At 35.9% G+C, this 72089-nt stretch overlaps 3 protein-coding genes across 3 annotated transcripts; 1 reads left to right on the top strand and 2 right to left on the bottom strand.

The window, feature by feature from the left end:
- Nucleotides 1-33522: 33522 nt before the first annotated feature.
- On the bottom strand, nt 33523-35366 carry LOC130590197 (uncharacterized). Its single transcript, XM_057392229.1, has 3 exons — nt 34635-35366; nt 34132-34530; nt 33523-33822 (listed from the first exon to the last, which is right to left on the bottom strand). The coding sequence occupies exons 1-3, from the start codon at nt 35364-35366 to the stop codon at nt 33523-33525; spliced, it is 1431 nt and encodes a 476-aa protein (XP_057248212.1).
- Nucleotides 35367-37487: 2121 nt separating this feature from the next.
- Nucleotides 37488-40520, top strand: LOC104892102 (7-deoxyloganetin glucosyltransferase). Its single transcript, XM_048642100.2, has 2 exons — nt 37488-38174; nt 39242-40520. Exons 1-2 carry the CDS (start codon nt 37652-37654, stop codon nt 40204-40206), a joined length of 1488 nt encoding a protein of 495 aa, XP_048498057.1. The 5' UTR covers nt 37488-37651; the 3' UTR covers nt 40207-40520.
- Nucleotides 40521-53217: 12697 nt separating this feature from the next.
- LOC125492336 (uncharacterized) lies at nt 53218-54048 on the bottom strand. The gene has a single exon (XM_048634705.1). The coding sequence runs from the start codon at nt 54046-54048 to the stop codon at nt 53218-53220; it is 831 nt and encodes a 276-aa protein (XP_048490662.1).
- Between the last annotated feature and the right edge of the window lie 18041 nt (nt 54049-72089).

The raw sequence follows: 72089 nt of genomic DNA, 5'->3' as shown, positions 1-72089 counted from the left end.
AAACAAGTAGTAGAAAGTTTAAATGAGTATTCTAGGACTTGCATGAGCCATTAGAACTTAGAATAGGCATAGAGGTAGGATTATAGGAACATGAAACCCAAAAAAGGGCTCGAAATGGCTTACTTTCTATCATTTTCATTGGCTAAGTGTCTTAAACTTGCATAGAATCATACAAACAAGTAGTAGAAAGTTTAAATGAGTATTCTATGACTTGCATAAGCAATAAGAACTTGAAATAGGCATAGGGGTAGGATTATAGGAACATGAAACCCAAAAAAGGGCTCGAAATGGCTTAGTTTCTATCATTTTCATTGGCTAAGTGTATTAAACTTGCATAGAATCATACCACCAAGTAGTAGAAAGTTTAAATAAGTATTCTATGACTTGCATAAGCAATAAGAACTTGAAATAGGCATAGGGGTAGGATTATAGGAACATGAAACCCAAAAAAGGCTCGAAATGGCTTATTTCTCTCATTTTATTGGTAAGTGTCTTAAACTTGCTTAGAATCATACAACCAAGTAGTAGAAAGTTTAAATGAGTATTCTAGGACTTGCATGAGCCATTAGAACTTGAAATAGGCATAGAGGTAGGATTATAGGAACATGAAACCCAAAAAAGGCTCGAAATGGCTTATTTCTCTCATTTTCATTGGCTAAGTGTATTAAACTTGCTTAGAATCATACAACAAGTAGTAGAAAGTTTAAATGAGTATTCTAGGACTTGCATGAGCAATTAGAACTTGAAATAGGCATAGAGGTAGGATTATAGGAACATGAAACCCAAAAAAGGGCTCGAAATGGCTTAGTTTCTCTCATTTTCATTGGCTAAGTGTTTTAAACTTGCATAGAATCATACAACCAAGTAATAGAAAGTTTAAATGAGTATTCTAGGACTTGCATGAGCATTAGAACTTGAAATAGGCATAGAGGTAGGATTATAGGAACATGAAACCCAAAAAAGGGCTCGAAATGGCTTATTTCTTCATTTTCATTGGCTAAGTGTCTAAACTTGCTTAGAATCATACAACCAAGTAGTAGAAAGTTTAAATGAGTATTCTAGGACTTGCATGAGCATTAGAACTTGAAATAGGCATAGGGTAGGATTATAGGAACATGAAACCCAAAAAAGGGCTCGAAATGGCTTAGTTTCTCTCATTTTCATTGGCTAAGTGTTTAAACTTGCTTAGAATCATACAACCAAGTAGTAGAAAGTTTAAATGAGTATTCTAGGACTTGCATGAGCATTAGAACTTGAAATAGGCATAGAGGTAGGATTATAGGAACATGAAACCCAAAAAAGGCTCGAAATGGCTTATTTCTCTCATTTTCATTGGCTAAGTGTATTAAACTTGCTTAGAATCATACAACCAAGTAGTAGAAAGTTTAAATGAGTATTCTAGGACTTGCATGAGCATTAGAACTTGAAATAGGCATAGAGGTAGGATTATAGGAACATGAAACCCAAAAAAGGCTCGAAATGGCTTATTTCTTCATTTTCATTGGCTAAGTGTATTAAACTTGCTTAGAATCATACAACCAAGTAGTAGAAAGTTTAAATGAGTATTCTAGGACTTGCATGAGCAATTAAGAACTTGAATAGGCATAGGGTAGGATTATAGGAACATGAAACCCAAAAAAGGCTCGAAATGGCTTAGTTTCTCATTTTCATTGGCTAAGTGTATAAACTTGCTTAGAATCATACAACCAAGTAGTAGAAAGTTTAAATGAGTATTCTAGGACTTGCATGAGCATTAGAACTTGAAATAGGCATAGAGGTAGGATTATAGGAACATGAAACCCAAAAAAGGCTCGAAATGGCTTATCTTTTCTCATTTTCATTGGCTAAGTGTTTAAACTTGCTTAGAATCATACAACCAAGTAGTAGAAAGTTTAAATGAGTATTCTAGGACTTGCATGAGCCATTAGAACTTGAAATAGGCATAGAGGTAGGATTATAGGAACATGAAACCCAAAAAAGGCTCGAAATGGCTTATTTTCTTCATTTTCATTGGCTAAGTGTCTTAAACTTGCTTAGAATCATACAACCAAGTAGTAGAAAGTTTAAATGAGTATTCTAGGACTTGCATAGCAATAAGAACTTGAAATAGCATAGAGTAGGATTATAGGAACATGAAACCCAAAAAAGGCTCGAAATGGCTTAGTTTTCTCATTTTCATTGGTAAGTATTTAAACTTGCTTAATCCATTCTTGCAGGAAAGTTATGACAAAACTCTTGCTCAATGTGAAGAAAGAGGTGAAACCAAGGCCCCGAACCAGATTTTCTTTGAGACTGTTGGTGGCAGAAAGAAAGGGTGGGTTCCTGGTTTGGGGACGAGTGCAGACCTCTATTTTGAGAGGTCTTCGAGGGGAGGAGGTAGTTCGTCCTCCAGTTGCACTCCTTCCATGTATCTCAGTTGTCTCGAAGTTTGAGGAAGAGAGAGCCGAGATGCAAAGAGAACGTGAGCGGATGCAGAAGGTGATAGAAGAGGAACGCATCGCCAGGCAAAAGGAGAGAGAGGAGGATCGCAGGGTGTATGATGAGTACCTGACGCAGATGAGGGCCACTATGGAGACATACAGCCAGATGATGAGCCAGTGTGGTGGTTCATTCCCCCCTCCCGGGCCTCGAGACCCCCCCACGGCGGTGGTGATGCGTGTGCGACTTAGGATCCTACATTAGCTTGCACTATCTTGTTTATATTTCGGAACGTGAAAACATATAATTTAGTTAAAACCGTTAACTTATTTTTATGTATGAATTTATATTAGTGTATTTATGAAGTTTATATTTAATGCAAACAGGTCATTAGTGCAGAATTTGGCGCATTAGCGGACAGCTTGAGTATATATTTGATTGGAAAACGAAACAGGTTAAAAACTATTAAATTACAATTATTTAAAAAAAAAAAAAAGGAATTAGCGTCCGCCATTTGGAGATTAACGTCCGCTAAAAGTCATTGGACCTACAGAAAAGGGCGAGGAATTAGCGCCGTCTGGAAATCTAGCGTCCGACTGTCAGACGCCAACTAGCGTCCGTCTGTGGCTGCGGACGCAAATTACCGTCCGCTTTAGCCGACGCTGACTAGCGTCCGCCGCTTAAAACGGACGGTAATTTGCGTCCGCAGCCTCAGACGGACGCTAGTTGGCGTCTGACACCAAATCGGACGTTAAATGTTGCAAAGCGGTCGCTATATTTTTAGCGTCCGTCCACCGGACGCTAAATTAGCCATTAGCGACCAGGTGTTTTGCATCAGCTATTTAGCGTCCGTTGTCGGACGCTAATCTGTTTAGCGTCCGCCTCCGCATTTTTACCGTCCGATTTTGGCGGACGCTAAACCCTAACATTCTTGTTGTGATAAAATATAATTCTTTTGTAACGCTATTCCTTAAGCCAAACTTATGGAATGACATAAGTCTAACACTATGGAAAGACACTAGTCAGACCCTATGGAATGACACCAGTCAGACAATTAGAAACTCAATTGAACTTGTATATTTATAGCAGTCTTTTAGAATGAACGTGGGATGAATCATGTGTTAGTGGTTAAACCATTATCCCATGATGTTCCTTCCCTTAAGGAACACGTTCCTTAACACATCCCATGATCTCCATGATCACTGTTAAACGTCGGGAGAGAATTAAGTTACTGCTTCCTAAATTTTAGCAACCACTTTGAGCATTAATTTGAAAATCTGATTTAATTAAAAACATTTTAATTATTAAATCTGAAATTAAATTATTTTAATAAAATTATTATCTTTAAATTTCTTCCGTAAAAACCGAGTAATATTTTTATTATCTTTTGAAAAATAAAATCTTTTCCTTAAAAAGATTTTCCATAAAATCAGATTTTTCCTTAAATAAAACGGTTTCCTATAATCTAGGCATATTTTACTCAACTGACATAACTTACCGTTGTAATGCTCCATCCTTAGTCTAGTTCCTTTTAATAGTTAGTTCCTTTAACTTAGATTAGTAGACTACCACGTCTGTTCCTTAAGAGAGGAACAGACAGACAATTTCAATACTCATTATACGTATTATAAATCTAGGCTTTTTATTTTCCAAAAACTGAAAAGATAAAATTAAATTAATTAAAATCATATTTCCAAAGAAACCGATATTATTAAAAACTTATCTTTTATTTCAAAACTAAAACTTATCTTTTAAAACTAAAACTTATCTTTTATTTTAAAACTAAAACTTATCTTTTATTTTAAAACTAAAACTTATCTTAAAACAACTAATGCACATTATTTATAAATACTTAACCACGTAGAGATTTATTAAGAAATAAACTCTAAATAAATTCTTATAGATTAAGATAATAATATGCATCAGATTTATTGACTCTTAAATACTTTTGACTCTAAGTTCCACGAGTTCCTTTGACCTTACGAGTTCCTTTAGACTTTGTTCCTTTACCTTTCATGTTTCCATATACTTACATGAATCCTAGAAAATAAACTCATATTTTCTGCCTTCATGCTCCATGCTGCTCCAACTCAAGAACCGCATGTTGATAGCTCCACCTTTGGAACTTCAGTGTGCTAGTTCCTTTAAGAAACTTCGCACTCATAGTTCCTGCTCAGGAACTTCTTGTTTCAACTCTGAAACGTTATATTGCTGCTCCCACTCAGGAACTGCTCCAGAACTTCATATTCAATGTTCCTCATAGGATGTACCTAGGAACCGCTCTATTGTGTTCCTTATAGGAACTCTTTTAGGAACTTCACTTGTGGGAAGACCTTCATGATGATATATTCAACCTTTGATGACTTGTTTCATGTTAATGTAATATGCACATCTCAAACACACATGTTAGTTAGATAATATCATCATTTGTTTACAATCATCAAAATACTACATGACTCAACAATTTCCCCCTTTTTGATGATGACAAACAAATGATGCTTATCACAAATTAAGCAATAAACGATGTACTTTAATTCCCCATAATAGAACAAGTCATGCATGTATATGAAGGAAATATCAACATAAATAAACATATCATACAAAGACATATCATGAGGATAGAATATTAGAGTAACTTAGCTATATTTGACCATAAGCATCATACATATTCTTCCCCCTTTTGTCATTATCGAAAAGGATCATCTTACGCACATTTATTTTAGGTAAATCATATACACATTATTTTATATGCTACACTTACCACCATCACGGTTAAACACTTGTTAGTCCCAAAAGCTTCAAGAATCTCAGTTTTCAAACTTAGGATGCACGTGCTACACAAATTTCCAACTCACAATCCAAAGACCCAACTTCAAAGAACCATTGAAGGAACTTGACAGTAAGAAAATAAAAGTCAAGCAAAAATCAATTTTGAAAGGTCAAGAATGGATTAAAGATAGGACATTGTAATATCCGGCTCAAAGAAATATGAAAGAAGTTTGTGGAAATTTTAGTAGAAGGAACTTGAGATATATTGTGTGCTCTATGGATTTAGACTTATAATAAGAGGTTCTCAACAATCATTAGAGTTAATCACTTCACCTCACACTTTTGAAATCTCTGTCAAACCCACACACACCTTTGATATATATATCTATCAAGTTCACTTTACTAACTAATCAACCTGAGAACTCATTGAGTTAAAAAACTTGAACAAATTCATCTTTATAGTCAAGTTCTTTCATTTTTTTCGCTCATGTTCCTCTTCTCATCAAATTCATGAGTAAGCATCTTCACAACCATATATATGACATATTGACTCTAGAAAATAATAAAGATTGGATCACCCTTGTTTTTATTTTTTTTTTTTTTTTTTCAATTTTTTCTTTTTTTTTTTAACAAGGGTGTCATTACAAGATGTTGTACTTTTCCTAGAATGTCACATTTACCTACCACAAAGAAGTAAACATATATATCGATTCCTTCCTTATTCCCCCTGAGTTCTTTACCATTCCTTCATCATTAGGAACTTATATGAGTAGCTCCATCTAATGATATATCTTTCTGAGCATCAATTGTTAAAACATATAATACTTGCTTCTCACTTCTTCCTTAACTTCCCCTCAAAATGTATTTACCATTTATCACTCTTTATGTATCATTGAACCATAAAAAGTCATGAATTTTAATTTAGAGCACACGGGAATTAGGATATTTGAAGTGACAGATATGAATGGAATGATAAATTAATTAATCAAAGGGTGTTTGAAGAAATGTGGTGTGAACTGTTGATAGTTGGCTAGAATAGGTTTGTTCCCTCTAAAAGTTAAATGAAATGAAATATATTAAGGGAATTTACCATCTTGTTCCAACAAGGTTTCTTTCATTGTATCTTTGGCAACTTAGGACTTTCATGTTTGCCAGCATCCACAATTCTATTATGAGACCTCTAACACTCTTAGGCAAGAGAATATGCCTTTACGACACAAAAATTAAGTGTAACATATTTACTCTAGTGTGTATATAATCACTTCAATTTTAGTACATGTAAGAACCCAATTCGACAAAACTTTTGGAAAAGAACATGTTTATGCTCAAGTCATACTTCATTAAGTCTTGTTCCTCTAAACAGTCCATGAATAGGTGAAATTATAAAGAACATATATTCACATAATTTAAAGCAAGACTTTTAAAATTTATGCATTCAGATTAATAAATTTAACAATGTAATATATTAATGTGAATAGGAACATCATAACTTAAGTCATATTTCACCATGAATATAGAATTACCTCAAGTACTGGACTGATTTTGATGACTTACTTTTGAATTCCCGAACTGTTAGTTCCATCATTTTGATGTCTTCACATCTGATGGATACTTCCATTCCAACTTGACTCATACTCATCGTTCTTCAAAAGTTCCTTGACATGTTTTTGTCATAATATCATTATGCTCCAAGAGAGTAGTTGAGTTCCCTTATCATGCTCGTGTACTCATTTGCGTATAAGGTTAGAAAAACTCTTGCATAAAATAGTTAGTGTACCAAACATATTATCCATATTACGATGTACAACTACTAAGTCAATTCCTCTTGAAAACAAAAATTATTGTTAATTTTGAAATCATTTTTCAAGAAGAAACTTGATGTTGTTCCTCGTATATTTTCAGTAAAAAAGAATTATTTTGAACACATTGAAAATCTATTTAGAACAACCTAAAACCCATGTAAGCAACAAAAAGAATATTCAATTATTTCATGACCTAACTATATGAATAAAAGTTTCCTCAAAATCAATACCTTTGTTTAGTTGTTTCTCTCAACAACTAACCTGTATAGAGTTTATTTGCCTATGTCTCTGTGAATGAGCCATATGTATACTTCTTATGTTCCAGTTAGAATCAAGAAACTCGATTGTTGGAATTGTTTGTTCCTACTGATTAGGCAGGAACTTTGCTTACACATATTCATTGAGTTGAACTTTTATTTCGTGAACTTGAACTTGATCTTCATTTTTAAGCTCTTCTCCATACGTTCATATAGCTAGCTACTATTACTTTTTAGAGTGACATATTTCATATCAAGAACTCTAGCTCCACAGGAACTTGTGAGTTTAACATAAAATTCATCTTTAACCTCATCGCTTCTATTTTTAAAGTTCCTTAGATGATTCTTATTGCTATTAATTCCAAAACACTTAAATCAAATGCTTAAGAATATAATACCAATGTTTTCTCCTTTGAAGATGTCATAGGATGTCTTGTTGATCAATTTATAATCATCCTTTGTTGATGATTTAGCAAGTGACATCGATTGATATTTCTAACTTGTTCCTTCTTCCTGCATACATCATCAAACTTGTTTGGAACTTGGTTCCATGGTTAGATTTTGAATATAATAATTTATGAACACTTATACTTTTAATCTTCTTAGCAATGATTTCACATTATGTGGAATACTTACTCTGTGATCAAAGGAAAGAATCAAGTGTTCCTTAAATAACTATAAACAAGAAAAATCTCCTTCAAAATTCTAATCTAAACACTTAAAATGCCACGCAAATTCATGTGAAAAGGTTTGAAAAATTTGTGATGCACACTAAATTTTGAAAGAAGATAAGATCACATACTATCTTCATGGACACAATATACAAACGTATACCTCTAGATATAAGATATACCTATAATCAAGTTCCTTGGTATAAATTTGTCAACCATGATGAAGTTATAATGTTATTATTTTGATAGATATAAGTAGATCATCCTCAATAATGACTAGTCATGTCATGTTGTTAGGAACCAAATTGAGATCCACAAAGTATGTGTTCCCTACTTGATTCCCTTCAAGTGTGACATTTCTAGCTTTTATTGAAGACACAATTTAATTGCAAGACAACCAGAGTTAGTGAACTTTAAAAACTGTAAACATAAAGTGCTTCATTAACTCGACAATAAATATGTATACAATGAAACAAGAACTTAACTTACCAACATTTGATTATTAAACAGTCTTACCATTTTACGTTGGTTTCTGAAGCTACAGTTCCTTCATCATAAGCATATAGCGAGAGTAATGTTGATTTGTCTATCATCATATGCTTTGAACACTCATTGTCAAGCTATATCTTACGAGTTGTTCCCCTCACTAAATATTGTTTGTTCCTTCATTTTGGGTGTCAAAACTAAGAAATATAATCCGTAAAGCGAACCCAAAAGGAATACTTTGTGCATTTTAATATTAGTAGGTTAGTCAAACGAGATAATATAGTTAAAGCATATAATGAAATAAAGTTCCTTAAAAAAATAGTCTCATATGTAAAGGAACTTCTGCTTTGTTCCTTTGAACGAAATCGTTTCAAAAGAATTGAAACTGTTCCAAATTTTGAATTATTCTTACCATTTAATAGTTCCACTAAATTAGTTTACCATCGCTCCTTCAAATCAATAGTCAATGTTTCTTGATTTGAGAAGCTGATTTTATGCATTTAATTTGGTGGAAATAGAATAAGTAGGCAATAGGAACAATTTGCTATTATAAGAGAATAAAAGCACTAAGACTTTAATTACTTAACTCACTTAATCACTTAGTCAAGGTATACTTAGAACTTCATTAATTTAGATCCTATATAATAGTTATTTAGATTAATCATGAGATTAGGTCATAGGATCATGGATTTACACGTTGTTCCTTTCCTTGAGGAACAAGCACATCATGCACCACTTGTATACGTTCAATTGAACGTGTTATATCCAGTATCTCATCTTCCTAAATTCTAGGAAATTGTTAAGCATGATCTTATTATCTTTCTTATCTAAATAAGAGTTTAATTTCAATTCTTTTTAATAATATCAAGAAGGTTTTTCTTTAAATATAAAAGATTTAATTTTTTTTTATTAAAATCTTTCCATAACCAAAAAAAATCTTTAAAATGATTTAACTTAGTCAAAATCTTTTTTGTTAAAACCTTCCTAAATTTAGCCTTAAACTTCTATTAATTAGATGATATAATTAACTGTTGATTCATGCTTAATTACTATCTCTGATGATATATTAGAGTTCTTTGATCTTTTATTGTGCCAATAAGTCTGTTCCTTTCAGGGAACTGAGATCATTCTCTTATTACATCATAAGTTCCTTTACCAATATTAATTATATCCGTAGACAAACCTACAAGATATAATTTTACTTGCAAAAAACTTGAAGAAGTTAGATTGAAATAATTCATATATATGTAACAACCAATCTTTCTACCTTCTTCAATCATGTATTTATAAGAGATATCAAAAATCAAATTTGATAATAATAATGACCAAGATATATAGTATGTAAAGATTATTACCCAATTTCCTAAGAAATATATTTCACCTTTTACATACTTTTTCTAGCTTTTGTAGTCATAGGAACTCATGTCTAGAACTACTTTCTAGAAACAACTAACCTCTACATCAAGAGATGTCAGTTCCTTTCACATTACCTGCAAAATAAGCAAGTTCTTGGTTTTTGGTACCCAAATATATGTTGGGTCCTTTCTTGTTAGTAGGAGCAACATAAAATATCCATATTCATGATGTACGCACATATCTACCACTACTAACAAGGAACATCATATACTGAAATAAAAAATATTTTAAATATTCATGATGCATAATAAACTATCATTTGGCAAATGAATAATAATATGAGCGGATATAACATGCCAAAAATAATGGATTTTCCTTAAGATGAGAAACCAAGTTCCAGAGACACAAATATGCATTGTTCCATATAACTTGTTCCTTCAAACATTTCTAGTATATGATTCTTTGATATTTTAAAGAAATTGGAAATCTGAATTTTGTCTTTAGAAAACAATGTTAAAGTTATCCTAAATTTCTATAAAAACATCAAAGCCAAATAAAACAATCTTACTAGAAATACTATAAGGAACAAGTTCCAATGTAATATATGCGTATAAAGAATATCTCAAGGAAGAGATACTTACATCAAAGGGGTTGTTCATAATCCTTGAGTGACTTTTAATTGTGTATAAAAAGTCAGCCTTCACTTGTTCCTTTGAATGACATCGGGTGGAGTTCCTTTCTCGTACGTGTTCTTTCTTCTTGCAGGAACTTAACTCAGCAGGGTTTCCTGCTTATCAATGAGTTCCGGCTCTGATACCAATTGTTATTTCACTAGGAACACTACAAGAGGGGGGGTGAATTGTAGTGTGGAACTTATTGCCCAAATAATGCGGAATTTAAAACATAAGCAATAAGGAACTGAAAGTGCAAGAGAGATTTTTACGTGGAAACTTCTTGTCTCAATACAAGAAGAAAAACCACGACCTACTCAGGATTTAAACTCTTCACTATAATAGGAAATCTCCTATGATTCAACCTATTACATACTCAAGTTCCACTCGGAACTCCAACTCTCTCACAATCTCCACTCTATACTCTAGACTTAACTCTAAGTCTTTCAAGAGTTCCCACAACTCTTTACAAAAGGTTTACTCAAACCCTTCACCCCTAGATAGACTTCACCCTAAGTCTACGCATACACAATAAGAACTTACTCAAGTTCCTAACTCGAACTTACTCAAGTTCCTAACTCGAACTTGATACAAGAATTCACTCAAACCCTTTACCAAGTTCCCATTACAAGAGTTCACTCAAACCCTTTAACCCCAAACTCAAATACAGACGCTTGATAATTTGGTTTAACTCTAGTATATAGAAACTGAATAACTGTAAAGGAACATGGCACTCGTAGGAACTTGAAACTCAAAGGAACTGACTCAAACAAGGAATAAAAAAATAATTCTTTTGTAACGCTATTCCTTAAGCCAAACTTATGGAATGACATAAGTCTAACACTATGGAAAGACACAGTCAGACCTATGAATCACAGTCAGACAATTTGAAACTCAATTGAACTTGTATATTTATAGCAGTCTTTTAGAATGAACGTGGAGAATCATGTGTTAGTGGTTAAACCATTATCCCATGATGTTCCTTCCTAAGGAACACGTTCCTTAAACATCCCATGATCTCCATGATCACTGTTAAACGTGGGAGAGAATTAAGTTACTGCTCCTAATTTTAGCAACCACTTTAGCATTAATTTGAAAATCTGATTTAATTAAAAACATTTAATTATTAAATCTGAAATTAAATATTTTAATAAAATATTATCTTTAAATTTCTTCCGTAAAAACCGAATAATATTTTTATTATCTTTTGAAAAATAAAATCTTTTCCTTAAAAAGATTTTCCATAAAATCAGATTTTTCCTTAAATAAAACGGTTCCTATAATCTAGGCATATTTTACTCAACTGACATAACTTACCGTTGTAATGCTCCATCCTAAGTCTAGTTCCTTTTAATAGTTAGTTCCTTTAACTTAGATTAGTAGACTACCACGTCTGTTCCTTTAGAGAGGAACAGACAGACAATTTCAATACTCATTATACGTATTATAAATCTAGGCTTTTTATTTTCCAAAAACTGAAAAGATAAAATTAAATTAATTAAAATCATATTCCAAAGAAACCGATTTATTAAAACTTATCTTTTATTTAACTAAACTTATCTTTTAAATAAACTTATCTTTTATTTTAAAACTAAAACTTATCTTTTATTTTAAAACTAAAACTTATCTAAAACAACTAATGCACATTATTTATAAATATTAACCACGTAGAGATTTATTAAGAAATAAACTCTAAATAAATTCTTATAGATTAAGATAATAATATGCATCAGATTTATTGACTCTTAAATACTTTTGACTCTAAGTTCCACGAGTTCCTTTGACCTTACGAGTTCCTTTAGACCTTGTTCCTTACCTTTCATGTTTCCATATACTTACATGAATCCTAGAAAATAAACTCATATTTTCTGCCTTCATGCTCCATGCTGCTCCAACTCAAGAACCGCATGTTGATAGCTCCACCTTTGGAACTTCAGTGTGCTAGTTCCTTTAAGAAACTTCGCACTCATAGTTCCTGCTCAGGAACTTCTTGTTTCAACTCTGAAACGTTATATTGCTGCTCCCACTCAGGAACTGCTCCAGAACTTCATATTCAATGTTCCTCATAGGATGTACCTAGGAACCGCTCTATTGTGTTCCTTATAGGAACTCTTTTAGGAACTTCACTTGTGGAAACCTTCATGATGTGATATATTCAACCTTTGATGACTTGTTTCATGTTAATGTAATATGCACATCTCAAACACACATGTTAGTTAGATAATCATCATTTGTTTACAATCATCAAAATACTACATGACTCAACATAGAGAAATCACGCAGATGAGTATTGGTGAATTTGGTGTCAAGGTTAAGAGCCCAAGCTGATTTGTTGTCGTGAAACAAGCGGACCAAACGGTTCTACGCATCGGCAGCGGTGTCATCAGGGGCAATAATGGTGTTATGAAGGTCACTGGATATCGTTACCATAAATCCATTGACGGACAATGTCATCGAGGCGATCCCATAAAGCTTGTTGAAGCAACTTGCTCTGGATCAGTGGTAGGAGAGGAGTTTACGGCGGCGGTCGAGGGGATAATGTGATCAATAACCAAATTGGCGCGACAATGAAGCTTGAATAAAGTAGCCCAATTGTTATACTGACTGCCTTCATAATCTAGAGTGATGGGAATGTGTTGGAGATATACCTACAGCTAATACATAGGCTGCATCACACTGGATCAGCACTCTTGCATCACAGCAGATTATAGCTCCTGTAACTAACTATTAGTTAGTTTGTTATACACTGCCAACTAGATTGATGTCATCATTTCTAGAATACTCTCCCTAGATATGTTGTCTATAAATACCAAGCTATATAGCTGCTGTATTGATTCATTCAATTCAATAATAAAATTCTCTCTCTTCTTCTTTCTTTCTCTATATTCTATGGATTAAGTTCAGTAGTTTGTTTTACATAATCATGAGTGATCTGCACTTCTAACATGGTATTAGAGCTTTGCAGCTCATTTTTTGCTCACAAAACTTCCGCATTGTTCATCAAAATCATTGAGGTATCTTTACATTCTCTTCTTGCATTAATCTGAAGAAATCGTTGATCAGATTAAAGAAATTTGAAAGAAATTCTGTTCTTATTCTTTGATTTCATTCATCATTTCTGAAATTCTGTTCTGTGATATCAGAATTCTTGGTAGAAAATTTGTATGTAATTGATTAGATTCATATCCCTTGTCTGAGATTATAAAAGTTTCATTTCAAAATGCCTGAAAACACTACCACAAATACTCCAAACACTACAATTGATCCTTCTTTAGATCCTACATCACCTTTCTATATTCATCCTTCTGATAGTACTGGAATGCAGTTAGTTTCTGACAGATTTAATGGTTCTGGTTATAATGACTGGAAAAGGTCCATGTTAATCAGTCTATCTGCTAAAAACAAACTTCCTTTCATCACTGGTACATTGAATAAACTTGACATTGGATCATCTACATACAAAGCTTGGATTAGATGTAATAGTATGTTGATCTCATGGATCTTGAAAGTATTAGATGTCACTATAGCACGAAGTGTGTTATATTTTGATACAGCAAGAGAAATTTGGTTAAATCTTGAAGAGAGTTTTGGTCAAGCATCAGGAACTCAACTATTTTCTATTCAACAAGAGATAAGTAGCTTAGAACAAGGTGAGGATAGCATTGCTGAATTTTTTACAAAGATTAAAATGCTATGGGATGAATTGGATGCTTTGAATCCTCTACCTGTCTGTACATGTACTAATTGTACCTGTGATGTCACAAGAAGATTAGTTCAGGCTCAAGAAGAGGTCAGATTAGTTCAGTTCTTGATGAAACTTAACAATGACTATACTATAGTCAGAGGAAACATACTTATGCAACAGCCACTACCTAAAGTCTCCTATGCATATAGGTTACTCATGCAAGAAGAGAAACATAAGGCAGCATTGCAGCATTCTCAATCCTCAGATGAACCTACATTAGCTTTTGTGGCTAATAAAAGAAGGTTCCAGGATTATACAGATCACAAGTTCAATCCAGACAACAAATTCAAGCCTTACAGCTCTCAAACTCTTCCTAGACACACTCAATTTTCTAATAACAATGATAAAATGAGAAGATCATCATCTTATTTTTGTGATCATTGTAAGATACCAGGTCACACTGTTGAGAGATGCTGGAAAATTCATGGATATCCACCTGGATATAAAGATGGATCACAATTTAACAAAGGCAAAAGAGTGATGGCTGCTGCTGCTCAATCTGATGACAGTGCTGACCTTAATCAAGGTGAATATCAGCAAGATTTTCCTTCACATCACTTGACTACTGAACAATACAACCAACTTATGCTTCTCTTGCACAAGAATACCTCTGATAATGATCCTACACAATCATCTGCTCTTTTGGCAGGTAAATTCTGTCTATTTTCCAATCTTAAGTCGAAATGGATTCTTGACAGTGGTGCAACAGATCATATATGTTATGATATCAGTAAATTTGAATCTACAATCTTATTAACAAATACTACTAATCAAATCACAATTCCTGATGGCACTAATCTTACTGTCACTCACAAAGGAACAATTAGATTATCTCCTAGTCTTGTTTTACATGATGTTCTTTATGTTCCTAAATTTCATTTCAATCTCATTTCCATTACCAAATTATGTCATGATCTCAATTCCTATGTCATTTTTTCTAACAATACATGTTATCTTCAGGACCCTTCACTGAAAAAGCAACAGGTTCTTGGTAAACTCTTCAATGGCCTTTATTGCTTTGACCAAGACACTTCTCTTACAGTTCAACAAGCCACTTCTTCTCCATCTGCTGTGTCATGTGCTTCACATCACAATCACACTTCTACAGCAATTCATAATGCTAAACTTTGGCACTTAAGATTAGGCCATTTACCATTTAGCCAATTCAAACATCTTTTGCCTCATTTAGATGTTTCTTCTTGTGTTAAGAGTTGTATTTGTCAAGTATGTCCTCTTGCAAAACAACCTAGGCTTTCTTTTCATCATAGTGAAATAAAGAGTGTTAAACCTTTTCAGCTTTTACACTTAGATGTATGGGGTCCCTATCATACTGCTACACATGATGGATGCCATTTCTTTCTTACCATTGTTGATGATTACACTCGATGTACTTGGATTCATCTTATGAAATATAAATCTGAAGTTGTTTCTATTTTCACTGATTTCTTACAATATATTCACACTCAGCTTTTTCACCTGTTGTCAAGATGTCAACTGTGAGATGTTTAATTGCTCTTGCAGCTTCTAATGGTTGGTCTCTCTCTCAGCTAGATGTAAACAATGCATTTCTTCATGGAGACCTCCATGAAGAAGTATACATGGTTGTTCCCCCTGGCATTCCTAACCCCTCACACCTTGTTTGCAAGCTGAGAAAGTCACTATATGGGTTGAAACAAGCAAGTAGGCAGTGGTTTCAAAAACTTGTTAGTGCTCTCACTTCAAGGGGTTTTGTCCAATCTAAGAATGACTATTCCTTGTTCATTCACAAAGCTGGTTCTAAGATCACTATGGTAGCTGTATATGTTGATGATATCTTGCTCACTGGCAATGATCCTACAACTATCTCTTCTCTCAAAGCTCACCTTCACACTTCTTTTAGCATCAAAGATCTTGGTGCTTTACATTACTTTCTTGGTCTGGAAGTTGGTTCTCTCCCTACTGGCTTCACTCTCAGCCAACATAAATTCACTAAAGAATTACTATCTTCATCTGGCATTACATCCTTTAAACCTGTTGTCACACCACTTCCTCTCAACACATCTCTTCCTTTAAGGTGATCTCTTTTCTGATCCTTCTTGGTACAGATGTATGGTAGGTAAGTTAAATTTTCTTACCCATACTCGTCCAGATTTGTCTTACACTGTCCAATTACTTAGCCAGTTTATGCAAACCCCTAGACAACCACACTATCAAGCTCTCTTACACACCTTAAACTATGTATCTGCCACTTGTGGTCAAGGCATCTTGCTCAATGCTGCTGATCCTATTCAACTTCAAGCTTATTCTGATAGTGATTGGGGATCTTGTCCTGATTCAAGACGCTCAGTTACAGGCTACTTAATGATGCTAGGTCAATCTCCCATAAGCTGGAAATCTAAGAAGCAATAAACCGTGTCTAAATCCTCATCAGAAGCTGAATATCGAGCAATGGCTGCTGCCTCTTCAGAAGTTACATGGCTTGTTAGTCTTCTTACTGAGCTTGGTATCCCTCACACTCAACTTGTTCAGCTGCATTGTGACAACCAATCAGCCATTTACATTGCCAAAAACCCTGTTTTTCATGAGAGAACCAAACACATAGCTATTGACTGCCATTTCACCCGAGATAAAGTCTTAGAGGGCCTCATCCAGCTTACCTATCTACCTACTAAGTCCCAACTTGCAGATGTTTTTACCAAAATTTTACCTTCTGCTCAACATAGGCTTATCTTATCCAAGCTTGGCATGGTTTCATCCCCAAGCTTGAGGGGGGATGTTGGAGATATACCTACAGCTAATACATAGGCTGCATCACACTGGATCAGCACTCTTGCATCACAGCAGATTATAGCTCCTGTAACTAACTATTAGTTAGTTTGTTATACACTGCCAACTAGATTGATGTAATCATTTCTAGAATACTCTCCCTAGATATGTTGTCTATAAATACCAAGCTATATAGCTGCTGTATTGATTCATTCAATTCAATAATAAAATTCTCTCTCTTCTTCTTTCTCTCTCTATATTCTATGGATTAAGTTCAGTAGTTTGTTTTACATAATCATGAGTGATCTGCACTTCTAACAGAATGCATGTTTTGATGTTGGTAATAGTGGTGGCAGGATGAAGCTTTGGGATGTCAGCCATGAGAGATCACAAGGAAGAAGAAGATGATAGAGGAGGAAGAAAAGATAGGCGGCTAGATTCAAGAACCTTGACTCGTGATATCATGTAAGAATTTAATGCCCTGCCTTCCTTTCATTACTGATCAGAATATATACAAACTAAATAAGGCAATATACAAAATATTTACCAAAATATAAAGATTACAAATATTACACATATATTCTAACAGATCAAGTAGTTTATTCCAATAATACAGTGTTCTCTTTTCAAATTGGTCTAACCATATTTCTGGGTAAGGAAACAGCTAAAAAATAAAATGCTGATGAAGATACAAGCACAACTCAAACTCTAAAATAATCCAACCATGCTTAATCCAACCCTTAAGTTCAGTTTTTCCCTCCAAACAGAAAACCCATTTTCCCTCCTTTCTTTCTCCTTTCTTCTTATTAAAACCCTTTCTCTATTCTTCCTTTTTCAGTTTATAGATGTCCTTATTGTAGTTTCTAAGTGATTTAACGCCTAAGTTCAGCTTCTAATTTGGTCGGCAGTGGACAGTAGTGCAACATGTATTGGTGATTTCATCACATGTAGCACCAAATTCCCTTATAAATTAATAAAAATAGAGTTGCTGGTCTAATTTTTTAGACTTCAAAGCACTCAAATTATGGATTACTCACACCAGTAATACTGACAGCAGTATTGAAAAGAATACATAATGTAGAAAATCAATCTAATGCACCTGAAACATTGAGGCTACAAGCCTACAACATATATATTCCAAAAAAAAAAAAAAAAACCAAATTTCTAATCATCCAAAAGATAACTAGGATCCAAAAACAACAGTTCACAATAATGTCATCTTCATGCAACACACTAAGGAGAAAAACAACTACCATTATCAAGACCCCCAAACAGAAGATTAACCGAATAACAACAACCCAACAATGGTGGTAAAACAAGGTGAGGTTAGACGTTAGTTCACAGCTTCCCCCATAGAACACCTACATAACTATACTACAAAGGTTCACGCTATATATAAAAATATGATAATCAACTAGACTTTTTTATAAACTAAGATGATCATAACAAGAACCTTACGTTTCTTCTTTTTAGTTTGTCATAAACCCATAGAGAATAGGGCTCCATTAGCTAATGAGAACATGTGATGGTCCATATACATCTCTGAACATTAATCGAAAGTTAACATTCATGGGTAAATATATAACAACTAACTGTATGGGTACTACCAAAGTTTGCTGTCGGCCACAATTGTATGTCCGACAGCAAATATCCTAGGATGCGACCTCATAAGGGGGAAAAAGCGTTCCTCAATATGGGACCGGGACTGTCGTCACGGCCATCAATAAGGACAAAAAGCAGGAAATCTTTCCTATGACGAACTCATCAATAGTACATCCATAAATAGCCTAATGGTACTATTTCTGCAAGTACATTGTCTCTCACACTAAAAATAGCTTATCTCTCTCTAAGCTTTCTCTCTTTAATTCTTATCGGACATTAGCTAACTTGAGCATCGGAGGGGGTTTCCTCACAACCACCCCCGAGGGTAGCTCACGTTTGTTCTTGTGCAGATCACCACTCCCGGATAGCCCCCATTACTAATGGACAACTCTTAGGTCCGCCACCGTTTCGTAACCGGAACAACAACCAAACTAAAGATCACAATTAACAAAATATACATGTGGTCATGAAAATTAACAAGAATACAAACATGGAAACAAATGGTTTTCCACCCAAATTCCAAGTATAATTCTAACCCAACTTTATTATTAAAACTAATATAATCCCTATGCAAACTCTAACCGTTCTAGTATAATCCTCATATGGGCATAAAATAACTGATATTCCATTAAAGCATAGAGGACTTCCATTTTCTTCTTTTACATTTTATACAACATATTAAATAGATAGATCAAGCATTAAAGTCTTAAAAACAACCACTTAACCATGGATCAAACCAAGAAGCCCTAAAAACAATCAATTAAATGCATATTAGGCAAAGAAATCCCACAAATACCAATGACTAACTAAAATCACCAACTTTAAGCATGAAACAAGCAATAACAACCAAAAACAATTGAACAAAACCAGCACCATGATCGCAAGGGGGCTACAATGCCCATACTAATTCCTCAAACAATCATCTTCAGCTAAGGGGGAAAGGGGGTTCATCCTCGAACAATCATCTTCAGGCGAAAGGGTTCTAATTTGAATTTCTAAAACATAAGTCGAAAATAAAACATATCTTTTCTCATACCCTAGATATACATTACGAGTCAATATGTAAAAATTCTCTGCCCTTCACTTCATATGTAGGGTCCCTCCAAATATATCAATATATCAGATTAACGATGAGCAGATATTATTAAGTTAAGCATCATATAGAACCTAGCTTCATGGCTCCTGTATTTCCTTGTTCTTTCAGGATAACTAATCGAATTTGCTTATTTTAAGATTAAAACATGCATCCTGCTTATAGATGATGATAAAAAAAAATCTTTGAGATGCAGATAATCATAATATTATACTTTTAATAGGATAACAAGTGCCGTCAAATTTAAAGATGAAAGAACACGCTGTAGCATAGAGTTAAACCTTCCCCATAGGTATGCAAGCTCGAAACAGATAGAACGCAAAACACTTTATCTAATAAATTAATGCAACAAGAATTCATAATAGAAAATGAGTTAGTATAATGACCCAAGCAGCTAATAACTTTTTCCACCATGTTTTTCTCAACTTTTTTGACCCAATATAGTGGTAATAGCTAAGTAGCACTAATATGAGTACGGGGACGGATACGGTACGGGTACGGAAACGAAAAACGACAAAATCAAAATTTCCAAAAACGGGTACGGCTAAGTTTCGGCAAAAAAAAATGTAAATACATTTTAATGAAAAATATTAGGTTCAGTTTTTCCCACATAAATCTTCGTTTATTTTTATACAAAAATATTAAAAAACATACATATAAAACATATATAAACTTTCCTTTTTAGAAAATGTAAAAATATATTTCACCGAAAAAAGCATATAAGATTATGAATAATTTGATTTAGCAAAACAAAACAAAAAAATTAAAAGAAGCAGTAGAGAAAGGACAAACTGACAAAGTGCAAAGACTACAACTTTTTTTTTAGAACTTTGACAATTGTACTACACCTGTACACCAATAACACCACCCTCTCTTCTCACTTTCATGTGACATCTCACATCTTCATTAGTTTAACCTTTCCCCTTCCCCTTCACCAGTCACCACACTAAAAATAAAAAAGTTAACCAAAATGGAGAGGAGAACAACTGAGGGAAGAGCGAAGAAGAGTCGCCGGAGCATAACGGAGGGAGAGCGAGAGTTTTGGAAGGAGTGCTGAGTCTTCTGAGTTCTCAATTTGGAAGGCCAAAAACGTACCCAGCCTCGTACCCAAATGAAGACCATCGTACCCATTAACTTTCCCCGTACCCACGTGCTCGGAATCGTTTTGGGTACGAATCCCAGGCGAATCCGTCCCGTACCCGTACCCGGTACGGGAAATGACGCCTGAAAGGCATACCCGTGCTTCATAGGGTATTAGTGATGATGGATCTTGCAGCTGCTCCGAATAATTTTCTCCCACCAATCACTCAAAACGTTCCCATCATCACCAACCAAACTAAGCTTAGCATCCATTAACCCATCATTAATAAACCAATTCATGGGGATCACAGAGATAAAACCAACAACATATCATTAGAAGAACATGGCCCACCTTAAACCCAAAACCAACAACGTGAAGCAAACTCATCCACAGTAGTATCTCAAGAGTCAAATTTTAAGTGAAAGAGAAAGAAAAAACCCAACTCAAAACAATATATAATCTGAGGAATATGATGCTGCTGGCATTGCTACAATGGTAGAAGAATTCTGAATCCTTCGACATCCAAATATCATACTTAAAAAAAAGGCCCAAAAATCACAAGAACTTTAAAAAAACCACAAAAATCAATCCAAAGATGAATAAATGCCCTAAGCGGAATAAAATAGATCAAAACCCTAACCGAAGCAGCTATTAGAGCAACTAGTGCTCGTAACTGACTCACCTTCTTCTAGAAGCTCTCTATCAGTTTGTTATGAGTCAGTTATTTATGTTAGTAATTGTCAGGAAGTTGTTATTAATTATTAATCTTAATTATTAGTATTATAACTATAAATAGTTTGGAGGTCCGTAATTTTCATTTCTTCAATTCAACCAATAAGAAACTCTCCAGAATTCTCTCTACTATTTTTCTTCTTTCTCTGACATGTATTGAGCTTTAACAAGCTCTTCATGGTATCAAAGCAGGAAATGCAAAACCCTAGCTCATTTTTTTTTCTCTGAAAATCTTCTTCGCAATTATAGAAGAAGAACGGAAACTAATTTCATTCTTCTGATCAACACTGACGTTCTTAAAGCTTTGCTGCTGGAAATTCTATTCAAATTGAGTTGTTGAATCGAGGTTTTGTTTTCTCTCAATCAATTCATCTTGCTGAATCGAGGTTTTCTTCAAAACTTCATTTTATCTGAAAATTTGTTGCTACATTCATTCTTCTCTTCATTAGATTCTGAAAGTCAATTGATGCTCTTCATAATCTTAAATTGATCTTCATCTATTTCTTGATTCAATTGTGCGGTCTATCTTAACCATTTGATTTCTACTCATCTTCTCTGAAATCTTTAAATTAATTCTTCATTTCATTCTGAACATCATGTCTGAATCAATAACTTTGCCTCCTAATCAAGATCCTACTAGTGTCTTTTACATTCATCCTTCTGATACTAATGTGAATCAAATAGTCATTGTTAAGTTCAATGGAACTGCTTATAATGATTGGAAGAGGTCAATGCTGATCATGTTATCTACTAAAAATAAACTGAAATTTATTGATTCAACACTTGACATTCCTGCACCTGATTCTGATAAGTATATATTGGGAGTGATGCAACAATCTTGTTTTGTCTTGGATTCATGCTAATCTAGATCATACTATCAAGAAAAGCATCCTTTATTTTAGCAATGCTTTTGAAGTTTGGAAGGACTTAGAAGAGCGATTTGGTTAATCATCAATGACTCAAGTCTATTTTCTTGAGCAGAAGTTAGCAAATCTAGTTCAAGGATCTATGAGTGTATATGAAGTTTACACTAAGATCAAAACAATATGGGATGAGATGCATGATGCTAATCCAATTCCTTACTTGCAAAAAGTGTAGTTGTAACCTCACTCAAAAGATTCTTACTAGAGAGCAAAATCTTAGACTTAAAAAGTTTATGATGAAGCTAAATGACATTTTCTCTACAATTAGAGGCAATATGTTGATGACACAACCCTTACCTAAAGTTTCTCAAGCTTATAGAATTTTTGCTCAAGAAGAAAGACACAGAGAGCTAACTCAACAATCTGTTAATACAGAATCCTTAGCCTTTGCTGTTGACAGAAACAATAGATTCAAACAACCTTATCAACCATACTCTTCTGCTACTAAACCTCTTGTTGCTGGCAATAAAAAGCCTGGATCACACTATTATTGCACACATTGCAAGGGTCCTGGTCACAATCTTGAAGGGTGCTTTAAACTCAATGGCTATCCACCAAGCTACAAGCCTAAAGAGAAAAGATATGTCGTAGTTATTCAATTCAATTCTGAAGATTCAATAGCTGATAGCAAGCTGAACACCACCATTTCTGTGGACCAATATAATCATTTGTTAAGTCTTCTTAACAATCAACCTTCTGTTTCTCCTACTGCTGGCACTGTTGCTGGAGCTACCACTGGAGCCGATAATATTGCATCTAGCCATGCTTTAATAGCAGGTAATTAATGCTTTCTTTCTTGTCTTAATACATAATGGCTCCTAGATAATGGAGCATCTGATCACATCTGCAGCAATTTATCATGGTTTAATGCTTATGAAATCATGACTGGCACACATAATACAATCATTATCCTAGATGGTTCACATATACCTATTCAACATATTGGTTTTGTGATTTTGAGCCCACACATTACTCTACAGAATGTCTTACATGTACTAGATTTTCAGTTCAATCTCATCTCTCTACAGAAGCTGTGTAAAGACTTACATTACCGTAATAATTTACTTATGACAGTGTTTTGTTCAGGTGCTTTCTCAGAAAGGGTGCTCCATGCTTCTTGGTAAGCTACATGCAGGCCTCTACAATGTAGTTGCTAACCATGTGCGAGTGAATTCCTATGTTCCTTCTGTTCCAAAATCTTATTTTGGTGTTGTTTTTTAGGCTAAACTATGGCATTTACGTCTTGGTCATGCTCCTTTTGATCATCTTACACATGTATTCCCTTCTGTTATTAAGAATTGCTGTAAAGAAATAAATTATACAGTTTATCCTACTGCTAGACAAACAAGAAAACCCTTCCCTATCAGTTCTATCAAAACTAATAAACCCTTTTATATGATCCACATTGATGTATGGGGGCCTTATGGGGTCAAAACACATTCAAGTTGTAATCAATTCATCACCATTGTTGATGATTTCACATGTTTTACTTGGATTCATTTGCTGAAATATAGAACTAATGTTGTGGCAGTTATGACAAATTTCTTCTCTTGTATTCATACTCAGTTTAATGCAAAAGTTTCATGTGTATGATCAGATAATGCAAAGGAATTGATAGAGGGTGAGATGAAGCTCTTACTTCTCAAATTTGGTATTCATCATCAAACTAGTTGTGCTGACACACCACAACAAAATGGTGTGGTTGAGCGCGAGCACAGACACTTATTGGAGACAACTAGGGCCATTTTCCTTCATTCTAAGGTGCCTGATATATTTTGGGGTGATAACATCTTATGTTCTGCATATATATTTGATCAACAGGCTTCCTCTTTCTGCTCTTCATCACACTTCACCTTATGAAAAATTATATCAAGCTACACCTTCACTGGATCACCTAAGGACTTTTGGATGTCTTTGCTTAATCTCTACATCAAAAGTTCACAGATCCAAGTTTTCTCCCAGAGCACAGCCTGTCATGTTTCTTGTTTATTCAACCACTCAGAAGGGTTACAGAGTTTACAACATTGTTACTCATAGGGTTCTAGTGACAAGAGATGTCAATTTTCATGGAACGCATTTCCCCTTTCATATACTCCACTATTCTATTGCTGCTTCTAGTATCCTATCTTCACTACTGCTGGCACACTTGATTGTTTTAATGATGATTTTCCTATTCATCCCTCACTATCTACACCTTCTGCTGACTCATCTTCTTTTTCTCCCACTCATCATTTGTCCACAGATTCTTCACACTCTCCCTATCCTTCTGCACCTTCCACTACTTCTCACTCACATATTCTTACTAATGCTTAACCTGTTGTTGACATTAGTACACAATTTACATATGATCCTCCACAAGATATATCAGCTACCCCACCAGCCATAACACATTCCACCAGAACACATAAACCTCTACCTTACCTACAAGAATACTATTGTAATAATTTCACTTCCTCCCTCACATCTCACTCGTGTAACCTAGTTTCTTTCTCTACCTTCCCTCCTTCTCATAAAACTTTTCCACCTCCTTCTCTTAATACTCTTTAGGAACCCTCATCTTACACTAAAGCTTCTTCTCAACCTAAGTGGATTGAAGCAATGAACAAGGAAAATTAAGCACTTGTTTGTAGTAACACATGCGAATTAGTTGATCTACCCTTAGGCAAGAAGCCAATTGGCAATAAATGGGTATATAAAGTCAACTGAAGGCAGATGTGACTTTGGATAGGTGTAAAGCTCGTTTGGTGGCTAAAGGATTTAATCAAAAGTATGGCATTGACTATGAGGAGCAAGACCTTTTCTCTTATAGTCAAGATGCCTACTATAAGGTGTATTCTAGCCCTTGCCTCTTATAAATACTGGCCAGTTTACCAATTGAATGTAAACAACGCCTTTATACATGAAGATCTCAAGGAGTAGGTGTACATGAAGGTGCCTCTTGGTTTTCCTAACCCTCACAATAAAGTTTGTAAACTAAATAAAAAACTATATGGCCTGAAGCAAGCTTTCAGGCAGTGGTTTGCTAAGTTGGTTGAAAAACTTACAACACAAGGCTTCCTTCAATCTAAAGAATATAGTTTTTTTTATCAAAATAGATGATACTTACATCACCATTGTAGCTGTATGTGTAGATGATATAGTTCTCACTGGAACTAATATCACTACTATAAGTTCCTTGAAACAACATCTACACAAGACTTTAAAAATCAAGGATCTTAGCATACTACATTACTTCTTAGGCGTAGAAGTTGCCTATCTTCCAGAGGGTTCTTACTTAGCAGAAATTTTCTAAGGAGCTCCTTGCTGAATGTGACATAGACTTGACTAAAAGAGCTCTACACCACTTCCTGTCAATCTAAAATTGCAAGCTGATGAAGGTGACCTCCTACCTAATTCTAAGTACTATAGATCTCTTGTAGGGACGTTAAACATCCTGACTAATACAAGACCAGACTTGTCGTTTGCTGTGCAAAGTCTCAGCCAGTTCATGCACTCACCTAAGACCTCACATCTTACTACTTTACATCATACTCTGAGATTCTTACAGCATATTTTTGGTCAAGGAATCTTGTTACAAGGTAGTGATACACTTACATTATAGGCATTTTATGACTCAGATTGGGCTTCTTGCCTTGACTCAAGGAAATCAGTCATTGGTTATTTGTTAATGCTTGGGAAATCACCTATTTCTTGACGTTCCAAGAAGCAAAGTATAGTGAGTAAATCCTCCTCAGAAGTCGAGTATAGAGTAACTGCTTCAGTAGCATCTGAAGTAGCCTGGACTGTACGTTTATTGGAAGAACTTGGCATTACACATCTTCAGCTAGTAACCATGATTTGTGACAATCAAAATGCTTTACACATAGCACGTAACCTTGTCTTCCATGAACGTACTACACACATAGAAATCGACTGCCACTTTACTACGGAGAAGGTGCTTGAAGGCCTTTTACAATTTTCCTACCTCCCTGCTTAATCTCAATTGGCAGATGTCCTCACTAAATCCATGCCCCCTCCTCAGTTCAGCAGGCTTCTTTCCAAATTAGGGTTGTTTTCTCAACCACCTCCACTAGTAGAAAAACGACAATTTGCGTCCCCTGATGTGCGTCGCACTTAAACGGAAATGACGCAAAAACCCTATTTGCGTCGCACATGAAGAAGAGTGCGACGCACATCTAAGCTATCTGCGTCGCATCGTATTTGTGTGCGTTGCAAAAGACCAAATTGCGTCGGACCACATGGCCCATCCGACGCAGATTTTGGCCCATCCAAATATTTAACCTAAAAAGTAACCGCGCCTCTTCATTTTCCCCTCTCTCCCTCGCGCCTCTCTCCTCACAGTCTCTCAAACCCTAAAATTCCCCTCTCTCTCTCGCGCCTCTCTCCTCACAGTCTCTCAAACCCTAAAACTCTATCTCTCTCCTCAAACTCTCTCTCTCTCCTCAAACTCTCTCTCTCTCTCTCCGGCCACTTCTTTACAGTCGACGAACTCAATCAGATCTACGAATGCGTTCATCGTTCGTTTCAGATAACTCGTTTACATCTCGTTCACCATCTCTCTCTCCGACGGTTCGTTCACCATCTCATGCACCGACGGTTTGTTCTTTCTTTTTCGTTTCATTTCGTCACTAGTTTTCGAGAATCGGCGGCACACACCTCTCTCTCTCCGACGCAGGAACGCAACCTCTCCGGGAAGTTTTTGATGTGAAGTTCAACGAAAAACGCCCCGACATCTTTGTTCATCTCTAGATCTGCTCCATCTTCGTTCAAAAAACGCTGACATCCATGGCGAAGCGAAATACGAATGGTTAGGGTTCTGATTTCAATTCTTTCTCGATTTTTGTAAAAATAATAAGTCTCTACTAATTTCGTTTCGTCATAATCATAGTCGATGAATTACATCAGTTTAGTGCTCATCTTGAATTAGGATTTTGATTTTTTTTATCTTTTCTCATTTCAGAGATTTCGGTATTTTGCTCGAGTATGAGACACGAGCAGCAATTGATAGCCCAAACAGGAAGAAGATATCAGATTATTTGTTGATTTCACAAATAATCTGCTCGAGTATTGTTGTAATTGTGCTCGAGTATCTCTAGATCTGCTCCATCTTCTGTATTGTTGTAATTTTCTTTTTTAATTTTCAGTAATTTTCTCATCTTAAGTTTCTGTAAATCATGTATTGTTTTTAGTTTTTTTTTTCTGTAAAGGATGATTTGGATTTTAGTTTGGACACAACACAGATGAATTTTTGCAATACTATTAAGATTTTCATTCTGTTTTAGATCTGATGTTTGAAGGATGCAAAAATATTTTTTTTTTAATAAAAAAGACCTGATTTGCGTCGCACCTAATCACGGATGCGACGCAAATTCATTTTTTTTAAGCAAAAAATACCTGATTTGCGTCGCTCCAAGTGATTCATGCGACGCAAATCACTTAAAAATGGCTGCTGGGTTAGAAATGGGGGCTGGCAAGATCCACTTGCGTCGTACCGTATACAGGTGCGACGAAAATAGCCCACCCATTTGTGTCGTTTCTTGTCCGACGCAGATAGTTTCCTAGTCATTTGCGTCGAGGGCTTTGGCGTCGCACCTGCGTCCGACGCAAATGGGCGCCTCACATCCGACGCAAATCGCCTTTTCTGTACTAGTGCTCCTAACACGAGGGGGGGGGGGTATTGGAGCTACTAGTGCTGGTAGCTGACTCACCTTCTTCTAGAAGCTCTATCTCAGTTTGTTATGAGTAAGTTATTTCTGTTAGCAACTATCAAGGTATTACAACTTGAGTTGTAATTTTCATTTATTAAATTCAATCAATAAGAAACTCTCTAGAATTCTCTCTTATATTTTTCTTCTTTCTCTGAAATGTATTGAGCTTTAATAAGCTCTTCAGCATCATTTTCGTAAACAAACAAACAATCAAACGAAATCACATAAAATCCTTAACAAAAAAAGAAAGCAAAACTCCATTGGCAATTCGAAACAATAATAGGAGAGAGAAATTACAAAAGAACAGGCAATGCTCGAATCACGATGATCAAGGGGACGAGAAAGACGCCGAGCAAAGTGGCAGCGAGGTTGCTAATGCGATGAGCTCTAAGACACAGAAGAGAGGAGATGCGTCGACGGGAGGAAAGAGAGAGATGGAGAGATAAGGGGGAGAAAGAGAGGAGATGGAAGGAGAGAAAGAAAAGGCTCTCAAGTCTCAGGTACGCGGGTAATACGATAGGGGAAAGGAAGCGAGTTTAGGGCAAATAGATTTTTTAAAAGGTCCAAGGAGTGCGGTTAGTCCAAAAACGCAGTCCGAAAGGGGCTGTGTTTTTGGGCTAACCGCAACCCTTCACTTAACGGGCTGCGATTTTTGGGCTAACTGTAACCCCTGCCTTTTTTTTTCAACTGGTGTCTTCCACTATTAAGTGTGTCTAACACTGCATCCACAATTTCATCTTCAATTACACATCATGCATCTCTATAAAAGTAGGAACCAAAGTCATTAGGTCCACGGGTGTTGGATCCTGGTATAGAAAATAGAGCATTTTTTACTTCTTCAGCAGTGTATCTAACAGACAACAAATTTATGTGTTCATCAGTAACCAATGGGCCAGAATATACAATTTCAAGAATGATTATCTTCCTTGCTTGCACATTGTTCCCTAGGAGATGTTGATAATGATCTAAGAATGCTTTTGCAACTCCTTGAGGCTTATCCTGCCAGTCTTCTTTTGTTATCATGAATGTTATATATGTGATTATGCTTCATGCTTCCATTTATATACTTTCAATGTTGCGAGTTCTACTTCTGCCAATTCAGTATTCCTTGAATTTAAATGCATTTACCTTTGTGCTTCCAACTTATCATGTTGTGCTTTAATCTCAACTACGTGCAATTCAGAAGAGCCCTCTTTTTCAAAACTCTGAGCAACTTTTTCACTTCTTTTAGCTTAGTAACTACTTGAAACATATTTGAACCCACCACATATGTAGACCAGGCTTGTCTTATTTTCTCCAAGAACTTTGTATCATCTTTCCACATTGTAAAATACCTAAAAGATCTTTTACCGCGTTGTACAATAGGATGTATTGTGAGCACTGTTGGAGAATGGTCATATTCTCCTTCACATTGAAAATGCACTTTAACACTAGGAAATCTATCCTTCCAAACTTGATTTCCTAGCATTTTATCTAGCTTAGAGAATACTCTAGTTGATCCTTATTGCTTGTTATTCCATGTAAAGAAAATCGCACGTTTATGTCTATCACTTCACAATCAGCCATACATTGATCTCCCAGAGGAGCAATTTCAACTTCTCTAACCTAATCCTATCCTTTCATCAGTGTTTATTAGAGATACTCTTCTATTATCTCCAAATATATGAGTATCTCTAATAGTGTTCATTACACTATTGAAATCACCACATAATAACCATCAATTTTGAGTATATAACATTCTCATATCTTGCCATAATTCTTCTATATTATCTCTTTCATTAAACGCATATATAAAGGTACAAAAGAACCCATCTACACCATTACTAGGCTTAATCTTACAATGAAGTAAGTGAGATGTACCTTTGATGATGTTCACTGCGAAGCTGCCTGGTTTCCATGCTATAATGATCCTTCCACTTCCATGATATGATGCATTTGAAGAAAAGTATCACCTTGCAAATACTCTATGGTAAAGGTTTCTAAGAGGCCCACCATACAATTACAAAACGATGGATGAAAGATCTCACATTGTTCTGCTTATTGATAGTATTGGCCCCTCGGACGTTCCATCACAAGAGCCTATCCATTTTGGATAGGGAAAGCCTCCTCCCCATGCCTTGCTTCTACCATGACTCGTGGAACAAAGAACTCGTGGATAGGAATATCTAACTATCTCTTAACTTCAGCAAGGCGTTCTCTACTATATGGACACGAGAAGAACAAGTGCTCTTGTGACTTCACCCCTGATTGACAAATCAGACATTGATCATTACTACTGACTCCTATCCTTGTAAGCTTTATTGTAGTTTGCAACTTTCCTCTCACAGCTAACCAGACTATAAATCTGTGTTTAAGGATAATTAACATATTTCACACTGCCTTGTCCCAATGGACATCTTCTTTATCACCTATGAGCTTCTCATAGATGCTCTATATAGAGTATGAAGACAGGGAGTTAAATTCCAGTTTAGTGTAGTCACTTTTCAATTGCTCTTTAATCTGGCAGATCTTATTCCAATGCCAGCGTAACATTCTAGCACAAGATCTATGTTATGGGATATTGTGTCGATCAAATTCTACGTGAGAGTCGCAAACGGAATGCGAAAACCTTATTTATCATCGAATCGGCAGTGGACGATGAAATATTTCCTCGAATTTCATCTAGCAAGACAGCAAAAGATGCATGGGAGGTAATCATATAAGAGTACTTGGGTGATCATATAGTGATTAAGGTGAGGTTGCAAACTCTTTGTCATAATTTTGGAGAATTAGTTATGGGTGATTAAGAGTCTATGCAAAGTTACTTGTCTAAAGTAACTGAAATAGTAACTCAAATGAGGTCTTATGGTGAAAATATTGGTAGTGAGAATGTTGTTAGTAAAGTCCTGAGAAGTTTGAATAGTAATTGAAAACATGTAGTTCTTGCAATTGTTGAGTCAAAAGATTTGTCTAGTTTTACTTTTGACGAGTTAATGGACTCCTTGTTGGCTCATGAGTTTTGGGTAAGTAAAAGTGATGTTGTAGAGGAAGAGAATGAATTTGAAGTCCAATGTAAGTCTTCATGTATAAGAGATTTCAATGAGTATCAGTGAAATGGTCAAGGTAGAGGTGGTTATGGTGGTCGTGGTCATGGTTTAGCAAGAGCTCGTGGTGGTCGAGGTGAAGAGGGTCCGCTTGGAAGAAAAATCCAGTATTATTATTGTAAAAGGTATGGCAACAAAGAAGACCGATTTTGGGACAAGCAAAGGGATAAGCAAGGTAATCAAAGCAATTTTGCTCAAAAGGCTGAAGAAGAAGAAGAAAGCAAGCTCTTCTAAAAGTGTGAGTGGGTGGCAGTGTTTGGGAATCTTGATGATTTTGGTCAAGATTAGAAAGAAGATTTGTTAAGTGCAAGTCAAGTGTGAGTGTCTTGTGTTTGTGGTTCCAGTTAAGTTTACATCAAGTGTTGCAGAACAGTAGTATTATGTGGCCATGGTAATATGGCGTGTTTGAGATTAGTAATGCTTGAATTTAGTATAAAGTTCGGCAATTAAATGTATGAGAATTTTGAATAAGGGAGAGTGTTGAGCCTCATATTCAAAATTACTTATAATTTAGGGAAATGTGATGTATCCAGTTAGCAGCTTAGGATGATTTGTTCAATTGAACCGTAAGTGGCATATTATTAGGAGTTGATTTATTTAGTGGAGTCTTTAGGATATTAATATGTTAGTGGGTCATCATATGTAGATTATGGCTTAATGCTCCTATTTTCTAGTGTCAGGCCGTTAGTGTTTTGCTTATTTAAGGTAAACTTTTTACTTCTATTTTGTATGCAAGTCTTGAATAAAATAAGAGTTTCAGTAGTAGTATTGAACTTGTTGTTCTCTTTCTCTTTGGCAATTCTTTATTTTCCAACAGTTTGCACATCCATAAATTTAAGTTGCTAAAAAAATAGATAATATACTATTTTTTTTTTTTTTTTTTTTTTGGACATCGGTAAAATTTACAAGAAAAAACAACCTAACCAACTACAGAGTGGCCATGGGAATATGTCCTGAGCGAACATGATTGGCCAGGTCATGCGCCCTCTGGACTTGTTGACGATTAACTTTTAGAATTCGACACCATTGGAGTTGATGTCCAAGGAGCGAATGTCATTGAGAGTCCATGCAATCGAGATAGGTTGTGTGTCTTGATGAAGTAAACTCCGGACCGGTACATCAGAATCAGTGTAGATCAATATTTGACAATAACCCCTAGATTGTGCCCAAATCAAGGCCCCCAGACAAGCCCGTGCTTCAGCAACCAGTGGTGACTCCGCATAAATGCAGCCCCCTTGCACTTCTGTAGTTTGAGTAGTAACATGCTCAGCAACCCAGGCAATACCGGCCAAAGAGAAGATTTCTTCCAGGAACCATCCACTTGTATATGTAACTGTGGTACCCCGCAAAAGGCTGTCCCAAAATGTGCAAAAAGAAACCAGGAGGACCTGGTGCCACATGCAAAGATCTAGGCAGAGGAATAGGATTAGCCAGAAAGGTGTAGTGCTGCTGAATGCCTTTATCCTGGAGTGAACGGATTAGAGGCATATCAGGTACTATTCCATTGAAGACCTTGTTATTGCGACCCTGCCAAATAGCCCATAAAATAGCCACAAACACGGGAAGACGAATGCCGTTATATCCATCCTGCTGGTAGAAGTAGTGTATCCATGCAATGAGCCAATCTTTAAAGGCCACAAAGGGAGTAGCGTTGGAATTAATACATAGTTGGCTAGTTTGCCAAGCAGCAGTGGCTAGAGAGCAAAATCGGAAGAGGTGTTGGGATGTCTCAGGTTCGACGTTGCAGCTTGGACAACTATCTGATATGGCCAAACCATGGTAGGAAAGGTTAGCAGCTGTTGCTAACCCGTTGTGGAATAATTTCCAGAGGAAAATTTTCCATTTTGGCATGATGCGCAACCCCCATAAAATCCGAAAAAACTTCGAATTGAGAGGGGGAGTCATGCTGTAGATGTCGGTATGTCGAGAAAGGAAGTACTAGCCAGATTTGGTAGTGTAGTGGCCCGATGTCGTAAAAGGCCAAATAGAAAGATCAACTTGGTTTGTGAGGCGAGGAATTTCAAGAGTACGTATATCACGAACCGTACTGGAATGAAAAAGTGACTGAAGCTGGGAAATATTCCAGCCTTGTTGTTGAGGCAGCAGGAGAGAAGCAATGGAAACCGTAGCAGCAGTACGAAGAGAAACATTATCCCGAAAGAGGGGAATCTTCCCATGAACCCAACGCTCCTTTCCAGCAAGGAGGGGGGAATTGGAACCAATTTTCCAACCCGAATTTGTCAAGAGTATCTGCTCTACTTGAATTAAACCTCGCGCACCCCAAGAACATTGACCCCGCATTGAACGCAGTGTAGGTGTCGATGATCCAGTTTCCCGTTTGTGCTCGGAAAATACCTTACTGATGAGGTCACTGGAATTCCTATGAATACGCCAAACTTTCTTCATCAGAAGAGAACGATTGTGCATCGCCAATACTACGTAAGCCGAGACCACCAGCACCTTTTTGCAAATGCAAGAGCTCCTTGCTTTTCCAAGCAATTCCTTTACCAGAGCTATTAGACCAGAAGAATCGTGCAAGCATCGCATCCAACTTATTAGCTATTGTTGTGGGAATCAAGAATACAGAAAGGATGTGAGCTATGGAAGCAATGAGGACATGGTTGATGAGCATCAATTTCCCAGCTTGCGAAATAGGTGAATGATTCCAAGCAGTTATACGCTGAGAAATTTATCAAGTAAAAAGGTGAAGTGCTGAGTTTTCTTCCCTTGAATATCCACAGGAGTACCAAGATATGTGCCCAGTGATTCTTTAGCATCCAATTGCAGGATACGTTTGTATTCATGACCCATGTGCTCGGAAACATTTGGGCTGAATTTAACAAATGACTTTCGTAAACTGATCATTTGTCCCGAGATACGGCAGAATCGAGCAAGGAGATTGGACAGTTGCTTACAAGAAGCAGTCGACGCTTTAAAGAAAAGAAGGGCATCGTCAGCAAAAAACAGATGAGAAATAGAAGGGGGGTACCTGTGAGCTCGAACCCATCGAATAGTCGAATATCCGTAGCCATGATATCATGCGGGAAAAGATATCCATACAGAGCAAGAACAGATAAGGGGATAGTGGATCACCCTGGTGAAGCCCACAATGGGAAGGAAAGGACTCTGTAACCTGTCCATTAACGAGGATGCGATATGACACTGTAGAGATACATTGACTAATCAACTGAATCCATTGGCCAGGAAAGCCATAGGCTTGAAGAACCTTTAAGAGAAACCTCCAATTAACCCGGTCATATGCCTTATTCATGTCAATTTTGAGAGCCGCTAGATGAACATTACCACTTCGATGTTTATTAAGAACATGAGTTAACTCATGACTGATCAAAATGTTATCATCCATATGTCGTCCTGGAATGAAGGCACTCTGATATTCCGTAATAAGATCAGAAAGCAACGGCCGTACCCGGTTGACCAAGCACTTCGAAACACATTTATAAATCGTGTTACATAAACTAATTGGCCGATTACCTCCTCAGGATTCTGTCCTTTAGGCAACAAAACAAGCAGCGTCTGGTTCCACTCATGCAGTATGAAACCTGTTGTGAAAAAGTGATTGACAGCTTGGAACACCTCATTCCCGAGGGAATCCCAGTGAAGTTTGAAAAACTCAGCCGTGGACCCGTCCAATCCAGGCGATTTACCCTGACCAATACCAAGCATGGCCTCATGCACTTTAGCCTTAGAGAAAGGCCGAAGGAGCTGTTGTTGTTGTGACAGAGAAAGATGAGGTAGATTTAAGTCACGCAGTACTAAATCAATGGCTTCATCTTGGCCCTGGTCAGAGACAGTAGACCCCTGAGAGGGCCCATACGCAGTTTTAAAATGATGTAAAATAGTATTACTATGGTAGGACCATCCTAGTCCACTGGTTATCTGCAGTTCGAAAAGGTAGATATATGCTGATCGTTGTTTTTGTCGCATCTTATTGTAGAAGAACTTGGTTGGAAGGTCCCCCAGCTGAACATATTTGTCTTTAGACCTTTGCGACCAGTAAGAGTGTGCTAATGCAGACGTATCCAACTCCTGCTGACGTTGGAGCATGAAGTCATTGCCTTGAGGATGAGTAGAAATATGAGTCACAGTGGCAGCTAACTTAGTAGAAAGTTCTCGCCAATCAATCCCCCAAACAACCTTATGATCCAAACACCATCGCTTAATCTGGTTGCGAAAGATGGATAGATGTTTCGTGAACCGGTACATTGTTGACCCAGCTATTGGAATGCGCCATACAGACGAAATCATATTAGGTAATTCAGGGTGTATGAGGCACCAATTTTCAAATTGATATGGCCGACGATTAACTTTGTTTGGTGGCTCCGTCTGGTAAAAGATAGCTGCGTGATCCGAATGCAGAATAGGAAAATTCTTTATATAACCGAGTGGATATCTGTCATTCCAATTTGGGGAAACATACACTCGATCGAGACGTTCCATGATTAAATCCACACCATCCCTGTTATTTGTCCAAGTAAACCGAGGTCCCAACAAAGGGAACATCTTGTAATTGTAAAGTATGCTTCCAATTGGTGAATTCTTCCCATCCCCTAATAAGATACTATTTTATTGGTACCAAACGATTTAGTATTCCGTTCATGATTTTATGTACTCTTTATGCCGGATATTTAATAGTTCAATCATTATTCCCTTTATTAGAATTCTTATTATATGGATGGATCAATAAGTGTGAAATCATCACTAGTAGATTAAATGCTTATCGGTGCAATCATTTACTAGCCTATTGTGACGGTTTTGTCGCTCAACAATTAAGGACGCAACAATAGGTAATTAACCTATTGCTGCGGTTCCTAGCCAAAACCGCAACAATAAGTTTTTATTAAAAAAGTACAATGTATAGCTACAGTTTTGGCTAGTAACTGCATCAATAGCTTGGCTTGTTGCTGCAGTTGTTACCCAAAACCGCAACAATAGGTCCCGGTACAGGTATTCTTTTTTTTTTTTGCATTTGCAATTAAATTTGAAAGATTAAAACCACGCAACTAACCTATCCATTATTCATCAAATTTGCAGACGAACTGAAGATGAAATGACATATGAATCCCATTAATAAATAAAGATAAAAAAAGCTAGTTACATAAATATTACAAAAGATCAAAAGGTAAAATGAAAAAGCAAAAATAAAAAACAACAGTTACAACTAAATGACTAATTACAAAAAATATAATAAAAACAAAAAATATATTAAAAAAAATGAGAAACCGAAAAACAGATCTAAAAAACGAAAAAAAACGAAAAAGAAACATAGATTGTTGAAAACGAAAAAAAAAAATTCAGGTATTTTGTTTCGTCGGAGGCCGAAAATGGAGGCCGAATCGCTACGCTTTGCGCCATGGTGAGGACAAAAGAGAGGCAGAAGAAACGGTTTCGCCATGGTGGTTTCTCGTTGAACAAAGAGAGATCGAAGGGTGAAGCGCCATGGTGGTTTCGCCATGGTTGATTGAAACGTGTCGCTTCACCATCTTGAAACCAAGGGTGCGAATGGCGTTGGTGCGGACGAACATCAACGACAGCGAACGACGTTGGTGCGGACGAACGACGACGACGAATGACGTTGGTGGAGAGGTGCGAACGACCTGGTGTGCCATGGTGTCTCGGTGAGGACGAAAGGGAGAAAGGGTGAGAGGGAGAGTCTGAAAGAGGAGAGAGAGAGAGAAGATGAAGAGAGGAAAAGCGAGAAGATGCGTGAAACCCTAGCTGGATCTTTTTAATATTAATTTTAAAAGGGTATTGCTGCGGTTTGTTTAGGAACCACATTAATAGGTTCAAATCATATTTTTTATATTATTTTAATATATTGTTGCAGTTTTTGGCAGAATCCGCAGCAATATGTTTGGTCGAATAGTCAAAAAATTTCCGTTGAAATCATATTATTGCGGTTTTCGGCCAAAATCGCAACAATATGGTTATTTTATATATTTCTTTTTATTTTTTACGTGATATATTGTTGCATATGTGTAAAATTGCAGCAATATCACCGCAGCAATAAGCAATTATTCTACTAGTGCATGTATGAGGAGAATGGATGTCAGGATTTTTTCTGTTTCCATTGTCCGAAACTCCTAAGTCCAAAGCAATTATTGTATATACATATATTATAATATTAGTGGGTACAAAGGAAAAGATTTTAGTTACTTTTTTCGAAACAAAATCTTCAGATTTTCATGAACAAGGAATTCTAATTTCTAAAGTACAGCGTTAGATGTACACCCGTGCTCCATGTGGCTTCCACATTGTTTAGGGGTAGGACGAATGATATTATAAATATTTGCTGGTATGTTAGACGGTTAAAACAAGTGTAAAAAAAGAAACATTAGAGTTCTGGAAATAACATGATTGGTGCTGAAGTAGTCAAGCTTCTATATAAATAATGCACCGGCTTAATATCACATTATTGCATTATAACATCCCAAAAAGTGCTACACTACATTTTTCCCTAGTAAAATTGTTGAGAGTTGGAGTAAAAGAGAATGGGGGATTTAGCTAGAGTGCAAGAAGTCAAGCTTCATGCAGTTTGCGTCCCCTTTCCTGCACAAGGCCACATACGCCCAATGCTAAATTTAGCCAAGTTACTCCATTCTAAAGGCTTCCATATAACCTTCGTGAATACTGTGTTCAACCATCGCCGAATGCTGAGGTCGAGGGGTCCAAACTCCCTTGATGGTCTCTCAACTTTCCGATTCGAGGCGATACCGGATGGTCTACCTCCCTCGGATCCGGATGCCACCCAAGACGTCCCTTCCATGTTTCATGCTGTTTTAAATAATTGTCTTGACCCCTTCAAGAAGCTCCTTCATAGGCTTAATGATCCGTCCGCAGGCTCACCTCCTGTCACCTTTGTTCTCTCGGACTGTATCATGCCATTCACTCTTGATGCCGCACGAGAGCTTGGTGACTTGCCTGTGATTCTCCTATGGACTGCCAGTGCTTGTGGGTTCTTAGGTTATGCTCAATATCGATTACTTCTTGACAAGGGCATTGTGCCCTTTCAAGGTATATCCTCTCTGACCTCTTTCTATCTACTTAGCCAACTTACGCTATTTTCAGTAATCTATTTCAAATACCTTAAAATATGGCAAGTTGAAATATCTAGGCTGTGCTTGAATAATTTGAGTTGTTTTTTAAGGATATTAAGACCATATTTGGTACCATTATCTAAAACATAACTAAAGCTGACAATTAGTTAGCTAATATTTGATAGCTGAAAGCTAAAAATAATAGGTTGCTAAACGTGATAAGGTCACTAATTATATGAGCGATATGATACTAAAACTAACAATTTGAGTAGCTGAACTTTTTTTTATTAGCTTTTTTCGACTTAGAATATGAACGGATAAGTTCATGCCTTATTGAGTTTTATTGATGCCCTTAAAATAGCACAAAAGGTATTTCAACATACATTAAAATTCCGTTTAAACAAATAGATGATAGAATATCAACTAAAATGAAAAAAAGACTTGTCTAATTGATTTCTTTTTATGTAATTTTAGTGACAAATAATGTTCTAAAGTTTATCTATGATGTAATAACTTATTATAGGTACACCGACATATATACTACCTTCATCACATATTAATTACAACAGTTTAACTTTTACGTACACATCATAATCAATTAAAAGTTTGAAATTCTTTCTAATACCTTAACGACCCGTTTGGTAGTCGTTAATAAAATACGGTAATGGGAATGAATTTTAAGTGTAATTTTATTAGGGAAGCACCCTTAAAATCTCTATTGGGAGGCATTTTTCTCCATGGGCAAGCAATCTCACCCCTAAACTTGTGTTTTTGTCTTCAAGGGGAAGCAATTTTCATTACCACTCATTACAAGGTGGTATTAGATGGGAATAAAAATTCAAGAAGAAAAGTGGACACTTTAGAATAAATTAGCATTACCATGGGAATGAAGAATGATATTTTTCACAAATTTACACACGAATTCATTTCCATTACCACCATTTATGACCAACTACCAAACGGACCGTAAATACTTATATATTACTATTTTTCATAAGGGTGAACCATAAGTATGTAATGCAATTGATTTGTTTGTTTTTGCAGATCCCAATTACTTGACAAACGGCAGTTTGGATATGATTGTTGATTGGGTCCCTAGCATGAAAGGTATACGTTTAAAAGATATTCCTAGCTTCATAAGAACCACGGAAAAAGATGACATATTATTCGATTTCTTGATGATCTCTGTTGAGAAATCTTGTGAATCTTCAGCACCAATCATATTTAATACTTTTGACGCATTAGAGGACGAGGTCCTTAATGACATATCTAATATAGTTGGTCCAATTTACACCATTGGACCATTGCAGTACCATCTAAAAGAAATTTCCCAACAGGAAATTGATAATGAGGCCGACTCCTTGGGGTCCAATCTTTGGAAAGAGGACCCACATTGTCTTCAATGGCTTGATATAATGAAGCCAAATTCAGTATTGTATGTAAGTTTTGGGAGCATCACAACCATGACAAAAGAAAATCTAGTCGAATTTGCATGGGGACTTGCAAACAGCAATTGCCCATTCCTTTGGATCGTTAGACCAGATATTGTCACTGGAGATTTGGCAGTTTTACCGCCAGATTTTCTAGCTAAAACAAAAGATAGGGGCATGTTAGCTAGTTGGTGTGATCAAGAAAAGGTGCTGAAACATGAAGCAACGGCTGCTTTCTTAACCCATTGTGGGTGGAACTCTAGTCTGGATACCATATGTGGTGGAAAGCCTGTGCTTTGTTGGCCATTTTTTGCCGAACAACAGACTAATTGTTGGTATTTCTGCAATAAATGGGGTACAGGCATGGAGATAAACAAGGATGTCAAGAGGGATGAGGTTGAAAGGCAAGTGAGAGAGTTAACGGAGGGTGAAAAGGGTGCAGATATGCGAAGGAATGCAGTCAAGTTAAAAAGATTAGCTGAAGCGGCAACAAGACCTACTGGATCATCTTACAAGAATATGGAACACTTGACTAACCAAGCGTTCCTTCCGCTGAAAAACTACAACCATAATGTTTGATATATGAAACAAGATTAGATAATCAATATCATAGTAGTGATAAGTGACGGAGCCACGTTGTAACAAGGGGTAGCACGTGCCACCCCTTGTTTTAAAAAAAATATTTTTTTAATAAAAAACCCTGAAAACCTAAATCCTAACTCCATTTTGCGTCTTTCTCTCCTGTTTGTGTCTTCCTCTCTTGTGTGCCTCCCTCTTTGCATCTCCTTCTTTCTTCCCCAAGTCAAAACTTGAAATTCTCAAACTTTACTTCAGCATTCATTAATGGCGGACGAAAGATCATAAATTGATTGCATTAATGCTTGGATTTCTTACGATGCTGTTTTATCCCCCTTCTTTCCCTCTCATTGCCGAGTAATAACTTCGGCCTGCTCCATGGTTTAATATGTTCGTTCTCTTTTTCTTTTTCATTGCATTTTGAATCCGATTTTGAGTTTGATTTTGAAATTTTATTTTGATCATTGTGAATTGTGATGTAAATTTAATTTGAAGGAATGGAAACCCTACTTCATTTCAATAGATACTCCGATTTAACAAATTCAATGGAATTAAAACTCTGATTTAATCTAATGAGACTAAAATTCTTGAGACATAAGTGTACATTAGGTTTTTTAGTATGTTATGCTCTCTTTATTCGTCGATTTTCATAACAGATTTGTCATAATTAGCTTGACTTTAGTGTTGCTAAATTTGTGTGTTTAGTTCTCTGGCTACCATTATACAGAAAAGTACGGCCTCGTATTCTGATTCGTTATTGGTGGCTCGAAAGTCGCTATTGACAGCTTGGAGGATTTCATCTTTTTCCAGGGACATAAGCATGATTCCAAGACCAATACCCCTGACGCTGGAAGCACCGTCGGTGTAGAGCGTCCAGGTGCGAGTGGATCCGTCGTCTAGCACCGTGCTTACTTCTTCATCAGCGAAGGATTGTAGGCCAGGTGTGAAGTTAGATACGAAGTCAGCTAGGGCCTGCGACTTGATGGTTGTCCTGGGCTCGTAGTGGATGTCATAATCACTAAGTTGAATGGACCATTTGGCCATCCTGCCTGTTAGTTCTGGTTTTGGTAAGACATTCTAAATAGGATAATTAGTTCTTACTATAATAGGATGAGATTCAAAATAAGGACGTAATTTCATAAATGACATGACTAGTGGCAAAACTAACTTTTCGAGGTAAGCGTATCACATAGTAGACAAATAGTTATTTTCCATCGTCTTCCCTTACCAGCATTGCACTAACGGCGGTCTCCAACACCGATAAGTATAGTTGTAACTTCTCATTAGGTTTAGGCTTGGATAACAAAGGAGGATGGGTCAAGTAGGTTTTCAGCTCTTGTAATGCTTGCTCATGCTTAGCGGTCCACTCAGATTTGGTTTTTATCATTACAACAACATAAAATAAATGATATTTATCTGAGGATTTAGAAATGAACCTTTTTAAAGCGGCCACTTGTCCAATCAACTTCATATCTTCCGGATAACGTGGTGACTGGAGGTAGAGGACAGTCCATATTTGCTTAGGACTATTAGCTTCTATTCCTTTCTAGGAGACTATGTAACCTAGGAACTTTCCTGATGACATGCCAAAAGAGCATTTGGACGGGTTGAGCTTCATGTTGTACTGGCGGAAAACCTTGAAAAGTTTCTTCCAAGTGTTTGACATGGTCGGCTGCTAGTTGTTGACTTGACCAACATGTCATCTATATAAACCTCCATGGTACGTCCGATTTGGTTTTCGAATATTTTGTTGACCAATCTGTGGTAAGTTGCCCCTACATTTTTTAATCCAAAAGGCATGACCTTATAACCATATATGCCCATGTCCATCATGAACGTTGTCTTCTCATGATCTTCTGGTGCATTAGGATTTGATTATAACCACTAAAAACATCCAGCATGGTCAACATTTTATGACCCGCAGTAGCATCAATCATGGTATCTAGATAGGAGAAAGGAAAAGGGTCTTTGGGACATGCTTTATTTAGGTCAGTATAATCAATACAAACACGCCAATTACCGTTTTTCTTTTTGACAACTACCACATTAGCCAACCAGGTAGGGTACTGTACCTTTCTAATCTTACCTAGGGGTGTAAGCGGACTACGAAAAGTCCAGAGTCCAATCCATTCCAGTCCAAACTTGTCGGACTAGACTGGACTGAATATTTTTCGGACTGGACTCGGACTCAAATTTTCGAGTCCAAATATTTTTGGACTGGATTTGGACTCATCCCTTTGGAGTCCAATAAGTCCAGTCCAGTCCAAAAATATTTTTATATGTAATATATATTTAATACATATATAATGTATATATTAAAAAAAATTGATACTATTTTTAAAATTTTGGAGTTTTCAACCTTCCCTCTCTATATATTTCAACTGGCGCCAGACAATTTTACTTGGCGTCAGACTGTTACACTTAGCTGCATTTGTTAAATAAGTAAATTATACTTGTAGTAATGCAGTAGTAGGCTAGTAGCCGACTAATTCTATCTCACTTCACTCCTCAGTCCTTAATACTCACTTCCTCTTACTCTTCATTTTCTTTCTACCTCGTTGTCTCGACTCTCGCATTCTCTATTTCTCCCTCAGATTGATTCTCAGTCTCTCTGCTTCCTCTCAATTTAGATCAAGGTAAGCATCTAATTCAACTTTTTATTCATAGTATTATACTTTAATTTAAGCATTCAATCTAATTTGTGGATATTGATAATTGAATCAGATGTCAAATGCTCAAGCATCTCAAAAAACGTTGTGAATCATTGAATCTAAATCGAAAAAAAGATATAATAATCGGACTGGACTGGATTGGATTCGGACTCAAGAAAAAATTATCGGACTGGATTGGACTGGATTGGATTCGGACTCAAGAAAAAATTATCGGACTGGATTGGATTTGGATCGGACTTGGACTCAATTTCTCGAGTCCAAAAAACTTTGGACTGGATTTGGATTTGACAAAGTCCAATCCAGTCCAATCCACTTACACCCCTAATCTTACCAGTCTCGAGTAGTTTTTCAACTTATTCATTTATGGCTTGGTTGCGTTATGGCGCAAGCTTTCTTCGCTTTTGGCAGACTTGCGGGTGCTTGGGGTCAACTCGCAATTTATGTGTGATGACATCTAGGATGATGCCTGTCATATCATCGTTCTTCCAAATAAATTAAACACGATTAGCTCGTAATAAAGTAGTGATATCATACATTACCTCGTGAGGAAGATCGGAGCCAATTTGTACTACTTGATCAGGAAATTCTAGGTCAACGACCACTTCGTCTAAGGGTTCGGATTCTCGCTCCACATAGCTACTTGGAGTAAAATGCTCCTGTAATTGTTATTATGCCACCTCTTTCTATGAGTTGGATGGCTTGAGCGTGATTTTGTAACACTCCTTGGCAATCCTTTAGTCACCTTTTATCTCTTGTATGCCCCACGAGGTTAAAATCTTAATGGTTTGGTGGTAAGATGATGGGATAGCCTTCAACTCATGGCTCTAGGGCTTGTCAAGAATGATGTTATAAGCAGATACGCAGTCTATGACCAAAAATTTTACCTATAAGTTGATGCCTCCGGCATACACGGTAAATGAGATTTCTCCAATGGTGTTCTTAGCTTCGCCACTGAAGCCAGCTAGGACTGCAGACTTTTTGTCATGTCGCTTTCGCACAGTCCCGTCTGGACAAGTGGAATACTGAGGCATCTACTGCGCCTACATCATCGAAAGTGATTGATGGTCCAGGGTTGATGGCACGCCTCAGGGCGGGTTTGTTGGCATAGCATTCCTTGGCATGTCTTTTAGCTGCAGAGTAAGTTAAACCACAAATGTCAGATCCTCTTGTAATAACATTAATAACTTTAACATGAGAAGGAGGGTTAGGAGGTTTTTAGGGAGTAGATGTGGATTTCTCCTTTGAGACAGTTGTCTTGGCCTTCTCGGACATGATTTTTTTTAAGATGACCATTCTTCATGAAATAAGAGAGTTCTCGACGGAGGGTGATGCAATCATCAATTACATGACCGATGTCTCCATGATAGTCACACCTTTTGGATGGATCTTTGCGGTCTCCTGGACAGGATGATTTAGGTGGCCACTTGACTATGTATCCGAGTTTTGCCAGAGGTTGATGAGTCCTCCGGTGCTCACGTAAAAGAGTTATTCTTCTATCTTCGGGTGATGCTAGGACTCGTCCTTCCATTTTGATTTTTTCGTCTTTTATTGCTGCAACATACTAGTCGTTGGCTGGCCGGTCATATAGCTTTGGTCTGTTATCTCGCTACCGATTCCATGTGTACTTTTTGCTAGAACGGTGATGTTCGAAAGGCTCCATTCTGGTGTCCATGTCTTCTTCTACCCGGGTGGGTACTTGGTCAAATCTTTGTAGAGGTCATAATCTCCGTACAATCCTTGTCTGAATGCCTCGATAGCTATTGGGATATCGCAATTAGGAATGGACACCTTCTCTGTGTTGAATTTGTGGATGTAGTCTATGATACTTTCTCCATAGGATGGACAATGCGGTACAAGTTGCTGGTCTGCTTTTGGACTTTTCGACTATTGGCCAACTATTGATTGGTTTTGGAACTCTGCGAACGAGGTAATACAACCATTTGGCAAACTAGTCAACCAGTCTAAGGCAGGTTTACACAAACTAGCCTCCCTTATATCACAAGGAATAGGGATGGTCATCATCAGTTGCTTATACTACTTGATATGGTCGCTTGGGTCAGTGGTCCTGTCATACAGTTGAATATTTTGCGCACTGAACCTCGTAGGTATGTCAATATTATCAATATGATCTGCATAAGGCGAGTCAGCAGCGTAACTGTTTGGTTTTTCCTTGGCTATTGCAAATTTGCAGGGGTCATCCCGGGAATTTTATTTATCAGTTCTTGCAGGAGGGAAAAATTTTGTTCCATGGCTTCATTAATGCTACCAAGGAACAGTTGAAGAAAGTCCATTCCCGACGGCTGGTTAGGGTTGGATTGGACATGGGAGGCTAGGGCGCCGACTCTATGGGTGACGGGCTTACTAGCAGGCTGACTCATTGGAGGTATATTTTGGGTGAATGCGACAGAGGAAGTTCGAGGTGGCGGAGGTGGAAGAATTTCTGGGAAGATGATAAAGGTTCAATTTGGAGTGTTGGACACATAGACATTTCTGCAAGAGTGTGGACGAGGTAGTGCATTGGGAAAAGTACATGTCCCGAAGATCTGAAATGTTAAGAGTGTTTGAAAAGGGTTAGAGCAAGGTAGTGGGGTGATGGTATTCATATCTTGGCGAGTGGTTGTGCCTTCAATGTTATGGTGTGCTTGTTGGCGAGAGGATGAAGTCGCCAGAGAGACGACGGATTGGACTTGACCACGCAGGACGTCATTTTCTTTCTAAGAATATCGATCTTTTCATTGAGGCACTTTTAGATTTCTTCCACAGAGGAAGGGATTTTTCCAACCATGGTTTTGTGATGGATTTTTGTGAGAGACAAATTTTAAAAGAGCACTTTTTAAACTGAATGCCCTATGGTGGGCACTAAATTATTTTGGATAAATTTCACCAAAGAGGATCAATCTATCAATAATAGTTAGGCAATCAATCTAAGTGCTTAAAGAACGAAAGAAGACTCGAATTTATATTATTACGAATGTAATACTGAACAAAGAATAAAAGAATATCGAGTAAGAGTAGTGAATTGTAGCTAGTTAGAACTGATGCCGTATACTTGGCTACATAAGATCTATATGACAAATATTGCAGCTAACTATCCTCTTGACTTATGACGAGTTCCCCTTGATTATCTCAACTGCTCCAACAGGTTAAGACTTGGTTCAACGTTGGATTCTGCCACGTGCTTGCCGATCATGCAGACGCAATCAGATCATGTCCTCAACTCTGGTCATGTCCCTAAATCTGGTAAGGTACAAGTTGATCTTTAGCGCACAACAGATACCTAGGTTGGTGTTGGTACCAGCACAATTTAGAGAACTATGTGTGCATTCAAGAATAAACTTTAGCTTGAATTTATTAGAAATAGAAGAGTTACTGAACCTAAAGAGGCTTAACCATCACTTATAGTTACTACTAGCAAATAGTGATAAAGACAATGCTCAATGGGCTATATGGGTTAACATATCTTAAGCTTTCCTTGATACAACTTTATATGCAGGTTAATGATGCAAAACAAATTAACACAAGTAATGGTTGTTCCAAATAAAATAAAAAATGAGGAAAAAATAAAATATTAAAAATATTATGTGAAATTAACACTCTCTCCTCTCCTTAACTCAATCACACATTCTCTTTTCTCTTTAAAAATTTGTGCAAAAGTGCAAAGTAGCACTTAATTAAAAGTGAGGGTAAGTTGAGGATAAAAATTTAAGTGTTTTAAGAAAACTGCCACCTATTCTCAAACTTCCCCACAAGTATACTCCATGTCATATGTATCCTTCCATTTTTTCAATTATTTCTCATGTATAAAGTGGTGTTATTTTGTTCTTTGTCTTACTTTTTTTTATAGTGACATCATTTTTTTCTATCCTCAAATAGCCCTCACGTTTCAGTTGCTCTCCCTTATACATGAATTGAAAATTTTGACTACTATGATAATAATTAAGGGTTGTTTACTTCATTCTAACTTTTAATAATTAAATTTAAAGGTAACTGATAAATATAGCCATGAACTGATGGAATTGAATTAAATACTTGTAAGTTAAATTGAACTGAATGATAACCTTGAACCTAATTGAAGAAAATAAACTTTCACCTTTAAATTGAAATAAACTATTAAACTCTATATATACATTAAATTAACTGAATATTCTTGAATAGAATTTGAATAACCGAACAGAAACTAAGGTGTAGAGAGAATTCCTCATTCTCCTGGAATCTGCATGTGCAAATCAAATGGCAACAACGACAATAAATGAATAAACTGACACTAATTTCACCAATTTCAAAAGCCAAACTACTACAAGAACTTGTCGACAGAAACTATATATATTATTATATTAAATGTTAAACATCTAACACTGTAACTAGAATACGAGACACAAGTATCAATTTAAAATGAATAAGGCTCATCTTATTACATACTTATGATCATCGTATCATTATACCAATCAAAGCATTTAGTAGTTTTAGAAAAACCAACAAAACAAGGGCCAGTTTCAACGATGTTCCAGGAGCACAAGCCCTCGCTACAGAACTTATCCCTGGTAGCGTCGAAGATGTCAAACCAATGCAATTCGTTCTTCCACACAAAGCTACAGTAGAATAAAGTTGTACCCCAAAAATTGATTTTGAATGTAAAGCTATACGGTTCTGTGTAGGGGAGTACATGAACCCCTAGATCGTCATCTTTCGATTTGCAGTGAACTTTTAGATCCATTTTCCCATTTAACATATTAGTAATTGTTACATTAGTGGTTTTTTCTGCCTTGCACCTACTCATTCCAACCATGAAAGTGAGGACGACGAAGAAGAAGATGATCATCATACTAGAATTTGTGTACATTTTGTGTTTCAACATATCTTTGAGGCAGATGTTTTGGTGAAAGCTTATTAGAGATCTCTGATCTTGTTGGCTGGCTGTGAAAGTTTGGGTATAAATATTATTACTGCTTGTAAACAAAGTGGATGATTTATTTCCTTCTTTAACTGATTGCTTTTGATTTTGTTCATACACCTAGGCGTTAGGTTACGTTACTATCGAAATTTCATATGCTGTGCTATATTGATCAGTTTATCGTGACGTTCAATGTATCTTATTAATTAGGTTTAGATTGTTTTAAATTGGTTGTTGATTACCAAGGATGTCGATTACCAAGGATGTCTTGGTCTAGTGGTTAAGTTTGAGGTGTTGTTAACAATAAGTCACAGGTTTGATTCCCCCTCCCCTTCTTTGTACTTTGTACCGCCTTATGTCTAAATATAGCCAAGGGGGAGCTATGGTGTCCTCCTTTGAAAATAATACTTATCTATTAAGATTTTGAGATTTTCCTCCATCATAGCCCTTCCTAATGTAAAATATGTATATCAAAAGAAGTTCAACGTAGCTAAAATAAACTTTCATAAAAATATGTGTAGTGAAAGAAAAAAAATTAATGATTGAAGAGCAAATTAACATAACCAAAGCAGTTTCTAAATCAATTACAAATCCAAAGACATAAAATTTTAATTTTGCTTAAGCTTTGAAATGCAATAACTTCTTCATCAAGTAATTTTTATATTTTGTATTTACACCACATGGTGTTTAATTAGAACTGATGATGATTGTAAATTACATTCTTCAAAATTACATTTAGATGAAATTTAATAATAATCGGCAAAATAATCCACGCATGCATCGCGTGCAAAGAAGGCTAGTCTATATATGTCTAATTTTTCATTCATTATGGAATGTAAACAATAGAGGACATTAGATGAATGAAAAAGACAATAGATTTTAGGGGTGAGTGGATTGCGAAAAGTTCAGAGTCCAATCCAATCCAGTTCAAACATGTTGTATTGGACTGGACCAAAAAAATAATTGGAATTGAACTCGGACTCAAATTTTCGAGATTAATTATTTTTGGACTGGATCTGGACTCACCCCTTTGGAGTGCAATAAGTCCAATCCAAAAGCATATATTATGTTTTAATATTATTAATCTTAATTGTTGTTGTGCTTGATCCTCAATACAGATTTGATCATATTGAATGGATGTTGTCTGAGGTGTATGATCCTCATGTTTCTTGTATTTTTGTTATTATTTTAGGTTGGATCTTGAATTTTACTATTTGCATTTTATTATAGACCTTAAATATGTATGTAATAACTTAGTTTATGGAATGGAGTTTTAATTTTTCAAATTCCAATCATGAGAAAACATCGCGAACATAAATCGAAAAAAATAATTAATATATAATAATCGGACTCGACTGGATTAGATCTGAACTCAATGAAAAGTCTCGAACTAAACTAGACTCAAAAAAAAGTTTGAATCAGATTTGGACTCAATTTCTCGAGTCTGAAAAAACTTTGGACTGGATGCGGATTCTGCAAAGTCCAATCCAATCTAATCCACAAACTTCTTGATTTGAATTAGGATTCATGGGAGGCAACAACAAAGGGGTGGGGGTAGGAGTACTGGTGTTGAGCGAGGAAAAAAAGAAGAAAGAAGTTGATTGCTGGTGTTGAGCTCTAGACTGAAAATTGCTCACACTGCCCCTGTTCCTTCCAACAAGGACTCTCCATTCGTTCTTTATGATGCGGAGGAACATGACTAAAACTCTATTAAGGAACCAACTCCTCCATCAAAATCTTTGTTCCTCTCACTAAACTCTCTTCCATCTCTCCCTCATCCTTTTATGTTCCTTCTAGCTTTGAACAGATAAAGGATGAGTTGACTGGTCCAAATCCATTCTCCACCACCACCACCTTTTCTTCCTCCCATTTATACCACCACTTCTCCATCTGTTTCTACTCCAATAACTGATGGTCCTTCAAACGAAACTACAGTTCCTCCGCCAAAACCTCCTACTGCCTCTAGTTCTAAGAGTGAGGAACAAGTTCTTTCTGATAATTGTGCTGGGTAAATGAAGTTTGTCTTCCTACACAACACATGATAAAATTTTATAATCACCTTCTGTAACAGCCCGTTTTCCCGAGCTGCTAGCTAAACACACTTAAGATCCACTAATCACAATCAATGCTTAATAAGCCTCGAAATAAACATTTACTCGCAGCGGAAACATAACCTTACAAATCGATCCTAGACATGTGGGTTACTGGCCCACAAAACAAAATCCTTTATATAATACTTCAATTACACCGATATCTCGACTAATATTCCCAAATATTATATACAGCGAAATTTATTAGAGACTATTCCATAATTGACTATCTAAAATACAAACTTAATTCATAAGCTACGACGACATCTTTATCTTGCTTCACTTCATAATCCTGAGCTTACAACACCAAACCTGCAACAATGTTTGACTCTGCCACCCACCAAGTGACAGGCCACAGAAATGACAACACTATCAGCAAAGCTGAGTACACACTGTGTAATAGAAAATACAAGTTTAGGTATATTTTGAAAACTAACACATAGTTATAGTAACAGATAATCACACTCAACTCAGTTAATATAGTTTCACAAGATCAAATCATTTGGCATGAACGCGACTGGAGAGGGGTACCACGCAGTACCAGCTGTCTCCAAACTATTGAGGGTCGTCACCCAGCCTTTTATTGTTATGCTTCCAAGACTTACCCGGACATGTCCTATAACGCCAGGAATTCGCCCCTCCTGGAAGGCAACAGCTAGGGACTCTACCCGCCCTAACTCGGGGTGCCTATTCATGCCTCACTTTCATATTTATAAAAAATAAGATATTTAATGATTCATACTTGAATCCTCAATACTCATAACATAACACCATATTCGATCTTATCTGGTCTTAACTCATATTTGAATCATTTCCTCATTATCATACCAAAACATATTTTGAGAAATATAGTATTTTCGAACGATTTCGATAATTGAACAAAATGATACTTTTATAACAATCCAATAGCAATTCACAACTAACTCATAGAGATGTATCTATAATCATGGCCATTACCACAAACGATATATGATATCCAAAATTCAATATAACGCCCACAGGAGCATTTAAATATATTTTGCTGAACCTAAAGGTTACCTCAACTCTATAACAATTATACGAAACCTCCAAGCATCATAACTTGATTTCCCATATCATCTTGAATTATATACGTCCACATAGCCATTCTCCAACAACCACCTCACGATAACATCAATAATCAGTAACCAAACTTAAACTAATTCCCAATTCACAAATTATCAACCTTTAACATTCTAATTTCCTTAATCCTTAATTAATAACTATAACTTTGATGATATTAGCTACATCGGCTAGCATCCCAATTCATAATCATAATTCTAAATTATATAACTAAACAAACTAAACATCACTCACAACCATACCTAAATCAAGCACCTAATTGTGCTACCAACAATTATATTGAGAATATAAAGCTAGCTCGACTCGTAAATAAACCTTGGTGGTTCAAGGGGGTGGGGTGAGGAATAAGGGAAAAATAATAACGTTGATTTTTTCCAATTTTAAAAAAATATACCTATTTTACAGGTTGTTGCAAGTCCGATTGACCTATTCTAGAAATTTTGATGTAAAGTTTAAGATATTATATACTAATCGAAAGGTTATATTTTTACGACCGACACGGCCAAAGTTTGTAATATTGTAGTTAAATAATCCTATTATAAAAAAAAAAAAAAGGAACATCGTTGACAGTCTAAGTAAAATTGTTATATAGTTTTTTCAATGTAAGGTATCCTATAAATTTTTTTACAATTTATGATTTATAATAATAAGAATAATAATAATAATAATAATAATAATAATAATAATAATAATAATAATAATAACAATAATATTAATATTAATATTAATAATAACAATAATTATTAATATTAATAATAATTTGATGATGATGATAATAATAATAATAATAATATAATAATAATAATAATAATAATAATAATAATAATAATAATAATAATAATAACAATATTTTTAAGCATTCTCCAAGGCTATCTCCAATAATGGGGGTTGCAAACCAAAGTTATTCTAGAGAAAAAGTTTTTCTTTTTGGAACCAAACATTGTAGTAGTTCTCAAATTTGAGAACTTTAGTTTGAGTTTAATTTCTCTCTCAAATAGGATCACGTAATTTATTATGATCAATGGTTCAAAAATCAATCAATTGGAATTGAAGTGATTAACTCCATTTTAGTACTCCCACAATTAATTTCCACCATTGTGAAATTGAGTTTTAAAATAAATGTCAAAAATAAAAACTTACAAGAAGTTTCACCAATGGAGCCAAAGATAAAATTTTCAAAGGATTTTGAAACTCTTATATATTGAGTATCACCATTAAACATAGCCTGAGTAGGAGCAATCAACATTTTTTCATTGTCAACATTGTTCAATAAAATTACCCACTAATTTTCCGGAGGTATGATATTGCAAGAAATTTAAAAAAGAGAGATGAGAGAGAAAGTTAGAGAGATGGGGGTGAGAAAGTGAGAGGTAGAAATAGAGATTTGTAGATGACACTCATGGATGGGAGACAGTCAATCAATGGTGAAAAATCTCAAGAACTACAGCCATTAGAATAGCCTTCATCATCCATCTCCCCATCAACTTCACCTATAAGGATCTTGAGAGGTTAATCTGCCCGTTCGAAAAAGACATCAACATGTTCATCCCCCTTAAAACTAAACCTTCTTGGCATTTTAAGTTTCCTTTTGTATTATTCGTATGCACAAACACTCTACTCAATGCAATCCAGAATCTGAATGGAAGAAGAATTGGAGCTTTTAAACTTTTAATTCAACCAGCAAAGACTGATTGTCGATGCCCTTTAAACCTAAAACAACAAACACATACCCCATATCCACACCCCCTTCCTAACAAAACTACCCAAAGAATCCCGACAGCAATCCGTGATCATCGCTCATACAAAGAGGTTGTACAACCAAATATCCCAACAAATCCAACACCTTCCCATGCTTACACTAATGGAGAAAACCACCTCAAACCCAACCCCCCCCCCCCTTCACCCAGCCACCGCAAAAAAAAATCAAGGCCTCTCAAATCCTCCCATCCTAAACCTGATCCACATCCAATTTATGGCTATTTCAATCCATCAAGCCACATAAATCATGAGTTCAAGAATCCTTGGAGTTGATACAAAAGACACCATAGAAAGTTTAATAGCAACTGACCCTGAAGATGATGCGGTAAGAATTATAAAAGGCTCTCGAAATCTTGTCAATTTGGATTTATTCGAAAGAAGTGTAATTGCTACAGCCACATCCTCATCATCCTCAAATACCATTCTAGATTGTATTCTAGTAGATGGGTTAACTGTTTAACCATCCGTCCTTTGGAGGGAATGCTCCACTTAATAACATTTGTCACAATGAAAGATAAAGTAGCCATGACCGGGAGCAAATGGTTGGAAGATAAAGTAGCCTTGGCAGTACAAATGCTTGATCCCAATATGAATGTAGACTACTCAGAACTGAGTTAATTAGGAGGGTCCTAGCAGTGTAGGACATATTCCTACTACTCCATACTCTAATTCTTCCAGTCATCTTGTCAATCAATGCTTCACATTGAGCTGCAGAAATCTTCTTGGCACAAATGGGCACACCTAAGAACTTAAATGGCAAAGCTTGTTGTGACAATCCAGAAATTGCAGCTATCCTTGTAACATCTATATCTGGCATACCACATGTATACATAGCTGACTTGTTCACATTAACCTTTAAGCTTGAGGTCTCAGAAAATAGCTTAAAAGCTCTCAACATCAAAACAACAGAATCGTAGTCCCCTTTGCAACATAGTATCAAATCATGTTCAAAACACATATGTGTTAATCTTATTTCCTTGCATCTATGATGGAACTTGAACTGCTCTAGCTCAATCATTTTCATCAAAATCCTTGATAAGTATTTCATGCATATTACAAACAGTAATAGTGACATGGGATCACCCTGTCTTAATCCTCTGGAAGACATGAAAAACCCCTTCATTGAGCCATTAATCATGAGGGAGAATTTTGGTGTTGTAACACTTTGCATGACTAATTCAATAAATGACTGAGGGAAGTCTAGGTATTGCACCATTTCCTTCCAAAATTCCCAATTTACTGTGTCATATGGCCTTTGTAAGTCATTTTTCATAAGACAATTAGGCTTCACATGTTTCCTCCCATATTGCTTCACCATATCCTGTATAACCATGATGTTATGGCCAATGTACCTCCCATGTACAAATCATCCTTGGTTTTCCATAACTAAATCAAGGAGCACCTGTCTAAGCCTTGCACATAGCACTTTTGTTACACATTTATACAATGTATTGTAACATGAAATTAGCCTAAACTCAAGTTACATTAGTAGGACATTTTATTTTAAGAATTAAAGTAATGACACTATTATTTAACTCCTTTAAAATCTTCCTACTATTAAGCACATCTAGGACAACATCAATCACGTCATCTTTTATAATATTCCATGTATCTTTATAAAAGTGTGATCCAAATCCATTTGTGCTAGAGGCTTTGTTGCCAGGAATGGAAAACAAAGCATGTGTTACCTCATCAACAGTGTAGGGTGCGCAAAGTATGTCCCTATGTTCAACTGTAATCATCGGTCGCTCTTGTATTATTTGTTGTATAACTGATCTTCTATCTGCATTATCTCCCCCCAACAACTTCTCATAATAAGCTAAAAAAGCATTTGCAACAGCTTCCTATGCCATGTGCCATGTTCATCATGAATACTGTAAACTTTGTTCTGCGGCCTTCTTGCCTTTATACTCTGGTGGAAAAGATTGGTATTTTCGTCCCCATCTTTTATCCAGGCCATTTTGGCTTTTTATGCTAGAAATTCCATGTATGCTTTGTGTTTAGCATGATACTCCTTAACTTCCTCCAATATTCAGCTCCTGCAAGTTGTTCATTAGTTGGTTGATTATGCATCCTTTGTTGTGCTACAATCATACTATGATAAGCTTGCAATTCAGATGCCTGAATATCTAAAAAACCAAGCTTGTTTAGCTCTTTATTTAAAGCCAACTTGACAGCCTTAAGCTTTTGAACCACCTCATACATCTTGGTTCCTTGCACATTCTGATCCTAGGTTCTTCGTATTGTATCTTCAAAATGTGGGGAAGATATCCACATTGTGAAATACTTGAATGGCTTTCTCCCTGTATTATCTTCTTTATACACAACTAACACAGCAGGTGAGTGGTCAAACTTCCCTTCTTCTTGGAAAGATACTTCTGCATCTGAAAAAATATCTAACCACTTCTAATTAGCTAGAACTCTATCTAGCTTAAAAAAAAACTCTATGAGATCCCTACTGTTGCTTGTTATTCCAAGTGAAGAAGTGCCCTGTACTTTTCACATCTTGCATGCCACATACATTCATACATTCCCTAATGTCTCTGAATTCCATTTCCCTTACTGGTGCTCCTATTCTTTCATCTGTGTTCATCACACAGTTGAAATCCCCACACAATATCCATGGATCATCTATCTGAAATTGCATTAACTCTTTCCATAATTCTCTTCTCTGCCCTTTATCATAAAAAAAACCTTATATAAAGGTGCAAAAGAACCATGTTTCCCCCAGTAGGTTCTAAGTAGCAATGTTAAAGCTGGCTTGACCCTTTTACAATTGTTACATTGAAACTAGTGGATTTCCAAGCTAAAATGATTCTCCCATTGTCATGAAAACTGTTGTTAGATGTGAAACACCACCAATTGAAAATTTTCTGATAAACTAAACCAAGATTATGTGCTTTAACCTTAGTTTCTAAGAGAGCAACAATACCATCAGCAATCTTGTTCACATAATACTTCACATCAATATGCGTTTTATGAGTATTGATGTAACACCCGCACTTCCGAGCTGCTAGCTAAACATACTTAAGATACACTCATTACAATTAATGCTTAATAACCTCGAATTATAATTACTCGCAGCGGAAACATAACCCTTAAAACGATCCTGGACCTGTGGGTCAGGGCCCACAACAACAAATCTCCTTCAATACTAACTAACGGATTACATAATACCTTACTCAATGCCCAAAAACAATAATAGAATATTAAACACCAAATGAGAACTTAATATTTAATAACTTATATTCTATATCTAACTTCGAATCTCTAATATAATTTCCATCTCTTAACTGAAAACTCTTTCTCTTGATTCTTCCAGAAATCCAAACATACACCTTCAAATTACAGACGAAAATACAAACAAAAACAAAATTAAAATGAGCGAAAAACTCAGTAACTTTACTTCAGCCTGTTAAAACAGCTTTGGTTCGTAAACATTTTTCATATCAGAAGCAACTTGGTAATTTTTCGGAAATAATTCATCTTTTAATTATATCGCTGGCATAGCTTAATCACATTACATAAATCGCTGGCAAGTTCAGGCTTATAACATAACTTAACATAATATTCGACCTTATCTGGTCTTAACTCATATACGAATCATTTTACTCCACCTGTACCTTGCCCACTATTCATCTCAGTTCATAAACTAAGCCACCTAAAACCATTTCGAAAACATTTCCTCATTATCATACTCAAATCACATTTCTAGAATACTTTATAGTTTCCAAACAATTCCAATAATATAACAAAGTATTATTCTTTCATAACCATCAAATATCAATTCACAATTAACTTATAAATATGAATCTATAACCATGGCCATGACTACAAACAATATACGAAATTAAAAATACTATTCAACACATATACGGGCCTGTAAATACATTTTGCTGAACATAGAGGTTACCTCAATACGATAATCACTTTGAGATAAATTTTAGAACAATAAACGAAACCTCCATGCATCATAATTAAATCTCCAAATCCAGCTTGAACTCCACAATAATCACCTCCACAAAAATAGCATAATTAACTACGATTCTCAAATTAACCTCATTGAATTACCATCTTCCAAAGAGATAACAATTAACTTAACATGCCCACAATAACAATTATTAACTATCCTCAAACTACACTGAAACTAGGAAGCAACACTACAACCAATTCCACATTATACATTATTTAAAATCATAATTTCACTTTCTGAATCCTCAACTCTGCCAACTGATTATACATGGCTCCACAAACATAACTCTACACCTAATCGACTCACACAACAATAATCTCTAAAAATATTATCAAAACAACATAGTTTATAAAATCAGATTTTTTTTTTTTTTTGTAAACTTACTCAAGAAGGACCAATTTATATTATAACTCTCAATTGATTAAATAAAAGCCAAAAGATTCAATCTTTAATATCAACAAACCAAATTGATATCTCATAATCTGATTTTTTTTCCAATTCAATAACAAATTCAGTTATACTTATGAAAATCAAAATTATTATAAATATATAAATCAGATTACTATTGATGAATAAGAGTTAAAACTAAATTCCAAAATTTATACCTTGCGGAAGGAATACAAAACCGACTAAAAGCCTATCTTCAACAACAATACTGACGCCCAGCAGCAGGATGACGCCGGAGTGCCGACCGAACCCCGTCGGTGTCGGAGCACCAACCGAAATCAATAACAGCAACATAGAAGCAGAGGAGAGAGAAAATTGAACTTAAAGAACCCACACAGCAACACCGAACATACAACAGCAACAAAATACAGAGGAAAGAGAAAGACACCGGAACTTGTGACATCATCATAGACGGAGCAGAGGAAGGACCGAGTTTGAGAGAGAATGGAGGAACAACGAAGAATGGGTTTTGAATGAAGGAGTTGGGGTTTCTTTTTATTTTGTGAAAGAAGACATAAAAACTTGACAAGTAAACACATAAAGTGTCCATTCCTTGCTAAGCCACGAAAGATATAAAGGAAATGGGTTTTCTTTTCCTTGTTTTTTTTTTCCAAAATATAACTTAAACCCATATTCTATTTAGACATTAAAATTTACTTTTTTTTTCAAAGATGTTTTACAATAGTTTAACATACAATTAAGGTAATAAAATATAATTATCTTTTAATGAAACCTGCTTAAAAAATACGGGCTATTACACTCTATCACCCTTAAAATAAATTTCGTCCTCAAAATTAGAAAACGTAAAACTCAAATCATTTCATACGAGTACAACATAGAAACATCTTTCACAAAAATTGAAACCAAAAGAATCCATAGCCAAACTCTAATATCTCAAAAGAAAATTTCCTAAGTTCCTGCAATCTTAATCAATATAACTCGATCTTTCGGTTATAGCCATTCAAATCTAAAACCCAATAAAATTTCCACTTTTGCAAATCTCACGACACTCAACCTTTAATTTCTCATTTTCAATTCCTCAATTTTCAACTATCTAATAACCCAAATCGACTTCAAACAATCCTAATTATCTCACTTGAACTCATATGTCATGATATGGAGATCATGACAACTCTAAAACAACCATGCTCTGATACCATCTGTAATAGCCCGCACTTCCGAGCTGCTAGCTAAACATACTTAAGATACACTCATTACAATTAATGCTTAATAACCTCGAATTAATAATTACTCGCAGCGGAAACATAAACCTTAAAACGATCCTGGACCTGTGGGCCGGGTCAGGGCCCACAACAATAAATCTCCTTCAATACTAACTAACGGATTACATAATACCTTACTCAATTCCCAAAAACAATAGAATATTAAACACCAAATGAGAACTTAATATTTAATAACTTATATTCTATATCTAACTTCGAATCTTTAATTTAATTTCCATCTCTTAACTGAAAACTCTTTCTCTTGATTCTTCCAGAAATCCAAACATACACCTGCAAATTACAGACGAAAATACAAACAAAAAAAAAAACTAAAATGAGCGAAAAACTCAGTAACTTTACTTCAGCCCGTTAAAACAGCTTTGGTTCGTAAACATTTTTCATATCAGAAGCAACTTGGTAATTTTTCGGAAATAATTCATCTTTTAATTATATCGCTGGCATAGCTTAATCACATTACATAAATCGCTGGCAAGTTCAGGCTTATAACATAACTTAACATAATATTCGACCTTATCTGGTCTTAACTCATATACGAATCATTTTACTCCTCCTATACCTTGCCCACTATTCATCTCAGTTCATAAACTAAGCCAGCTAAAACCATTTCGAAAACATTTCCTCATTATCATACTCAAATCACATTTCTAGAATACTTTATAGTTTCCGAACAATTCCAATAATATAACAAAGTATTATTCTTTCATAACCATCAAATATCAATTCACAATTAACTTATAAATATGCATCTATAACCATGACCATGACTACAAACAATATACGAAATTAAAAATACTATTCAACACATATACGGGCATGTAAATACATTTTGCTGAACATAAAGGTTACCTCAATACGATAATCACTTTGAGATAAATTTAAGAACAATAAACGAAACCTCCATGCATCATAATTCAATCTCCAAATCCAGCTTGAACTCCACAATAATCACCTCCACAAAAATAGCATAATTAACTATGATTCTCAAATTAACCTCATTGAATTACCATCTTCCAAAGAGATAACAATTAACTTAACATGCCCACAATAATAATTATTAACTATCCTCAAACTACACTGAAACTAGGAAGCAACACTACAACCAATTCCACATTATACATTATCTAAAATCATAATTTCACTTTCTGAATCCTCAACTCTGCCAACTGATTATACATGGCTCCAAAAACATAACTCTACACCTAATCGATTCACACAACAATAATCTCTAAAAATATTATCAAAACAACATAGTTTATAAAATCAGATTTTTTTTTTTGTAAACTTACTCAAGAAGAACCAATTTATATTATAACTCTCAATTGATTAAATAAAAGCCAAAAGATTCAATATTTAATATCAACAAACCAAATTGATATCTCATAATCTGATTTTTTTCCAATTCAATAACAAATTCTGTTATACTTATGAAAATCAAAAGTATTATAAATATATAAATCAGATTACTATTGATGAATAAGAGTTAAAACTAAATTCCAAAATTTATACCTTGCGGAAGGAATTCAAAACCGACTAAAAGCCTATCTTCAACAACAATACCGACGCCCAGCAGCAAGACGACGCCGGAGTGCCGACCGAACCCTGTCGGTGTCGGAACACCAACCAAAATCAACAACAACAACATAGAAGCAGGGGAGAGAGAAAATTGAACTTAAAGAACCCACAGAGCAACACCAAACAACAGCAACAAAATACATAGGAAAGAGAAAGACACCGGAACTTGTGACATCATCATCGACGGAGCGGAGGAAGGACCGAGTTTGAGAGAGAATGGAGGAACAACGAAGAATGGGTTTTGAATGAAGGAGTTGGGGTTTCTTTTTATTTTGTGAAAGAAGACATAAAAACTTGACAAGTAAATACATAAGTGTCCATTCCTTGCTAAGCCACGAAAGATATAAAGGAAATGGGTTTTCTTTTTTTTTTTCTTTTCCTTGTTTTTTTTTTTCCAAAATATAACTTAAACCCATATTCTATTTAGACATTAAAATTTACTTTTTTTTTTTCAAAGATGTTTTACAATAGTTTAACATACAATTAAGGTAATAAAATATAATTATCTTTTAATGAAACCTGCTTAAAAAATACGGGCTATTACAATTGAGGCCTTTTACATTCCAACATAATATCTTATCCATCATGTGTAGGTGGATCCCTCCCTCCTTGCTATGATCTCATGCCAATTGCCTCATTCTTTTCAGTGTCTTTATTCACCTCTACTACATTTAAAATATTGAATACATTTTGAGTATTAGTAGGTGTGAGAACTGATGTTCTCACCTTGATAGGCTTTAAATCTCGTTGAAAATCTTCGGGATCAGGTTCTTTCTCTCCATTCTGCTGCAAGTTTTTGAAGGATTTATGTCCTCGACTTAAATGCAATTACTAATATATAATGGATCGTATTATAGAGATAATAAGTTTGTTATATTGGGTCGTCTATACGTCTTGCTAGAGAAAGCTATAGAACTTCGGATTAGTAAATAAATAAACCCGAAGCCTAATGTAACGGATCCTACAAGGTCACACATTAAACTTGGATCAACAAAAGAAACCAAGAGCCCAAGAGGGCCCTAGGGTGGCCGGCCAAGAGATAGGAAAAGGGGAGAGAAATCTGACCTAAATACTTTTATATATTTGGGTTAGGCAGAAAAGAAAGTAGTTAGTTTATTCTCTTATTATTTTCTCTCTCCTATTCTCTCTCTTCAAAAGTCACGTTATACTCCAAGAAACCAAAGAAGAAGTTTTCTTCCTTTCCAACTAGCATTGGTGGAGTGTTGATCTGGGTTGGTGGACTAAGTAGAGGAATCACATCTGAGATTCTCAATCCGGGTTCTTCAAGCTTTGTGGAAATCACGCTACAAAGGTTATTTCTAAACTTGTATGTGATCCTTAATTGTATATGCATGTGATCCTGATTTAAGTGCTTATGAATTTGATTCATGAAATTCCGCTTTATAGTACTTACATATTCCTACAGTGGTATCAGTTTTAGCCTCTTGCATATAGAATTTTGGTCATAAAGTTTTGTTTTGTATGATTAATTTTAATTTGATTAAGGGGAGGAATTAGATTATGGATTGAATAATTAATTGAAATTTGTTAAAAAGAGTTTTAATTACTTTCTTTCTCATTTTTTTTTAATAGCCGAAATTTCAACCTCCTAAACCCTAATTTTCGAAATTTATAAAATTCTGATTTTAGATCTCTAAATTTCGAAAATAAATTCATGTTATTAATCTAATTTTCATGTTTAAAATAGTTTATGCATGAAGATGAATTCATATAAAAGGTGTTTTGTATGAATTAGTGATTAATTATATGAATAATCTGAAAATTAATTAAAATAGAGATTTTAAATTTAATTTTCTGTATTAAGCATAAAGAGTTATGTTTAATTTAATCAAGATCACCTAATTAAATTTACAATAGGTTGTAATTTTAATATCCCTCAATAAAAGAAAAGAAAAGAAAATTGAAAGGGAGAAGAGGAGCCGCCACCGTGGTCGGTGTTCGGTCTCCGGTGGTCAGTGTTCTGCCGGCGACAAACCGGTGTGGGGAAGAAGTCGAAACTGCCGGCGAGCAGTCAAAGTCGGCAAGTGAGGGTGAGATGGCGGCAGCCACGCGTTCGACGCGGGGCTGCGATTTCGGTGGGTCATGGGCTGGCGCCGGTGGTTCTTCTGCCAGCGTCGGCTCATGGGAAAAAAGACCAGCGTCGGGTCGCGAATCAAAAGGCCGGCCAGTACGCCGGCGAGGTGGCCTGCAAAGTCGCCTGTTTTGGTTTTGCTCCGTCAAGTGTCGCGTGGAATGCAACCTTGCTGCAGTTTCACGCTGGGTTTTTTTTCCAGTTTTTTCAAAAAAAAAAAAAATTTTTTTTGATAAAAGAAACGTGACTAAAAGACTGGGCAGCAGCCAATTTTTTTTATTTTATCTTTTGGAAGTTTTATTTTGAAAACAGATTTTGAGAAAGATAAGTAAATTTCAATTATGTTAATTATTGACTTGGTCATAAATTTCAATCCATAATCTGATTTTTTAATCTAATTAAAATTAATTAGGCTAGTTTTAAGGGATAGAATCTTTAGGTGATTAGATATTACTTAAAATTTTATCTTCTTGCTTTAATTAAGAATATTTGATATTTTAATTGATTGGCAAGTATAATATATGATATTATTATGTGGCTTTTATATTATGATATATTTGCTATGTATGACTAGTATGGCCCAAATTAAGATAGAAAATACGATCTGCGTATCGTATGTATTCTTGTAATTTTAAATACGATCTGCGTATCGTTAAGTATTTTTGTAATTTATTTAATTTAGTTATTATTTAAATTATTTTTGATACTTATGTAATCCAAAGAAGAGTCCATCAAGAGAAGGCCCATGGAAAAGTGGATGGAGATCCATGAAGAGTCCAAGAAGGAGCCTTGATGCTTAGTTCTTAGGATTAGGGGCCATACTAGATCATTTTATTTTCGCATTTTATTATTCTTTAAAATGCTTATAAGTTTATTGTATGTTGGTTATTGATGCGCTAGAGTTCACTAATTCATAACAACATAATAAACTTAGGCCCCGTAAATATTAAGGTTTGCTTTTCCAAACATAAAGTACTTATAAAACCCTTAATTAATAGTAATAGGTCATGCCTCCGCAGGGTGTTATCATTAATTTTGGGATATAAGGTAAAATTGCGAATTTTACAACTTAGTTTGGTTGTCCTTAACAAAATTATCAAAAGCGTTTTGAATTTTGAAGCAAGAGATAGTTAAACATGCGATGTTTATCCATCTAAACAAGAGTTATAAAGTGTTATAATTAGTAAAAGAGTTTACTTACCTTGATAATGTAACGTTAAGATAAGGCCTCCGTCTGCTTAGTGTTACATGTTGATAGGATCTTGTAAAACACTTATTCATAGGGGACTTTAATTTTGAATAGGTGGTCAACCTAGAAACCTTTTACATGTTTTAGGTTGCTTTATAAACATAAAATTGAACTTTGCCTTATTTTTCTGTCTGTAGATATCATGTCTAATAACAACAACAACAACTCGGTTTCAACATTCGTCCTTTTCTGGAAAAGGACAGACTGAATGGTGAAAATTTCCTTAATTGGGAAAGGACCTTAAGACTCGTTCTGAGGTTTGAGGGTCGAGAGGACGTCTTAGATACCCCGCTTCCTGTAATAACTGATGAATCAACTGACGCTGAAAAACGTCGTGCAAAACGGCTAGTGATAAGTCTATACCAATCACTTGTTTGATGGTAGCAGCCATGGAGCCGAACCTCCAAAAGAGGTTCGAAACCAAGGATGCCTACAGATCATGCAAGAGCTGCGGGCCATGTTTAAAACTCAGGCCCGAGTTGAGCGGTATGAGACTAACAGGGAGATCCTTGAATGTCACTTGAAGCCGGGTCAAGCTGTTGGCCCCCATGTGTTCGAAATGATGGGTCTTTTCGAAAACATGGAAAGACTTGGGTTCCCTTATAGGCTCGAGTTGGCTACTGACATCATTCTCCACTCACTACCTGAAAGTTTTAATCAGTTCAGAATGACCTACAATATGAATGAGTCTGAAAAGACTTTGCAAGAGCTGCATGGATTGTTGGTCAATGCTGAAAGGAACATCCCTAAGGTTGAACCAAAGAAAGAGGTTCTGTTGGTTCAAAAGGGAAAGGGTTTCAAAAAGAAATGGGCAGGAAAGAAGGACAAAGGCAAGCAAGTTGCCACTGTCGCTGAAAAACCTAAGCCAACCGCCAAGCCAAGGTCTGCGGAAAGCAAGTGCTTCCACTGTCACAAGATTGGACACTGGAAGAGGAACTGCCCGATATACTTGGAGGAAATAAAGAAGTCTGGGGCTTCACTTCAGGTATATATGTTATAGAAATCAATTTGACTTCTACTTCTTTATGGGTATTTGATACCGGTTGTGGTTCTCACATAGTTAATGATGTGCAGGGACTAAAAAGAAGTAGGAAGTTGGCAAAAGGCGAGGTAGAGCTACGCGTTGGAAATGGAGCACGAGTTGCTGCACTTGCCGTCGGGAGCTATAGTCTACACTTGCCATCTGGGCTTATTTTAGAATTAAATAATTGTTATTTCGTTCCTACAATAACTAAGAACATAATTTCGGTTTCAGTTTTGGATTCTGAAGGTTTTTGCTTTGAAATAAAGAACAAATGTTGTTCCATTTCTTACAATAATATGTTCTATGCCAGAGCTAATTTGATAAATGGTTTATATGTGCTTGATAAATCATTACAAGTCTATAACATAGATAGCAAGAAAAGAAATCAAATGATTCTAACCTAACCTATATTTGGCATTGCCGAATGGGTCATATAAACCAAAACGCATTCACAAGTTACAAAAGGACGGTATATAATTCCATCATTTGATTTCGAATCATTTGATGTATGTGAATCATGCTTAATGGGTAAGATGACAAAATCACCATTTACTGGAAAAGGTGAAAGGGCCAGCGATCTTTTAGGACTCATACATACAGATGTATGTGGTCCTATGAGCACAAAGGCAAGGGGAGGGTTTAATTACTTCATCACCTTCACTGATGATTTGAGTAGATATGGCTATATTTACTTAATGAAACATAAGTCGGAATCTTTTGATAGATTCAAAGAGTTCCAAAATGAAGTACAGAATCAACTTGGTAAGACAATAAAAGCACTACGATCCGATCGTGGTGGTGAATATTTGAGCCAAGAGTTTGATGATCATCTAAAGGATTGTGGAATTCTTTCACAATTAACTCCACCAGGAACACCACAGTTAAATGGTGTATGTGAAAGGAGGAATCGAACATTACTATATATGGTTCGATCTATGATGAGTCTTGCTGATCTTCCGATTTCTTTTTGGGGATACGCTCTCGAAACTGCTGCACACACACTAAATAGGAGCCCGTCAAAGGCTGTAGAAAAGACTCCATATGAGTTATGGAATGGAAAACCTCCAAACTTGTCTTTTCTAAAATCTGGGGATGCGAGGTCTATGTAAAGCGGTTACTATCAGACAAACTCGCACCCAAGTCAGATAAATGTCTCTTTGTGGGATATCCAAAAGAGACAAGGGGTTATTACTTCTATAACCGTCAAGAGAACAAAGTGTTTGTTGCTCGTGATGGTGTCTTTCTTGAAAAGGAATTTGTTTCTAGAAAGACAAGTGGGAGTAAAATAACACTCGAAGAAATTCGAGATGAGCAACAACTGGACGTGGCTCACACCATGTCAGAGACGGCCCAACAAGACGAAAGTCATGTTGAGGAGATAACGTATTCAACGCATGAACCTCCTACCGTCCCATTCGAAGTTGAATCAAGCGAAAATCTTCAAACTGTTGAAGAGAACGTTTCTCTTGATGCTCAGACCCCGCGTAGGTCTAGTAGACCAAGGATTCCAAACAAAAGGTTGGTTGATTTCCTAATGACTGAGAATTCTGAAATTATGATTTTGGAAAATTCAGAACCTACTACCTACAAACAAGCTTTGACGAGCCCAGACTCTGAGAAATGGCTTGAGGCCATGAAATCCGAGTTAGACTCCATGTCTGAGAATAAAGTTTGGACACTAGTTGACTTGCCTGTTGGGGTTAACCCTATTGGATGCAAGTAGGTGTTCAAATTCAAAATAGAAAAGATGGAAATGTCTATGTCTACAAAGCAAGACTGGTTGCAAAAGGATTCAGACAAGTTCATGGTATAGACTATGATGAGACCTTTTCTCCAGTAGCAATGCTTAAATCAATTCGGATACTTTTAGCGATTGCTGCATTTTTTGATTACGAAATTTGGCAGATGGATGTCAAAACCGCATTCTTGAATGGGTTCTTGAATGAGGATGTGTACATGACACAACCTGAAGGTTTTGAAGATCCAGAAAATCCTAAAAGGGTTTGCAAGCTTCAGAGATCCATTTATGGATTGAAGCAGGCATCTCGGAGCTGGAATCTTCGGTTTGATGAGGCAATCAAACAATTTGGTTTCATCAAAAGCGAAGAAGAGTCTTGTGTTTACAAGAAGTTTAGTGGGAGCAGCTTAGTCTTCTTGGTTCTGTATGTAGATGACATACTAATCATGGGAAACGACATACCAATGCTTGAGTCAGTCAAGGAATGGTTAAAAGTTGTTTCTCTATGAAGGACCTTGGAGAAGCTGAGTACATACTGGGAATCAAAATCCATAGAGATAGGTCTCGAAGGATGATTGGGCTAAGTCAAGAAACTTATATTGATAAGGTTCTTACAAGGTTCAACATGGAAAACTCGAAGAGAGGTTTCGTTCCCATGTCACATGGCATATCGCTTAGCAAGAGTCAGTGCCCGACTGAGCCTGATGAGTTAAAGCGAATGAGTAGCATTCCTTATGCTTCGGCTATAGGGTCTATCATGTATGCCATGATAAGTACTCGACCTGATGTTGCATATGCCTTGAGCATGTGTAGCAGGTTCCAAGCAAATCCAGGAGAAGCACACTGGACTGCAGCTAAGAGCATCCTTAAGTACTTAAGGAGGACTAAAGGCATGTTCTTAGTATATGGGGGACAAAGTGAGTTGGTTGTTGAAGGTTACACGGATGCAAGCTTCCAAACCGACAGAGATGACTACCGCTCTCAGTCAGGGTATGTCTTTCGTCTGAATGGAGGAGCAGTGAGCTGGAAGAGCTCAAAGCAAAGCACTGTAGCAGACTCTACGACAGAATCAGAATATTTAGCAGCAGTTGAAGCAGCTAAGGAAGCAGTTTGGATAAAGAAATTCTTGACAGAGCTGGATATCGTACCTAGTGTTCTGGAAGGAATTGAGTTGTTTTGTGACAACAATGGTGCTATTGCGCAAGCAAAAGAGCCAAGGTCACATAACAAGTCCAAGCATGTGATGAGGAAGTATCACCTCATTCGAGAGATAGTTGACAGGAAGGATGTCAGAATCTGCAAAGTTCATACGGATGAGAACGTGGCTGATCCGCTAACTAAACCGCTACCTCAACCCAAGCATGAGTGTCACGCTAGGGCTATAGGCTTGAAGCAAATGTTAGAGTGGCTTTAGATTGTACTAGGTTTAGAGAAACTTATTACAATGTAAAGACATGGTTTTGCTATTTATGTTTATGATAATAAATTTTGTCTTATTTAATTTTGGTTTGGTATTAAATAAAATGTCCAAAATATATCTTGAATTCTATGGTTTTGTCAAATATGTGATTTGATGAATGAAACACCATAAGTGAACAGAATTCATAGAATATTAAAGTTCCTAATCTAAGTCATTAAACTGGACATAAATGACTTATTAAAGGGATTAGCATATAAGATTGATTGATAGCGCCGTTTCATGGGTTATGGAAACATAGAGATGTTTAATCAATCATATGGATATGTATAGTTGATACATAGTCGAACTTGACCTACTTAGAAGTTTTATAACTTCGAAATTATATTAGTAGATTCCTGAGACATGAGTAGAACATTACTTAGCCCAATGATTAGTATAGCTTTGATACTGTCAAACGTCATGCCGTAAAAGGGGACTATAAAGGCAGCATTCAGGTTGTGCTAAAAGTTGAGTGGGAGTATTGGTTACTACAAGATTGGAAAAGTCCTCCTATATGAGATAGGATAGGTGTCTTGGCCCCTTGAAGAGTGAAAAATTGAAAATGCATGGCCGTGCTCAAATGGATCATTCGATGATCATTTGTTGGACAATTTGAACTCGGATTTCAAGGAATAATTTGAAAGCTAGTATGGATGATATAGAATATGATCATACTATCAAATTAAGACATTAAGAGACTTGAGGAATAAAAACATTGCACACTCGTCTCGGACAAGTGGGAGATTGAAGGATTTATGTCCCCGACTTAAATGCAATTACTAATATATAATGGATCGTATTATAGAGATAATAAGTTCGTTATATTGGGTCGTCTATACGTCTTGCTAGAGAAAGCTATAGAACTTCGGATTAGTAAATAAATAAACCCGAAGCCCAATGTAACGGATCCTACAAGGTCACACATTAAACTTGGATCAACAAAAGAAACCTAGAGCCCAAGAGGGCCCTAGGGTGGCCGGCCAAGAGTAGGAAAAGGGGAGAGAAATCTGACCTAAATACTTTTATATATTTGGGTTAGGCAGAAAAGTAATAGTCAGTTTATTCTCTTATTATTTTCTCTCTCCTATTCTCTCTCTTCAAAAGTCACGTTATACTCCAAGAAACCAAAGAAGAAGTTTTCTTCCTTTCCAACTAGCATTGGTGGAGTGTTGATCTGGGTTGGTGGACTAAGTAGAGGAATCACATCTGAGATTCTCAATCCGGGTTTTCAAGCTTTGTGGAAATCACGCTACAAAGGTTATTTCTAAACTTGTATGTGATCCTTAATTGTATATGCATGTGATCCTGATTTAAGTGCTTATGAATTTGATTCATGAAATTCCGCTTTATAGTACTTACATATTCCTACAGTTTTCAGTTGGTTTATGTGCTACCTGATCTCCCTCTATTGCTGATTCAATAGCTGTAACCCTGCTAGGTTCTACATATACTGCTGAATGTACTTTTTTAGGAACCCAAGTTTTCCTCTGCTTTAATCTACAGTCCCTTATCTCATGTCCTACACCTTTACAGTGTTGACTTAATACAGGCTTCCACTCAAACACCAGAGGTACATTAGTCAACTTTCCATGTTCATTCCAAAACTACACAGTTTCAAGAAATTTGTTATCAAATGGCATTTCCACTAAGATTCTAGCATACTGGAGCTTTTCTCTCTAGTTTCTTTCCTAGTAGCATCATCACACTTTATAGGATCTCCCAATTGTGGTACAATCTTGTGTAGTGTCTTTTCATCCCAGTATTTTAAATGAAATTTCAATTGTACCCATATAGGAACAGTTTTAAGATCCTCTTTCTCAAAATCAAATTATGGAGTCCATGGTTTCATGATTAAAGGTTTATTATCAAAGAAAAAATGACCGGCTAACCCTTCATCCCTAGTGTCCATAGTTGTAAACTTGCGAACTAGAAAAATTCCTTTCTTCACCATTGTAGTCTTATCGATCTTATATTTCCTCTAGATGCGATTCGAGAACCATTTCGTTACATGAGTTGGTGGATTTACCCCCACAACATAGCATATTAATGATGAGCTCCAATAATCAATTTCCTCCTGAATTTCATCTAACTCAATACACAAAGGTTCATTAATCAAATTATCCTTCTCAGGTATGATTATAGGATCATTAACATGTTCAATCTCCAATTCAGAATTATCGCTACAACCCTTTGTTGCAAAATAGGAATAGAACAATTACCTGGAGAAGTTACTGTTCCATTGCCTGGAGCTGTCACTGAACGATTACTTGCACTCTTGTGAATGGATTGGAGCCATTCATTGAAGGTATGCCTAATTTCATATTGCTTCTGTAACTCTTCGATTGAAGATTTGGGGGTAAGAGGGTCTCCAATTCCCAACCCAAAATCTAACGATTCTATATATCCCCAAAATTTCATCATGGAACGAGTACGCAAAGCCTGAGACTCCGATGTAGGACCACGCATTTTAACCTGTCCTTTTTTGAGCTACCTTGAGTTTTCCACCGTGTTTCCTAGCCATGGCGATGGTGCACGATAAGGTATCGTGCACCGAGAGAAAACTTGAAAGAGGGTTTTCAATATATCCCTTACTTTCTCTTTAGCTTTGTGGACTTCAATGTACTCAATCTGAACTGTCTTTCTCTATTTGCAAGGTCTTCATTTAAAGGGTTCAGATGCAATTTAGTTTGAAGCTACTGAAAATTTTGAAAAGCTTTGGTTTCCTGGGCAACAATATCCCCAAAACCATCTTTGTTAAGCTTTTTCATCTCCCCTTTAACACTTTTCAACTTTTGCACTACTTGGTACATTTTAGTGCTAGTTTGATGACTCTGCCAGGCCTGAGTAACAATATCCATGTACTGCAGAGCTGATTGCCACATTTTAAAGAACTTGAATGGCTTTTTACGCACAGCTATCTCTGGATAAATAGAAATAATTGCTGGGCGCAATGATCAAGTAGCCCTCATTTTTTAAGCAAACTTCAGTAGTAGGAATAGTTGATACTCCACAAGTCATTTACCAACACCATATCAAGCTTTGAGAAAACCAAACTTCTTCCAGATTGCTTGTTGTTCCAAGTATAGGAGTTGCCACATAACTTTGCATCCACCAAAGCACACATGTTCACATAGTGTTGGAAATCTTGAATTTCCTGTAATCTTACAGCACTTCCAATTCTCTCTTCAGTGTTGAGAATATAACTAAAGTCCCCCATTAAGATCCAGGGTATATTTTACCAGAATAGGAATAAAGCAGTATAGGTAGAACTTCACATAACGGACTAAAATGAAAAGTAGGTGAGACTTCATAAAACATAGGGACTATTATAGTAAATTTTTCTTAATTTTCATGATACGCATACCGCATGGGGCTGACAAATAAAAAATTTTGGGTTAAATCACCCCTATGTGAGGCCCAACTCCCAAGTTTCACATAGGTGTCCATTGGAGGTGTCAATTCAGTTCAATTATGGTTATATCCAAACAGTTTAGTTCATATTAGTTCAGTTTAAAACAGTTAAAATTATTAATATATAGTTCAGTTCAGTTAAAAAACATTTTGGTTTAATTTAATTCAGTTATTTTTCTTTCCAGTTTCAGTTTAGTTGCAGTTTAAACTAGTTTTACACGAATAGTTAAACCAACCAACGATTGAATCCATAACAGTTAAAACATCTTGCAGTTATTTTTGGTTTTGTTTCAGTTTATCTCAGTTATTGACAAAAATCATATAAGTTCAATAATAATCGCATCGGTTCAGGTAGAAGTTAGTCACATTCTTGTATTTGTTTGGGAAAAATGGAACTTCATGTCGGTTGATGGTCAAATGTTTTTTTCGGGTTTGGCTAAAAATAACGTGGCAAATAAGTTTAGCCTGGTACTTGCCTCGAAAAAATCGGTTGTGTTTCCCTAAAAGATGTATGAAAGTGACATCGATATATGTGTATTTTTTGATATATTCGACAATCTGGAATAAGACAATTTTATATAAGTCGATATTCAAACTTTCAGTTGTATGCAAGTCATATTATGTTTGGTTAAAAACGAAGTCTCTTATCAGAATAAATTCTTATAAACATCCTCGAAAGATGAGTTATACATTTTTAAAAAGTTGATTAGATCAATATCTTACTATAACTATATTAGATTGATCAATGGAATAATATAACTATACTAGTCATTAAGATATATGCATTTGAAAACTTAAAAGATATAATCGACGTAAAATAAGTTAATATTGGGTTAGATCAAGGTATCTATGTGAACCGATAAGTTAAATCAAGATAACAATCCTACATTTAAGTTAATCGTTAACAAGTTATATTCAATTTGAAACTCATACATCTTAGCCAAACTTAGAGAATTTGATATTAGATTAGATGAATGTATCAAATTAAGTTGTTAAAGTAATTGCAAATAATTCTGCTCCATTCAAAGTAAGATTAAGTTGTATCCATTTTGATTTTAAAACATAATACTGGAGTGAAACAAATTGATGTTGGATGATTAAATCAACGTATCAATGTAAATCAATAAGCTAAAAATCCATATAAGAATGCTCTATTTAATTAAGC

Source organism: Beta vulgaris, chromosome 1 (genome assembly GCF_026745355.1).
Source record: "Beta vulgaris subsp. vulgaris cultivar EL10 chromosome 1, EL10.2, whole genome shotgun sequence".
In the NCBI taxonomy this organism is placed as follows: Eukaryota; Viridiplantae; Streptophyta; class Magnoliopsida; order Caryophyllales; family Amaranthaceae; genus Beta; species Beta vulgaris.
The sequence above is the reverse complement of the archived record's forward strand: the minus strand, read 5'-3'. Positions and strand labels throughout refer to the sequence as shown.

Coding starts and splice junctions, on each gene's coding strand:
- LOC125492336 (XM_048634705.1), bottom strand. CDS start 54,048: ATGGTTATACAGGATATGGTGAAGCAATATGGGAGGAAACATGTGAAG.
- LOC104892102 (XM_048642100.2), top strand. CDS start 37,652: ATGGGGGATTTAGCTAGAGTGCAAGAAGTCAAGCTTCATGCAGTTTGC. Junction 38,175..39,241: donor GGGCATTGTGCCCTTTCAAG/GTATATCCTCTC, acceptor TTGTTTTTGCAG/ATCCCAATTACTTGACAAAC.
- LOC130590197 (XM_057392229.1), bottom strand. CDS start 35,366: ATGTACCGGTTCACGAAACATCTATCCATCTTTCGCAACCAGATTAAG. Junction 34,531..34,634: donor AAGGACAGAATCCTGAGGAG/GTAATCGGCCAA, acceptor ACGGAATATCAG/AGTGCCTTCATTCCAGGACG. Junction 33,823..34,131: donor CGATGGGTTCGAGCTCACAG/GTACCCCCCTTC, acceptor TAAATTTCTCAG/CGTATAACTGCTTGGAATCA.